This window comes from Musca domestica, unplaced genomic scaffold, assembly GCF_030504385.1.
Source record: "Musca domestica strain aabys unplaced genomic scaffold, Musca_domestica.polishedcontigs.V.1.1 7, whole genome shotgun sequence".
NCBI lineage: Eukaryota > Metazoa > Arthropoda > Insecta > Diptera > Muscidae > Musca > Musca domestica.
The window spans coordinates 11759121-11831209 of record NW_026712383.1 but is presented as its reverse complement, the minus strand read 5'-3'; the positions used below and the strand labels follow the sequence as shown (position 1 = coordinate 11831209).

General features: G+C 35.0%; 2 protein-coding genes across 2 annotated transcripts; both read right to left on the bottom strand.

The window, feature by feature from the left end:
* Positions 1-38397: 38397 nt before the first annotated feature.
* Positions 38398-39966, bottom strand: LOC131806115 (uncharacterized). The gene is made up of 2 exons (XM_059130033.1): positions 38568-39966; positions 38398-38488 (listed from the first exon to the last, which is right to left on the bottom strand). Exon 1 carries the CDS (start codon positions 39951-39953, stop codon positions 38652-38654), a length of 1302 nt encoding a protein of 433 aa, XP_058986016.1. The 5' UTR covers positions 39954-39966; the 3' UTR covers positions 38398-38488; positions 38568-38651.
* Positions 39967-61069: 21103 nt separating this feature from the next.
* Positions 61070-68760, bottom strand: LOC131806145 (odorant receptor 30a-like). The gene is made up of 6 exons (XM_059130083.1): positions 68411-68760; positions 66961-67099; positions 66629-66893; positions 66466-66565; positions 66185-66394; positions 61070-61204 (listed from the first exon to the last, which is right to left on the bottom strand). The coding sequence occupies exons 1-6, from the start codon at positions 68714-68716 to the stop codon at positions 61103-61105; spliced, it is 1122 nt and encodes a 373-aa protein (XP_058986066.1). The 5' UTR covers positions 68717-68760; the 3' UTR covers positions 61070-61102.
* Between the last annotated feature and the right edge of the window lie 3329 nt (positions 68761-72089).

Sequence of the window (72089 nt, the reverse complement as noted above, 5' to 3'; positions counted from 1 at the left end):
TAGTTAAGTTCACTCTGCTCAACAAAATAGAAAGATCTATATATTATATGGTAGGCCTAGGATCAATATTTCAAGGTATTACAAACTATGTGAACCAACTAAATTTAATAAAACCTCAAAACACAATATTGTAGGACATACAAAGTAGAAGCAACATTATGTTACTATTCTGTCGAGGAGAGTCGATCTTGCTATGTTCGTTTAGATTTTGATTAGAATAGAAGCTTTTGATTATGGAGTTGTTAGGCATTGAAATTAACCAAAAAAACAGAAATGTACCTGAGAGGATACAATTAGAGACCAATTAATTTGTTATTTTGTGTGGGTTCAGATTTTAGGACCGGATAGAAACTTATTTTTTGATTGACAACCTGATAATATTAAGCGGTTAAAATGGAAAATTTGTGTGAAAAATATCAAAATTCCATTCATCCAGGATTATTTTTAATACTGTAGGTCATACCGTGGCAAAATCACATTATTTTGTAGACGTGTATAATTAGATATCGGAGATATAGAAAAAAACAGTAAAGAAAGTCTTAATGTGGGGCGGGGCCGATTTTATGATACCCTACACCACTTTGCTAATTTAGTTGAGCTCCACATAACAAGTAAAAGTTTTTATGGGAGAATTCAATCATACACCCTATGATTATAATTATAATTTAAAATTTAAAGGACTAAATACGCCGAAGCATTTGTATCTTTTAAATTCGGACTTGTATTGCCCATTTGGTGCACAATTAATTTGAAATCGGATAAAGATATATATGGGAGCTATATCCAAATCGGAACCGATCTCGATAAAATTTGGCAAATATATTTCTGAGCTGTATTTCATATATTTCCCTAAATATCGTTGTTACGGAGTGCATATAACGGCTGTGGGTAACAAATACAACAAATCGGATGAACAGTATATATGGGAGCTATAGCTATATCTGAACCGATCTTCACCAAATTTGACATACTAGCTTCTAGACTCAATTCGGTCGTAAGTGCCACATTTCATCCCATTTGGGCGAATATTAGACGTTTGGTGCACAATCAAAGGGAAATCGGACGAAGTTATATATGGGAGCTATATCCAAATCGGAACCAATCTCGATAAAATTTGGCAAAGATATTTCTGAGCTGTATTTGATATATTTCCCTGAATATCGTTGTTACGGAGTGCATATAACGGCAGTGGGTAACAAATATAACAAATCGGATGAACAGTATATATGGGAGCTATAGCTATATCTGAACCGATCTTCACCAAATTTGACATACTAGCTTCTAGACTCAATTCGGTCGTAAGTGCAAAATTTCATCCCATTTGGGCAAATATTAGACGTTTGGTGCACAAAACTAAAACGTATATCGGACGAAGTTATATATGGGAGCTATATCCAAATCTGAACCTATCTCGATAAAATTTAGCAAGTGTATTTCTGAGCTGTATTTGATATATTTCCCCAAATATTGTTGTTACAGAGTGCATATTACGGACTAAAATAACAAATCGGATGAACAATATATATGGGAGCTATAGCTATATCTGAACCGATTTCGATCAAATTTGGCATACTTAGTTTCAGGCCTAATTTGGTTGTATGTGCAAAATTCCATACTATTCGGGCTGATATTAGACGTTTGGTGCACAATAAAAGGCAAATCGGACGAAGATATATATGGGAGCTATATCTAAATTTTGACCAATTATCAATTTTCGAACTTTGAATATTTTGACAATTTTCAAAAAAAAAAAAAAAAAAAAAATATCTGTAAAAATACTGTTAAAATCTTAAAGATACAGAATGTAGCCGTTATATTTGGATCTATACGACGACGTGTTCAAATGCGAAACTTGAATAAAACTAGTAAAAAAGTATCGGTCGGTTTTGCCAACCATCAGCCAATGTTCGATTATTTAAAAATATTTTGACTTCTTTTATGATTATTTACATTTTTAACCCCTTTTGCAGTAGGATCCGTAGGAATGGGCCAATATTGGCCATTTCGTATCGGACCTAAATAAGTATGATATACATATTGTGACTTGCTAGGTTTGGACTGTGTTGTGTTGATGGAAATATTGGGATGTACCAAGTCTTGAATGGAATCGGATGACAATTTCGCTTTTTATGACCTTCATGGATATTCAAAATTTTGAGCCTTTGTGCGGGAGGTAACAGAAGGAGTGGACCAATATATTCCATCTTCACAACGGATCTTTTGTTAGTGGAAATAATGGGATGTGTAAAATATAAACAAAAAAAAAATTTTAACATATCCTGTGTTGATAGAAATATTTAGTTGTGCCAAGTCTAAATGGAATCGGATGTTCATTTCGCGTTTTAAGAGCTTCATGGATATTCAATATGTTGACACTTTGTGGGGGTGGTACCAGAAGGAGTGGACCGATATATTCCATCTTAACACCAAACCTTGGGTTAATATAAATATTAGGATGTGTTAAATTTGAATGCAATTGGACTCTTACATCACATTTTATGAGAATTGTAATTATTCAAAATTTTGACCATTTGTGGGAGAGGTACTTGATGGATTGGACCAATATTTTCCATTTTCGCACCAGACCTAGCACTAATGCAAATATTAGGATTTGCAAAGTTGGAGCAAAATCGAATTATCGGTTCTCTATCTGCGCAAAAAATATATATTTTTTGAAAATTTCGAGCTTTTGTGGGGGTTGCACCAGAAGGAGTGGAACGATATATTCCGTCTTAACACCAGACCTTGGGATGATAAAAATATTGGGATGTGTTAAAATTGAAAACAATCGGACTCTTACTTGACATTTTATGAGAGTTGTAATTATTCAAAATTTTGACCATTTGTGGGGGAGGTACTTGATGGAGTGGGCCGATATTGTCCATTTTTACACCTGACCTAGCACTGACGCAAATATTAAGATTTGCAAAGTTGGAGCAAATTCGGATTATCCTTTCTCTTTCTGTGCAAAAGATATATTTTTTGAAAATTTCGGCCTTTTGTGGGGGAGGTACCAGAAGGAGTGGACCGATGTTGCCCATCTTCGAACTCACTCCATAGAGGGTCAAGAGTTTGAAAATTCATAACAGAAGTCTAAATATTTCAAAATAATCGAATATTGGCTGAGGGTATACATCTGTCGGCAAAACCGACCAATATTTTTTTTACTTGTTTTTTTCAGAATTATTTATAAATATTTAAATTTTGTACGAAAATATATGTTTACAACTTGACCATTTTGAGATTGCGATACAGTTATTAGAGCTCTCTTCTACTTCGATGTATACCTCGCCAAAATACTTCTGACAGCAAGAAAAGAATTTGTTCCTCTGTGTGCCTATAAAATATGCCTTGACTAGTAGCAGGTCATATAAGAAAAACATTAAACTGAAATTGAAAGCCTTAGCCTTAGTCTTAGTTCTGAAATTATAAGTGTTTGTAATTATCTTCAAGATAAAAATCATATGAATTTGTCTTTTTTAAAATGCTTTTCTTTCATCATCAGTCTTGACCTTTAACTTTTTCAACTTCGCTTTGAACTTTAACATTTTTATCACACTGTCGGTTGTACTACTGCGGATTCGTTTTTTTTTTTTTTTTTTGTGTTCTTCGATTTCCTTGTTTTACTGAAGATGACTTGTGTTTCTTGTTCGGCCATTTGCAAAGGCCACACAAAGATGTTAACCCCTGTCTGGATGCAGTTGTTGTCTTACTGGGCCATTTGTTATTGCTGCTAGCAGATTTATCTGTCTTTCACTTTTATTCTACACTTGTTCTGGGCATCCGTCTCCAATACTCCACAATGTTGAATATTCACTACATGTACGTGACATAGGTCCACATATAATTGTTTGCACTTTGTCTTGTGAAAGGAAAGTGTAAATACATTAATTTTGCTCGAATAGGAGAATAATAAATGGTTTTGTGCCTTATAATATCTGTGTAAATATTCTGTGTTTCATTAAATAATTATCTAATTTAAGTGAGAAATTAACTTGAGATTTTAAAATTAATTCTGAAAAACATAGTGACATTTTAGTACGAAAAACTGTAAATTTTACAAAATTGGTGTGAATATTTAAAATGACGTCCATTTGCATAAAAATGGACTCGAAGAAATTATCAATTTTTTGGTATATTTGTAGAGGCATTAATTGTTGCAACCTAGAAGAAAATGTAATGTTTCACATTTGTTGAGTATAGAGGCGTTTTTCCCTAAGTAGGGATATTAAACTCTAATTTTGTCAAAGTTTTTATTCAAGCCAAAAAGTATGCAGCGATGTATGTAAGAAATATTAAAACAAGTGAAAAAGTATCAGTCGGTTTAGCCGACAAATTTATGTTATACCCTCCACCTTTGAGAGAAGGTTATATTAACTTTGCCTTTCCGTTTGTAACATCCATAAATATTCGTAATTCGTAATAATGCTAAATATTTATAATTAGCATACAATTCTAAGTCGATTGAATGATGTCCGTCTGTCTGTCTATGTGTTGAAATCACGTTATTTGATGTAGCAGAACAATTTGTGTTGTGTCTAGGATGGTTGGTATTTAAAATGAGATATATCAGTCCACGTTTAGGTATAGTCCCCATATAATGGTACCTCTCGATATTCGGTATTTTGATGAATTTTTCCACATTTTCCCAAGGATTTGTCTAAAAATTGGTATGTGTAGGTCATAATGGTTTCTAGCTCGGGTGGCGAAACATTGTATGTATAGGCCCACGTTTTGGTATAGCCCCCATATAACGGTAACTGCCGATATTCGGTATTTTGACGTTTTTTGGCACATTTTTCCACGAATTTGGCTAAAAATTGGTGTGTGTAGTTCGTAGTGGGTTTTAGCTCGGGTGGCTGAACATTGAATATTTAGGTCTACGTTTTTCTATAGCGCACATATAACAATACCCACCGATATTCGATATTTTGATAATCCTAGTCACATTTACCCAAATAATTGTTTCAAACTATGTATTTTAAACGATTTTAAGATGACAATCCTTGAGGTATAAAATTGTCTACAGAGGTTTCCGTTTCGGTATGGCTCCATATAACGGCATCACTCACTTTATGGTTTTTTGATAAGCTTAACTGCATTATACAAATGGTCTTATTGGTATATGAAGTTTAAAGTAATACACGCTTGAATTTAGATACGTTTATATAAAAATGTTTCCTTTACTCTAAGTTGGAGGGTATTAAAAGTTCGGGCAGTCCGAACTTAAAGTTTTTTACTTGTTTAATATATTGTGACTGATGACTCTTTATTGGAGTAGTTCTGGAGAAAGACTTAACTTGTTTCCCAAGTTATAAGAGATATATGTATTAATAATATTGCCACCCTTTGTGGGGGAGGTACCAGGAGGGGTGGACCGATGGCTGTCATCTTCACACCAGATCTTGCACTCTATGAGGACACTTATTATTCAAAAATTTCCCTATATATCCCATCTCCACATCAGATCTTGTGTTTATATAAATTTTGCGATGAGCCGAGTTAAAAACATGTTTATAAGGGTTATTCAAAATTTTGACCGGTTGTGGGACAGGTACCAAAAGTAATGGCCCGTTATATCGGTTCTTTATACCAGACATTGTGTTAGTGAAAATATTAAGAAGTGCGAAATTTGGATGATCCTTTCTTGTTCTGTTAGGTAAATAATTTTCTGTCAAAATTTAGATTTTTGGTGGGGGAGTACCAGAAGTAGTGGACCGATATTGCCCATCAACGAACACGATCTAAGTTTGATAATAATATTACGATGTACCAAGTGAATGATGTACAATGAAATTTGATCTAGAGTAATAATAACTCCATTTGGGGTGATATTAGCCATTAGCGAGGGACTTAAACACCAAATCGGATGAAGCATACATATGGGAGCTATATCTGAACCGACTTTCTACGAAATCGATGTACTTGCTTCAAGACTAAGTTCGGTCGGAAGTACAAAATTCATGACTTTTGGGCTGATATTGGCCATTTGGTGCACAATTAACCCGAAATCGGTTGAAGATATATATATGGGACCTATATCCAAATCTGAACGGATCTTGAGAAAATTTGATAAACTTTTTTCAGAGCTGCATCTGATATCTGGTACAAAAGATCAATGTTGTGGGATGCATATTACGCTTGTGAAAGGCTTTACACCCCAAAATCTTATAAAACCTATATATGGGAGCTATATCTATATCTGATCCGATTTACACCGAATTAAAAGTGCTGATTTATAGGATGAATGCAGTCGTAATTGCCGAAATGCAGTCCATTTCGGCTGATATTAGCCATTTAATGCACTTTATATCGGATAAAGAGATATATGGCAGCAAGATCCTAATTTGAACCGATCTCGGTAAAAATTTACAGAGGTATTTTCGAGCAGTATCTGATGTCCGGTACCAAATATCATTCTTGTGGAGTGCATATTACGCAAGTGAGGGACGTAAAACCCAAATCGCATGAAACATATATATGGGAGCTATAGCTATATCTGAAACCATTTTCTCCAAATTTGATTATCTTGCTCCTAGACTGAATTTGGTAGGATGTACCAAAATACAGGTCCTTTGAACTTATATTAGCCATTTGGTGCACACTGAATTCGAAATCGGTTGAAGATATATGGGAGCTATATCTAAATCTGATCCGATTATCAACAATATCAATGGTTTGATTTAAAATTGTGGTAAAATCATTCAAAATATCGAAAATCAGGAAGACCGATATGTTCCATTTTTGTCGTATCAACGAAGTTTGTTCAATATAGCGGTACAATTGATTTTATATTTAGAATCTTTTAGTACTTTTTGTAATCACGGCTATGCACCCCAACATTCTATTCAATTCTAGCTTCAACCGTCTCGCCTGGTCGCTGAATAAGTCGGCCAGTTACTCAGTGCAATATTTTCAAATAACATTTTTCGAAATGAACGCATTAAAATGGCTATAACTCATGAGTATATACACATACAGAGATTGTTTATACATATAAACTTTGGTATTGACGTCGTCTTTCATATAAATTTTGCAGAGAAAAGATCGGTTTTCGCATCCTGGAGAACACCAATGCCTAACACATTGTAACTTATTTCCTTATAAAGATATACTAAATAATCTAAACCGATTTCAATATAATATGGCAAATGTATATTCGTTTCAAATTCCGTTACACATTCCAAATTTCATTGAAATTAGAGATGCATAGCATGTTTGGTGCATCAAATACATGAAATCGGACGAAAATTAATATGGTAGCTATATCCAAATCTGAACCGATTTCAATATAATTTTGCTAACACATTTTTGGACAAATTCCATCACAAATTTCAATTTCATTGAAATGTGGCATATAAAGCTTGTTTAATGCACACTACATGAAATCGACCGGAAATATATATGGGAGCTATATCCAAATCTAAACCGATTTCAATATAATTTGCCAAATTATTTTTTGTTCCAAATTCCGTTACACATACCAAATTTGGAGAGTGTATTTGTAATCGATCAATAGATATGTGCATATAAAATCAAAATTCTTAGGAGGTACCACCAATTTTGATGCTATATCTCTAGTTTCAAGTGGAATTTCAACAATTTATATAGCCTACGTTAGTTTCAAGCGATGTTGTAGTATACTTGGAAATTTTTAGGAAATATGTACAGCGGTTTTCGAGTTCATAAATTACAAACAAACAAACTTTTTCCTCCTTTATAAATATAGATTAAAAAAAAGTCAAAACTCTGGGTTTAATTCTGAACTATGGAGCCGTGAAATGTACTCCATAGAATTATCTATATATATAAATGTAAGTTGTGTTAGTTACTACGCTTATAACTTAAGAACCGCTGGATTAATTTTAACGATTCACACAAATTCGGAGTTGTCTACTCTCCGAAAAGGATAATATCCAAAAAAATCGCGTAAAAATGTGATATATTAACATTTTCATTTTGACTTTTCAAATGTACAATAGTAATGTTTTATTTTGCATGATTTTTTTCCATTTTGACTTACTTTTTTCTAATGTATATTTGTAGTGTTTTTTATTTTTTATTTTTGAATTCGAATATTAAAACCAATTTACTTAATTGACTTGATTTCTTGAGAACTGAAATTGATGGCGGGTTACATGGAAGTGTAATACCGAATTATATGGTGGCGAAACGGAATAGATGATATCGAAATAATTTAACGCGGTCACACCAAAAGAAAGATAATTATTAATTAAAAGATAATTACTTTTTCAAATTCGCTAAAAAATCACGAAAAAGAGATCTCATTGCAAAAATTCTCAAATCGGGAAAAAATCGAAAAGATTTTCAGTGGAATCGAATTTTAAAATAATAGTAAGGGTCTTTAAACATTTGCTGTAATAAATCAGCGAACAAGTTGAAGATTTTTTCAATTTGCTATTCTTCTTTTGTCATTTTTTTAATTTGTATTTGCGAACACATTTAAACAACCAAAAATGACAGAAAAAGCCTAATGGAGCTCATTTCAAAGCGTGGACCTACTTCTTTCATGTGACAATAATCCGTCCAATGAGAGCTCAAAATGCAAAATTCTTTGGAAGTACAATCAGTAAAATACCAAATTTAAAGGGTGCAAAATAATAGAGCGAATGGGACTTTTAGTAAGAAAAGGATTTCTATCCTTCCAGGAATTCTTCCCAAACATTCAAGATACCTTAAATCACTTTCGCAGGTCATGATATCGATCATAACTCACGGATAAGGGTACAACCCGATTTTATATTTATATAACCATCATATGATTTAAGCTATTTTTGGGGTCTTGGCCACTTTTTTCATATTTTGGCCCTTATTTGGCATCTTTGTCTCTAAGGGGTTAGGGAACCATCATACAGATAATTGCCACATAGGAATTTATTTAAGTAAAGTCCCCACATTGGAGTATCCCCAAGTCCACTTTCACATATAATGTGTGGTCAGAAAATAAAATTTTGTATTCTATTGAATTTGTAACTCTCAAGAGAATATTGGTTGGAAACGTAGATTTGGGAAATACATCTGTATGATAATATGGTGGATAAAACTATTTTTACTCATTTAAATCACGCGGAATGTTTTTCAGTTTGACATGCTATGTTGTTCTGTTAAATTTTTGATTTGGTCTCTATTTGTCATATTGGATTATAAGGGCTAGAAGAATGTTTTCAATGTAGGTCGATGTCTCGGAGTAGTGCCCATATAAAGAAGGTACCTCCTAATTTAACCACATTTCAAAGAATTTGGCTAATAATGCGTATTATGGGGGTGAAAATCTTACACTCAAATTTCAACATATCTACAAATTTTAGAATTTTTATCCATGTTATAATACCCTCTCAAGTCCACCTTTTGGCGGACAAACAGACTGACATGGTTAGGGGGACTTATGAGGACTCTAATGCACAATCTAAGTTGCTAATGGGTTTAAAAAAGTAATTAACTTTGGCTATTCTTAAATCATTCATCCCTCAATTATGTAGTATACAAAATACAGCAAATTCCAAATTACTGCTCATTTGACTGGAAGATTTTGCTACGATTTTTACCATATTAAAAATTTATTTGATCCCTTATATGGCGATAAGATTGATATATACTTTTTAATAGATTTGTATAGCACATCCACACAGTTGAAGCCCACGGTTTAAATATTGAAGCCCACTGGTTAAAAATGGGTACAGGTATTTTAAAACACTTTAAATCGACCTGTACGTGAACACTTATATCAGTCATATCTGTGAATAATTATGCTTGGGAATATATGCATAATAGACAAAAACTACGGGCCGGCAACGCGGACCGGGCCAGCTAGTATTCAATACAAGATATCACATTTATTCTAGAAATACCTGTGCCAAAATGTTGTCGAAAACGGATGAGACTTAGACATAACTTCCAAACTAAACATTGGGAGTGAATTTTCCCCACATTGAATATACCCACTAACTACCAGAAAATAATATTTTTTTCCATTAAAAGTAAGTACACAGAATACGATTTTTCCTTTCAAACCACTTTTCATTTTAAATTATTACTTAAAGAATAACAGCAACTTTATGTTTGTATGTATTTGTGAACTTATGTTGCCAAGTCATGCAGTATATTAGCATAATTGAAGAGAAAGCAAGTGAAATAAGGGGTGAGTAAAGAAAAACGGAAAAATAACTATGCAGGATCAAAAAAAAAAAAAGTTGAAGAAAAACAGGAGTCATTGTTGTAAACGAAGCATAAACCAGTTTTAATTTGTTTAACTTCCATGACGTTGCTTTATGTCATAAAAAGGGAGTTTTTCTGTTCATAGAAATAAAAAATAGCAGCGAGCGAATTTAAGTTGCCGTAAAAGCAATAACATTTATGGCATGACGAATGCTAGTCGATTGTTGGAAACAACTAGGACTATGGAAAAAAAGGAGGGAGAAAGGTTTACTTTAAGTTGGTAGTGGTTCAGTCCATTGAAATAATTTCGAAATTATGTGTGGATGACGTTTGTAAACAAACTGTAAATTATGTCATGGTTTAGTGAGATTTTAAGTAGCACTTACTTTGTGAGGGGTAAAATACTATTATTTAAAATGTTGGAAGGATTTTAAAATAGGAGTTTTAAACTTAAAAAAATGTTAGAGTTTTATAACAGAATATAATTTTCTATGAGAGTGACTGACTGGTTATAAAAGCCCAGAGAAAATGGCTGAATCTAGAATTTTGAAATTTTGAGAGAATTTCGATAATCATTATTATCGGGTGATTAGTGAAAGTTATAACTTTAAATTTTTGAACGCCGTCTAAAATCTGGCATATGTTTTTGAAAATTTCAGTAAACAAGTTAAAAGGTATCAGTCGGTTATGCCGACAGATGTATAGCCTCAGCCAATGTTCGTTTTTTGAATTCTGTTATGATTATTCATGCTATAGACACTTTATGGGGGAGGTTACGCAGGAGTGACCCTCATATTGTCAATTTCCTATGTGATATAAGTCTGATATAAATATAACAACTTACTTTATCCGAGATATGTGAAAATTTTTGGGAAATGTTAAAATGTGCGAGAGGTACAACATATAGTGAAGCGAAGTATTCCGGTTCATCTACCGGTTCATCTAAAATAAAGTCCTTAAAAAATTCTGTTAAAATTTTAAAAATACCAATATAGGCGTTATATTGGGTCTATACAACGTTTACCTACATAGGTATTGCTTGTCATAAGCCATTACCATATTCAGATTCGAAACTTGAAATAAACGTTGAATAATGTAGCTAAAATCATCAAAATATCGTATATAGGGAGGTACCGTTATATCGGAGCTGTGCGAAGACCTGGACCAGCATAGACAATTTTCTGTCACAGGCTATAGCATCCATTACGAACGTCAAATTAGACATCTCAAAAAATGTCGGTGGGTATTGTACCTACCGAATATAGGGAGGTACTGATATATGAGGCCTATACGAAGACCTGTAACTGCAACGAACTCTAAATACGTGATTTGAAACAATTCCGTTAAATAATGACGTTAAAATCATCAAAATGCCGAATTTTGGGAGGTACCGTTATATGGGGGCTATACGAAACCGTGGACCTGCACAGACAATTTTCTGTCATAGGCTGTAGCATCCATTACGAATCTCAAATACCAAATTTGAAACAATTAAGGTGAATAATGTCGCTAAAATCATCAAAATAACGAATATCGGGGGGTACCGTTGTATGGGGGCTATACGAAGACGTGGACCTGCACAGATAATTTTCTGTTATAGGCTGTAATATTCATTTCGAACTTCAAATACTAAAATCTAAAAAATACCGAATATCGGGAGGTACTTATCTATGAGGGCTATATGAAAACGTGGACCTACATGGCCATTCACGAACTTAACCTGCCTACTAGAAAAATAAACACGTGTGCAAAATGTTAGCCTTCTATCTCAATTCGTTGGAAAGATAGCGTGATTACAACAGACAGACGGACATGGCTAAATCGACTTAGAATTTTACGCTGATCAAAAATATATATACTTTGTTGGGTCTGACATGAGTATTTCGAGGAGTTACAAAGTATGGTGGAGGGTATAAAAATATTGGGATGTGCAATATTTATTTCCAATTTTATGCGAATAATTGTTGATCAAAATTTTAGGTATTTTATACCTCCCACATAAAATGCTACAATTTTGACCATCCCCAGAGGGAGTGGGCCGATAAATAACATTCACTATATTCACATCAGATCTCTGGTTGAGAAAAATATCTAGATATACCAAGTTCGAATCGCCGACTTGTTTCGCAAGTTAAGGTATTCATATTGTAAATTGTGCCCCGTTTAGGAGGGGTACCAAAAAGAGTGGACAGAGATCTATCATCTTTATACCAGATCTTGCTTTAGTGAAAGCTTTGAGATATGCAAAATTTAAAGATAATCGGATACATATACGTTTTATGATCGTTTTGTTATTCAAAATTTTGGCAACTTTATGGGGGAGGTACCAGGAGGAGGGGACCGATATATCAACTTCGCTGTAAATCTTGTGTTAGCAGAAATAACGATATGTGTGAAGTTTTAGGAGAATCGGTTGCTAATTTCGCATTTTATGAGAGTTTTGGTCATTCTAAATTTTGGCCACTTTGTGGGGGTGATACCAGGAGGAGTGGGCCCATATATCCCATCTTTAGATCAGATAGAAATATTTTACTGTACCAAGTTTGAAAGATTTCGGTTGTACATTTCGCGTTTTATGAGCTTTATGGCTTTTAAACATGTTGACCCGTTGAGAGGGAGGTACCAGAAGGAGTGTTTCGATGTTGCCCATCTCCAAACTCGATCTAAGTTAGTCAAATATTTATATTCTTCACCACATAGTGGTAAGGGTATTGTGTATTTATGCATTTGTTTGTAACAAGAATAAGGAGGCGAAGTAGGCCCATAGTTACTTTTAAGGATCTTCACAGAATCACTTTCTGAGACGATTTATGCATGTCAGTCCGTGCGTCCGTCCGTTCATGTATTCTTGTGAACAAAATGCAGGTTGCATTTATTATACGATTGGGATGAAATTTTCCAAACAATATTTGTATGGGCCAAGGACGAGTCCTATTCAAATTGTTGAGAATCGATTCAAATTTAAATATAGCTCCCATGCAGGCTGAGATGAAAAAAACTGCAACCAACTTCAGACTGCTGTCATTTCTAAGCCACTTGTCCGACAGCTATTAAAATTATTCCAGTGACAGCTCATTATACTTTTTAAATGCGTACAAAAGCAATTTAGTGAGAATTTTCCAGAAAAAAGTATTCGTGATGGTATAGTTTGATTTCTTTATATTTGGCTGGAAAACAACAGGTGGCTGTCGTTAGAGCACACCAATATTTAAAAGTGAATAAATCTTTTGTGTCTCGTACCATCGCTCATTACCGTAACACTAGTAGCGTAGCTGACTTTAAGGAAGTAGACGGAAGTAAACAGCAGCATCAGCAGAAATGGTTCGAAAAGTAAAGAAGCGTCGGAGTGGCCGAAAAATGGCTCGTGAGCTGAACATATGGCAATATTCCACTTTGCAAATATTGAAAAATGAGCTCGGGACAAAGCCACTGAAGTTCCAAAAAGTGCAAGAACTTACACCGCAAAAGGAAGAAAATAGACTCAAAAGAGCTAAAGAGTTGCTTCGCTTGGCCGTAAGAGGTGAACTGCCGAATTTGGTTTTCTCCGATGGGAAAACATTCGTTGTCCAGCAGTTTGTAAACAAACAATTCGGTTAGCCACCAGAACCCAAGCGCCGCTCGTATTAATCGAAAATATTCTGGAGGGTGTATTAAAGCCTTGGGCACTCAAATATTTTGGCCGCAGACCTTGGACATTTCAACAGGACTCAGCACCATCGCATTCAGCACGCGCCACCCAAAAATGGTTACAAAATGAGGTCCCTCGCTTCATTTCCAGCGCACAATCTCCAGATACCAATCTGTTGGACGATTTTGTCGCAGAGCACCATTCGGGCAGCGTGTGGCGGTTTCATTGGCGTGCCAAAGGTGACCAATTCGAACAAATCTAAACTTATTCTGGAATTTGATGCTATTTCCAACATTTTTTTCTTTCATTCAATAAAATTAAAAAAGGTAAACATTATGGCGTTTAACTTTCTTGCAGTTTTTATATCTCACCCTGTATATTCTTGATCAGCCATATAACGGTACTACTAATATTTGGTATTGGGATGATTTAGTTTTTCGTATATCAGTCTCCAAATACTTGAAATTTTGAGCATGAGTTTTTTTCTTTTGGCTTATGTGGGAGCGCTCCCGAGTCTCTATTTTATGAAAATAGAGTGGGAGTCGAAACGCTCAAAACAGAACAAACGTTTGCACTAAGAGTGTAAACGAGTGGAAAAAACAATAATAAAATCAAAAAAGAAAAAAAAAAAACACGCAAAAATAAGGTGTTGGTGGATTTTCTGTCCAAAAACAACACTCTTATGCTTTGTTTGTAGAGATTAGGGACAACCTTTTTCAATACATACGTACAAACACGTCAACGGTATGAAAATAATTGAAGTAGTACTAGACAAGATTAAAATATTAAAATCTGCTCGATTTCGATCGAATTTTGTTCCAACTCTAAAACGAGTAAAACATGCTCCTATTCGTGCCATGTCGAAAACACAGTATGCTCGTTATTATACCCTCCACTTTGGAAAGGAGGGTATATTAATATTGTCATTCCGTTTGTAACATCCTTAAATATTCGTCGTAGACCCCATAAAGTATATATATTCATAATCTGCATAAAATTCTAAGTCGATTTAACGATGTCCGTCTGTCTGTCCGTCTGTCTGTTGGAATCACGATACAGCCCACATTATTTGATGTAGAGCGCCAAAATTTAGCAGAGCAATTTGTATTGTGTCTAGGATGGTTGGTATTGAAAATGGGATATATCGGTCCCCATATTACGGTACCTCCCGATATTCGGTATTTTAAATGTTTTGCCACATTTTTTCACGGATTTTTCTAAAAATTGGTATTTGTTGGTCATAATGGGTTCTAGCTTCTTTGGCGAAACATTGCATGTATAGGTCCACGATTTGGTACAACCCCCATATAACGGTACCTCCCGATATTTGGCATTTTAATGCTTTTTGCCAAATTTCTTGGCGGATTTGTCTAGAAATTGGTATTTTTTGGTCTTTTGGCTCTTTTGGCGAAACATTGTATGTATAGGTCCAAGTTTTTGTATAGCCTCATAAAGCGGTATTTCCCGATATTCGGAATTTTGATGATTTTTGGCACATTTTCCCATGAATATGTCTAAAAATTGGTATATGTGGGTCATAATGGGCTCTAATGTTTCCTTTACCCTAAGGTGGAGGGTATTAAAAATTTGGCCCGGCCGAACTTAATGTTTTTTTACTTTTTTTTTTACTCCCAGGTGCTACCGCTGCAATTGGAGCAAAGAGTTAAATTCGATTTATCAACAATTTTTCAACGGATCCTAATGATAGATATAACATACACTTCTGACATACTTATATTTAAGTTCGTTCGAACTTAACGGCTTTTTTCTTAGCCGACGAGAAATTTATATGTTATAGTTCAATTTAGTCAAACTTTGCTCTTTACCTCAAAGTTTGGTCATATAGGGTATCATGATCTGTCCTGCCCGATTATATACATTGCTGTATTCTACAGGGTTTGCCATTTAACTTTTTATTCAAATAATGTTTTTTTTTTTTTTTCCTGAAAGGTATGCTTGGGTAATTAATTTTATCCTTCCGAATATGCTTGAACAATGCTGGGAAATATTGCGACAGTACTTTGCAATTATTGTGGTAATTTTAATTTAACAATTTTCATTTCATTTCAGGCTATTCCGAATATAGCCGTATATTACAGTCTATACGACGAAGTGGACCTGCATAGGCAACTTTTGACACAAGCTATTATAATATTCAAATGCGAAACTTGAAAAAAAAATCTGTTTATAATGTAGCTAAAATCATCAAAATACCGAATATAGGGAGGTACCATGGTAGTTATAAAACGTGGATCTGTACAGACAATTTTCTGTCATAGGCTGTAGTATTCATTACGAACTTCAAATGCCAAATTTGAAATATTTACGGTGAATAATGTCGCTAAAATCATCAAAATACCGAATATTGAAAGGTACTCTTGTATGGAGGCTATACGAAGACGCACAGACAATCTCCTCCTGTCAGGTTCACGCACAGACAATCTCCTGTCACAGGCTGGAGATTACGAACTTTAAATACCAAATTTGAAACAATTCCGGTGAATAAATTCGCTAAAATCATCAAAATGCCGAATATCGGGAGGTACCGTTATATGGGGCACTAAAAGGTGGACCTGCACAGACAATTTTCTGTCTTAGACTGTAGTATCCATTACGAACTTCAAATACCAAATTTGTAACAATTCCTGTGAAAAATGTCGCTAAAATCATCAAAATATCGAATATCGGGATATACCGTTATATGGGACTATACCAAAACGTCGACCTACATGACCCATTTTCAGTACTAAAAGACCTGCATACATAATACACATTTGAGTAATTTTTTTTCAAATTACTTCATTTCGTTCGGAAGCTAGAGTGATTTCCACAGACGGACAAACGGATAGACGGACGGACATCGCTAAATCGACATAGAATTTTATGCTGATCAAAAATATATATATTTTGTGGGATCTAAAATGGATATTTCGAGGTGTTACAAACGGAATGACAAACTTAATATACCCTCCATACTAACGCATATTTCAATATTTTCCAAATAGGATCATATAAAGTAAAGGAAGCTGTCAATACATTTCTAAAAGGGCCAAGAGTTTAAATAATCAAAACGCAAGTCAACATATTTAAATAAACAGACAGGTTATTATTATTATTCTTTTTTTTTATATAAATATTACAAAATTGGACCATTTGCCAAAATTGGTGCCCCATTAATTATTCTGACATTATATTAAATATATTTTCATGTCATCGTAAACAATAATTTCCTCAATTATATGCCTTATTTCAGACCCAATATGATAATTACCATTTAAAAAATAACAATAAAAAGAAAGCAATCACATTCATGTCTTTATTTTCTCAATATTTAATAATATCACATTCAATCGCCATAATTATCTTGATAATTATGATGTCTTGTTATTGCCACCTTTGCTGGTTGTTGACAACGAAAAAAAACTCAATCAATTTTGCAATTTTTCTTCTTTCAGCTATAATTGAATTCAATACAGAGCATTCCATTTTCTTTTCTTCTTCGTTCTTCTTTTAATGTTAAAACGTGAGACATAAAGGCCTATTTTTTAAAGTAGCACACGCCGGCAAACAATGGAACAAACAAATGAAACGTATCATCATCAAACAGTCATACTGGCTGGCGGGTTGGCAGTCCGGGAGCCAGGCAACTTCAATCTAGGAGAAGAAGAATGAAAATCTCTTACAAAGGCAGAAAAAAGGGAAAAGAAGAAAAAATAAAAAAACCAAAATCACATTAAATTCACTCAGACATTGGCAGATGCAATGTCTGAAATTTGTTGACTGACTGTCTGTCTGTCTGACTGACTTTAAAATTACCAAAAGCAGAATCATCAGCATTTTCATGAGCAGTATTATTATTATCCAATAGGCAGACAGAAAGAGACGACAGGCAGACAGACAGACAGTCATCCATAATAGTCGGCTATGTTGGAATGTTGCTTGCAGTAATTCAGATGTGTCAATCAGTTTGAAGCTGGTGATTATTGGCGCCTCACCGTAGTTGCATTTCAGTGAATAAAAATCAAGGAAGGCCAGATATATTTTCCGTTAAAACCTACAGGGTGAAATAAAAAAAATCTGCAACAAAGTCGAAATACACATTTTAGACCCCACAAAGTATTATGGCCTATATTCTTGATCAGCATAAAATTCTATGTCGATTTAGCGATGACCGTCCGTCTGTCACTCTACCCGTCTGTCCGCCTGTCCTTCTGTGGAAATCACTCTAGCTTCCGAACGAATTGAAGTAGATTGATAAAATTTTGCTCAAATGTATGTTGTCCCTGCAGGATTTTTGGTATTGAAAATGGGCCATGTAGGTCCACGTCTTCGTATAGCCCCCATATAAGGGTACCTCCCGATATTCGGTATTTTTATGATTTAGCGACATTATTCACCGGAATTGTTTCAAATTTGGTATTTGAAGTTGGCAATGGATACTTCAGCCTAAGACAGAAAATTGTCTGAGCAGGTCCACATCTTCGTATAGCCCCCATATCACCGTACCTCCCGATATTCGGTATTTTGATGATTTTAGCGACATTATTCACCGGAATTGTTTCAAATTTGGTACTTGAAGTTCGTAATGGATACTTCTACCTAAGACAGAAAATTGTTTGTGCAGGTCCACGTCTTCGTATAGCTCCCACATAAGGGTACCTCCATATGTTCGGTATTTTAATGATTTTACAGACATTATTTACCGGCACTATTTCAAATTCGGTATTTGAAGTTCGAAATGGATACTACAGCCTAAGACAGAAATTTGTCTGTGCAGGTCCAGGTCTTCATATAGCCCCCATATGAAGGTACCTCCCGATAATCGGTATTTTGATGATTTTAGTTACATTATTCGCCGATTTTTTCTAGGTTTCACTTTTGAATATTGCAATAGCTTATGACAAAATTTGTCTATGCAGGTCCACGTCGTCGTATAGATCCTAATATATGGTTACATTCGGTATTTTTAAGATTTTAACAGAATTTTTAATGTTTTTTTTTTTTTTTTGAAAACTGCCAAATTTGAACCAAAGGTGGAGGGTATTCAAAGTTCGGCCCGGTCGAACTTACAGCTTTTTTACTTACAGCGAATTATGACTTTCAAACGGCTAATGAAACCGTCACACAATGCCCGAATGTTGCTCTGCGGTATTTTGGCCCATTCCCGGCGAAGCGCTTGCTTGAGGTGATCGATGCTTTGGTATTTTTTCGTGCCAACTTTTATCCGAAAATACTCCAGACATAATAATTCAACGGATTGGGAGACGGCGTTTTTGGTGGCCATTGCGAGGAACCTCATTTTGTAACCATTCTCGTGTGGCGCCTGCTGAGTCCTGTTGGAATGTCCAAGGTCTGCGGCCAAAATGTTTGCGTGCTCAAGGCTTTAATATATGATGCCACGGTCTATTAATACGACCGGAGAGCGACAATCGGCTTTTATGGCGCCCACAGCATCACCATGGCCGGCGCTTGAGTTCTGGTGGCCAACCGAAGGTGCACACCTCTTTGGCAAGTAAACACGATCATTTTGTTTGTTTACAAACTGCTGGACAACGAATGTTTTCTCATCGGAGAAACCCAAATTCGGCATTCACCACTTTCGGCCAAGCCAAGCTACTCTTTAGCTCTTTTTAGCCTATTTTCTTTCTGGTGTGGTGTAAGTTCTTGCACTTTTTGGAATTTCAATGGCTTTGCCCCGAGCTCATTTTTTCAATATTTGCCAAATAAAATATTGCGATATGTTCAGCTCAGGAGCCATTTTTCGGCCAAGTCGCTTCTTTGCTTTTCGAACCATTTCTACTGATGTTGCTGTTTTCTTCCGTCCACTTCCTAGACGTTGGGCTACACTACCAGTATCACGGCAACGAGCGATGGTACTAGACACAAAAGATTTATTCACATTTAAATTCTGGAGTGCTCTAACGATAGCCACTTGTGGTTTTCCGGCCAAATATAAAGAATTCACACTATCACGTTTGAATTCCATCACGAATAACTTTTTTTCAGGAAAATTCTCTTCAAAATGCTTTTGTACGCTTGTAAACAATATAATGAGCTGTCACTGAAATAATTGTAACAGCTATCGGAAGAGTGGATTATAAATGACAGCAGTCTGAATGTGGTAGCAGTTTTTTCATCTCACCCTGTATGTGAGAATGTGTAACAAATTTTCTGCTCTACACTTCATAGCTGGTTTCACTCTACAGTACTTTTGAATTTTAATCATTGTAAAAAGACATCAACGACACCAGCAATAAAACAGTGCTTAAATTCGCATAAAGACTCTTCCGAACTCCACATTCGTTGTGGCATCGATGCCATCATCAGCAGATTTTCCGCAGAAACCGTAAATGGATTTTTTATGGCAAACGTGGTCGCTATTTTGCTAGGTGTCGCTTTCATTCGAAAATAAAAATCGCAAGAAATAATAATGCTCGAGTCAGCCAGTCAGTCAAACCGTTTCTTTTTTGCATACCCCTGCGGCACGTTTTGTTTCCCATTAACTGGGCAACAATATCAGAGCTTCCACGCGCACATTTCAGAAATTGAAAAGCCAAAGAAATAAAGCAACCAAAGAAAAAAGAAGGAGACAAAATGGAAATCCAGCAAAATAACTCTTTGCTGGTGGAAGTCAAGTCAAACTATTGGCAGAGGAGAAGAAGTGGTGTACGTCATCAACACCAGCATCGTCATCGACCAACCAGTTTACAGATTACCAACCATCATGACTTTTTACAGGATTAAATAAAAAAAATAAATTCTCGCATTAAATTTTATTTAAATCTCATTTTTATCACTTCACTTCGACTACAGGAAAGTGGTAAGACGGGAATTGGTTATTGGTCAGCAAGGGATAGATGGATATATCAATTATGGATTTTGTCCAATTGCTGACAGCAGTGGAATTAAATCCACAAATATATGAGCCATTCAAAGTGACCAACTTTGGCAATTATTGTTTAAGACAAATTAACTGGAAATTGAAATAAAATGAGTCATCGATGAGGAGAGCCAGAATGGATAGTTTTACAAAACTTTTTATAGACAAGAAATTATCTTCAGCTGTAAAATAAAATTGGCAACATAGAGACCTATTAACACAGATTTAGTGGTCTATTAATTTGGGATGAGAATTGGAAAGGGGAGTCCTTATTAAGGGGTGGTCTGGTTGAGATAATCAATTGTTTTGAATTGTATGCGTTTTATGGGTGGTAAACACTTCAATTCCGTTTTCCAATCTAAGATAAATAAACACAAAATACATGAAATTAAAATCAGGAGGAAGAAGAATAAAATCAGTTGGGACCGGAATGATGAAACATTGAAAAATTGGCTTGTAACTTTGAGGGCAATGCTTGTAAGTGTGAAGGAACCTATGGCACTTGATTATTTAACAGAGAAGCGTCTGCATATTGTACCAATATTTGGAGGGAAAATAATTGTAGGAAAAATAATACTGTGCAACACAAATAAATAAATAAGTAAATTATTAATTGAATAACTAAATAATAACAAGTAAAAAAGCTGTTGTAGTATCCATTTCGAACTTCAAATACCAAATTTGAAACAAATCCGGTTAATAATGTCGCTAAAATCATAAAAATAACGAATATCGGGAGGTACCGTTATATGGGGGCTATATGAAAACGTGGACCTACATGACCCATTTACGAACTTAACCTACCTATTGGAAAAATAAACATGTGTGCAAAATTTTAGCCTTCTATCCCAATTCGTTGGAAAGATAGCGTGAGTACAACAGACAGACAGACATACAGCTGTCCGTCCGTATGTCACAGACGGACATGGCTAAATCGACTTAGAATTTTACGCTGGTCAAGAATATATATACTTTTTTGGGTCTGACATGAGTATTTCGAGGAGTTACAAACGGAATGACAAAGTTAATTGTTGTGGAGTGCATATTACGCATGTGGGGGACTTTAACATCAAATCGGATGAAACATATATATAGGAGCTATAGCTATATCTGAACCGCTTTATACCAAAATTTAAAGCACTTGCTTTTAAGCCGAAATCCGTTGTAAGGTTCAAAATTCCGTACATTTGGGCTTATATTAGCCATTATTTGCACAAAAATATGGAGTAAGGGCTAGTGTCTGAGAAGAAGCTCACAATTTTCGACATTATTAGTATTAAATGTATTAACCGGGACAACATTTCGTACCATATGGAATGACGTGAACAGATGGATCTAAAATCTTTATATTTTGTTGTTGCAAAATGGTCTGGGTTTATCCCTTTATTGTTGTTTTTATAAAAACAACGTTTGTTTATTAGTGGAGAACGATGGTAATGTTTACCATGGGGTAAGGCAGTTAATACCTAGGTTTCGGAAAGAGCCACCAATCCTCATCAGTTCCCTTGTTTTTGTCTGGGATATTCTCCCCAGAAGTTATTTTAAAAATAACTGCCTTATCCCCTGGTAAACATTACCATCGTTCTCCACTAATAAACAAACGTTGTTTTTATAAAAACAACAATAAAGGGATAAAGCCAGACCATTTTGCAACAACAAAATACTACGGTATCCCGAACAAACAAGCCACACTGTTCTAAAATCTTTATATTTGATATACGAATTGTGCGTACTAAGTGTATGGATTGAATGTTGATAATAGGCACAAATGTTAGTATGTACGTTGAGATTTGAAGGTGGATTTGGAAATATGTAATTACTAAATAGTAATAAATTTGGTATAGAGTGTGGGAAAAAAGTAGAAGGAATTTCAAATTTTGGTATTAGGATAACTATAAATGCGTGTTTAAATAAGGAGCCGAAATTCCTGCTATATTGAAAGTGGTAAATGTTATTAAAATTGATTAAATTCGGAAAAGTGCTAGAATATAGGGATATAGGGTATAATGATAACTGTGAGTATTTAGCGTTAAGTCAAGGAGTTTAACGAAAATTGAAAAAAAAAAAAATGGTACTTAATCGAATATAATGGTAGCTGAACTTTTGAATTTTTCTATGAGGGCAACTAGGGGTTAAACAAGGGACATTTAATCTAAATGCGTGATATATATAATAAAATAAAATTTTTGTACGTTTGATTGCTTGTAGGTTTTTTTTTTTTTTTTTGTAATATATTGACACAAAAACTGCTGAACAGATTTCCTGCAAATTTTCAAAAATATACTACAGCATCGCCTGCAAGTAACAAAGACTATTTACATTTTTGAAATTAAACATGGAACTGGAGAAATAGAATTGGAATCGGAGGATCTTCCAAAAAAATTAGTTCTTGAATGCACATATCTATGGATCGGTTATAGGTAAAGTATTCAACTTTGGAATGTGTAATGGAATTTGGTATACAAATAATTTTGTCAAATTATATTGAAGTCGGTTCAGATTTGTATATAACTCCTATATTTCTACCTCTCATAGGAACATAAATGCCCTTTAACTTTAAAATAATGTAGTTTCCTGTGCGCTTGGCAATGGATATGACAATTAATAAAATGTAAGGTAATTATTTTCAATTTGCCTTGAAAGAAATAGTTCAATTTTAATCTTGAAATTAAGAAATAGTGTCGTCCTTTTATTTATTTAGAACAGTGTTGGCTTTGTTTGTTCGGGATATCATAGTATTTTGTTGTTGCAAAATGGTTAGGCTTAATCCCTTTATTGTTGTTTTTATAAAAACAACGTTTGTTTATTAGTGGATAACGAGGGTAATGTTTACCAGTACCATGGTACAATGATATCAAGGTAGGGCTATGATACCATATGATTTTAATTTTTTTATTTTCTTGGCTTAATATGTCATCTTTATTTGTTTATGTATGTGTTTTATTTTCAATAACAAAAAAAATGTTCAGAAAATATTCAAATTCGGGTGTTTTCAAAATGTTAATTTCCAACGTATGCATCAACAAAATCTAGAGTTTTTGTAGCGAAATAATCCTTTAGAGATATATAGTACATGATTTTGGAAAGCAGGTCTTGACCTTTCATCCAGTTATCGCGGTTTTCAATTATTTATTCAAAATATATGCAACAAGTTGTTTGATTTTTTATTGTTTTGATACTAATTCTGACATTACAAGCCAAACAGGTAGACCTCTATACTTGCAATTTTGTCAAAGTTGGCCTACCTTCTCTTCTTTGTACCATGGGGATACCTACGTTTTGGAAAGAGCCACCAATCCTCATCAGTTCCCTTGCATTATTGACATGACTCCTAATTTATACAACAATTAACACAAACTACTCCTCCTGGGAATAAGCCTTGGCATGGCGGTGAAGTTAATTACTTTCATAATCGATAGGAAACTAATTATTCAATATGGACTTTGTATATATCATGGTGGAGGTTATCAAAAGTTCCGTCCGGTCGAACTTATTTCCCCTAGAATTATTGAAAAAATCATTTATAGTGTATTTAAGTCCTTTATTTCTATAACATCAAAAGTGGTTATGAATTAGTGCATTTCGAAGAATAACTTATTGTAAAATAGTGACCAACATAACACATTCAAAAACTAAATACCTCCCTGCATTGATTTATATTCTTTTTTTATATTCATAACAAAATTTGCGCAGATTTTTGCAACAAAATGAATATTAAATATACCCTCCACTCCATGGATGAGGGGAAAACAATAACAATTTTACGCCTACACCCCCACAACCACCATGGCAAAAACAAAGTGATTTTTGCAACAATGATAATCACAATTTTACGGGTTCATTGTATTCCATATCGATGAAGATGTTTCCTTTTTTTCGTTTTCATTCCGCAATATAAAACCGACTACAATAAAACCATATGGGTTGCAGGGCCCATATCAAATAACAAAACAAATAAAATAGTCAACTCAAACAACCACAACCTCTCAGTCATTATTTGGACGGCAGACGTTATTGAAACAATGGAACGAAAACACAATCAAAGCCATGAAGTCTATAAAAATTGATTGACAAAACGATAACATTTAAATGCGATGGCGGCTTTTATTTGTAGCCTGTAGATACAAAGAAAAATATTCTATCACATTTGGTAAGCAGACTTATTCGAATGCCTACTATTTTCAAGTATTTAGAGAGATGTGAATTTACGATGATGGTTAGAATTTTATTTCATAAAGTATCCTTTGTAATTTTACCAACCTCACTTCAATAGAGGGTATATGGAGTTTGTCTTTCTTTTGATGACTCCTCGAAATAAGCATTTTAGGCTCCAAAAAGTATATATAATTTTTATTAACGTAAAATTCTGTGTTGATTTGGCCATCCATTCATCTTCCTATGGAAATAGCTAGCGCATGGAATAAAATATGTTCATAAATTTTTACTCACATTTTTTTTAGGTCCGAACAAGTGTATTGAAAACTAGCAAGTGACAGATACTTCATCAGCGAAAATTCGCCTTAAAAAATTAGATTTATTCCAGCAGTCCTTTTTATACCCTATACCACAAAGTGGTCAGGGTATTATATCTTTGGGCATTTGTTTGTAACAGCCAGAAGGAAACGAGCCATAGACTAATAGTTGATAGAATCACTTTCTGCGTCGATTTATGCATGTCAGTCCGTCTGCCCATGTATTTTTGTAGTGTGATTTTGTGCATTTATTAACCGATTGAGATAAAAATTTCCAAACAATATTTGTTAGGCCCAAGGACGAGCCCTATTGAAATTGTTGAGAATCGGTTCAAACTTGGATATATATATGTTCATCCGATTTCGGGTTAATTGTGCACCAAATGGCTAATATCAGTCCAAATTACCCACATTTTGGAAATTCCGACAGAATACATCCTAGAAACAAGTACTTCAAATTTTGTGAAAATCGGTTCAGATTTATCTATAATAAGTCCCCCACATGCAGCATTATGAGTTTTCCGATAGAGCTCAGAAATAAGTGCGTAAAATTTTGTATATTAAGTTTGTCATTCCGTTTGTAACACCTCGAAATATACATTTTAGACCCCACAAAGTATATATATTCTTGATCAGCATACAATTCTATGTCGATTTAGCTATTTCTGTCCGTCTGTCCGTCTGTTCGCCTGTGGAAATCACTCTAGCTTTCGAATGAAATGAAGTAGGTTGATAAAATTTTACTCAAATATATATTATATCTGCAGGACTTTTGGTATTGAAAATGGGCCATGTAGATACACATTTTGGTATAGCCCGCATATAATGGTACCTCCCTATTTTCGGTACTTTGGTGATTTAAGAGACATTATTCACAGGAATTGTTTCAAATTTGGTATTTGAAGTTCGTAACGTATGCTACAGCCTTTGACAGAAAATTGCCTGTGAAGGTCCACGTCTTCATAAAGCACCCATATAACGGTACATCCCGATATTCGGTGTTCTGATGATTTTAGCGACATTATTCACCAGAATTATTTCAAATTGGGTATTTCACGTGCGTAATGTATACTACAGTCTAAGACAGAAAATTGTTTGTGTCTTCATATAGCACACATAAAACGGTACCTCATGGATTCATATAAAACGGTACTCAATGGATTTTATTTTTTTGATTTTGCCAAAATTGCCAAATTCGTTCCAAATGGTGAAGGGTATTCAAAGTTCGGCTCGGCCGGACTTACACCTTTATTACTTGTTCATATTCTATAGAATTTTTTCATGTATTGAAACTCGATTCGGTCTATTGCTGGATATAGTACCGAAATTGTGAATATTCTAAATCATGATACGCATTCAAGTAAGATTCATAGTTAGTGTGATCTACGTTACATAAATTCCCAATATAAACCTTTTTTTGTTACGGGAGCTCTATCCCTTTACCCAAGACCAAATTAGGAACATTTAGTACGCATATGCAAATCAATCGACATCTCTCCATGCTAGACTCCAACAGTGATCCAAAGTTAGTTCCATTTAGTGACTTTCGAATACCACCACCAGATCTCAACCTCAGATGCCAATAGTGTCCTTAATATCATATTAAAGGACTTCAGCTCTGTAATTTCCTCCATTACCAAATTTAGTACCATTTAATACAGTTATAGTACGCATATGCAAAACCAGCTTCTCCTTGCAACAACAGAGACCAAAATGACATCCATCTCGATTTTGGGGATTCCAGCTCTATCCTTTCACCCAATTTCAAATTTAGTACAACTTAGAACTTATTGTACAATTTTAGTACACATTCTAAAAACCACATCCTAAATACCAACAGAGACTTCAATGACAAATTACGGACCAATTTAGTACCACTTAGTACATTTCGTACAAATAAAATACTCGTTTCCAAAAACACCTCAATATCTCAATCCCTAACACCAGCAGTGACATCTATATCAAATTTCAGGATTTTTGTTCTATTCCTTCTCCCAATATAAAATGTAGTATTATTTTTATACTTTCCGTATAAATGATTATACGGAAACACATTTCCAAAACTAACGTCATATCTCAATTCCACATACCAACAAACCTTCAATGTCGAATTTGGAGATTCTTGTTCCATCCCTTCAGCCAATACCAAAGTTAGCACTGTTTAGTACTTTTCGTACAAATATAGGGTACATTTCCAAACCTCCGCCAAATATCAACATCAATATAATCAGTAATCGAAACATCAACTTTCAGAATTTTATCTCTATCCTTAATTATATTTCTTAACTCGAACCTAATAACAAACTTCAGATTTCAAGCACTTTCTGTTCACTAATACCAAATTGCACCAAATACAGTACCATTTATTACTTTTATCCACCCCCATATCCTAATTGCAGATACCAACATCCCTTTACCCAATATTAAACTTAGTACAACTTAGTACTTTTCGTACAATTATAGTACACATTTCCAATATCTATATCAAAATTCAGGATGTTTGCTCTATTTCTCCTCCCAATACAAAATGTAGTACTATTTAAGACTTTTTTTTCAAAATTGCCACCATATCCTAATTACAGATACCAATAGATACCTTATTGTCAAATTTGGAGTTTTTTGCTCCACCCCTTCAATCCTACCAGCAACAGGGACCCCAACACAAAATTTCAGCTTCATCCGTTCACCCCAAACCAAACCGTTCCAAATATAGTACCATTTAGTACAGTTCGCACACATAGTACACATCTCCAAAACCATCTTCATGTATCTTTACTTTACTTTCCAGCCTTAGTTTTCATACCAAATCTCCAAATTTTTAGCTTTATCCGTACCATTTTGGAAGTTTAGTACCATTTTAGAACTTTTGCAACTTTAAAGTTCGAACCTCCAAAAACCTTTCGGTACGCCAATTCTGCACTCCATCAGTGAGCCTCATTCCAAATTTCAGAATTCCAATACAAAGTATTAAATTTTTAGTACTTTTCGTACCCTTTAGTGTCCAAAAAATCCAACCTGCGTCCCAAGACTGGTCCTTGTAAAAAATGTAAAGATTCAAGCTTTAGCCGTTTCGTGTGGGCGTTGATCAGTCAGTCATTCAGTCACATATTTAACTACTCATTTATATGTATAGATGGACCATATATGTGAAGAATTATATAATGGCTCCTACCAATTTAAGATACTTTTTGGGGGCTTGTCCATACCTGTCACTCGAATTTGCTGTAAACTGGAAATTGTCGTAAATTAAACACAGCAAATAAAATCGGTTTCCCTACATTATTATATTCTTAAATACTACCGCAGTTTCTTCCATTGTCAAGCACATCGATCTGAGTAGAATGACATCAATGGCGATGACAACATTAACAGCCGAAAAACAACCTCAGAAATCAATGACTAAAGCCTCAACATTGACCTCAGACTACGTAACCTCCATGTCCTGGTGGTTAGACAGCAGCATTGCCAAGATGACTACAATACATGTTGTGTCCTTTCCTTGGCAACATGTATTTGGCAATGGAAACTGCTGATGAACTACATTCATTCATCGCAGCATGCTGATTGTTTGTATGTCTGTCTGTAAGTCTGATTTTGATGCAATCATAATGTGTCGTCTAAATATAATTTTCGCCACATTTGCTGAGGTGGCTTTTGGTTTTTCTTGACAACGGCCGTCTCTGACCACTGCAAGGAGGCCATTGAGTTTGAGGTCAATGTTGAGACCTTGGTTATGTGCTTTTTGAGTTATTTTCTTGCGGCTAATGATGTCATTGCTACATTTTGTTGAAATGAAAATAATGATGACGGTAACTAACATGGCGACAATTGTGCTGGCCAAAGGATAATTTATTTGGTCATCACACATTTCCGATATATTATTGTGTTGTTGCAGCAATGTGAACGTGTTTGTTCTGCTAATGTGGTGTTGGTTTTAATTCAAAGTTAAAAAAATTAGAAGTGAATATCCGATATATTGATAGATATAAAGTGGCAAAGAAAAGTATAGGTACCCCCATACAAAAACAAAAAAATAAGTATCAGTCGGTTTTGCTGACAGATGTATACCCTCAGCCAATGTTTGATTATTTAAGTATATTTTGACTTCTTCTTTGAAGTAGGTTCCGAAGAAATGTACCAATATTGTCCATTTCGTATCGGATCTAAATAAATATGGCATAAATATTCCGACATGGCAGGTTTAGACTATATTGACTACTTCCTTCACTATTTATAGATATGTGATAATTTTTAGAAAATATTAAAAAGTGCGTGATGTACCAGATATAGTCGACAGAAGTATTCCATTTTCAAGTTCACCATTCCGTTTGCAGCTTATCCAAATTATACTTTTAGACCTAACAAAGTATATATATTCTTGATCAGCTTAAAATTCGAAGACGATTCGTCCGTCCATCTGTTGTAATTAATTTAGGAAGCTAATATTTTTCACATATCAGTCTTTTGTCTGCATACAGGTCAAATTCGAAGATGGGCTATATCGAAGATGGGCTATATCGGTCCACTATAGCTTCCATAAAACAGTACCCCCCGATATTCAGTATTTTGATGATTTTAGCCACACTTTTCAATGAAATCGTCTGAAAATCCATACAAGTAATTCCTTTTAAGTATTTTACCCCCCGTAAGAGAATTGTCTATATAAGTCGACGATATTGTATATCCCTCATATAACGGTACCTCCCGCTATTCGGTATTATGATGAGTGTAGCCAATTTTTCAATGGAATTGTCTAAAAATCCACACGTGGAGTTCCTTCTGAGTACTCTACCACCTGACAGAGAATAGTCTATATAGGTCCACGATATCGTATATCTACCATATGCGTTGGCGGTACTAAACCAGCAAGTGCTCACTACTTCGTCAGCAAAAGTCCACCTTAAAATTTAGATTCGTTCCAACAGTTCGTGTTAGGCTTTTTAGTACTGAAAGTACACAACTTGTTCAGTTTGACATAATTTTCTAATCAAAACTTCATACATCGTACCAAATTATCCGACTTTCAAGCTTTTATTATTTAATTCAATTTTTCTTTTTCGGAAAAAAATAATGAGAAAATATTTACCTCTTACATCAAAAAATCTTCAAAATCTTTCATCTTGAAGGTTACCGAACGGGGTATAAATAAAATCATTGCATAATGGCTCTGTCCAAAACTATTTTAAGGTCTCCGTATGTAAAACCTAAAAAACAACAATGACCGCAAATCAAATTTCAGAATATCAGTTCTATCCCTTCTACCAATACATAATTTTAAACGCATATCCAAAACAATCTACATTTCCTCACCTTAGACACAAGGAGTGATTCCAAATTAGTACTATTTAGTACCTTTCGAACAATTATAGTACGCATTTGATACCAACGAAGACTTCAACATCGACTTTCCGGATTCCAGCTCTATGAGCCCTTTCAGCTCTTCACCCAATACCAAACTTAGTACTCTTCGTACATTGCGCATATCCAAAACCAGCTCCTTCTCTCAACCTTAGAAACCAATCCATATCAAACTTGTTGATTTCAGCTCTATCCCTTTACCCAATGCTGAATTTAGTACCATTTAGTGCTTTTCGTACAATTATAGTACACATTTCCAGAACCACCTACATATCTTAATTACAGACACAAACAGTGATATCTATAACAAATTTAAGGATTTCAGCTCTCTTCCTTCATACCAGCTCTATTCCTTCCAACAATACCATATTTAATATCTCTATCAAAATTGTATCTCCATCCCTTCACCCAATATTGTACCATTCAGTTTTAATTCCAAAATACAATTTCAAGCACTTTCTGTTCGCCAAATATCTAATTGTACCAAATATAGTACTTTTCGTGCACTTGTAGTACACACTTCCAAAACCACCCTCAAATTTCATTCCATTCATTTGCAAATTTATTATTCGGCTTCAACATATTTAATATCTTTAAGATGCCACTCCGTTGCCAATGTTGTGAGGCCACCATTGATCAATTAATTTCGCCCTTTAAACTTAAAATCATTTCGAAACAAAAAAATCCTTTGCACTAAATCCTTTGCAAATCAAATGCCACCAAACAACAGTTATCAACTGAAACGCAAGAACCACATTTTCAGTTCCCCAAATGCCTACCACATATTTTTTTCATTGTTTATTTTTATCGGTCGGAATGCCAGTTTGGGTACGATGACAGGTTTGTTGAAAATGGTTTCCTGTAACAAAAATGGAAAGCAGGAAAACCAAAAAAAAAAAGGCAACTAAATGGAAGAAATTTTTACAAATTCTGATTGCCACCAATGCGTGGTGCACTGGGCATTAGGTAGAATACATATTTCCGGCGGATAAGGTTTTGCAGGTTACATTGTTAGCACACGCGTCTACAGGCAAACACATACGTTTACATTTAAACACACACATATGTATTTTGATATAAACATGGCCTAAGCACAACATTTGTTGGTGGAGTCGGAAGTTAAGAGACAGAAATGTCAATGCCTCTGGATTCGTTGCCACTGTCAAAACTTGTTACAAGTTAGTATGAAATGGGGAGGACACACCGTTTGAAAATCCTCGAAATCATTGCATTGAATTCACATAAAATTGTAGATTGTTGAAATATGCGAGTGTATCAATGTTTTCCAGCAGGATTTGGAAAACTTACATTTTTAAAGTGGGAACTGGAGTAAAGTAGTCGAAATTTTCGCACAGATTCCTACATTGTTTGCCTACTTCATTCATGCGGTTTTAGTTATACCCAGCCAAAAATTGCATTATACACCGGATTACCAGCCCGTTATTAAAAAGAAGATATCCCTTGGTCAAAAATGAGTCATATATATATAGTTATTATTATTATTTTATACCCTCCACCATAGTATGGAGGGTATATTAAGTTTTGTCATTTCGTTTGTAACACCTCGAAATATACATTTTAGACCCCACAAAGTGTATATATTCTTGATCAGCATAACATTCTATATCGATTTATCAATGTCCGTCCGTCTGTTCGTCTATCCGTCTACCGTCTGTCCGTCTGTCCGTCTGTGGAAATCACTCTAGCTTCCGAACGAAATGAAGTAGGTTGATAAAATTTTACTTCAATGTGTATTATGTATGTAGGACTTTTGGTATTGGAAATTGACCATGTAGGTCCACGTCTTCGTATAGCCCCCGGTACCTCCAGATATTCGGAATTATGATCATTTTAGCGACATTAGTTACCGGAATGATTCAAATTTGGCATTTGAAGTTCGTCATAGATACTACAGCATAAAACAGAAAATGGGTCATGTAGGTCCACTTCTTCGTATAGCCCCCATATAACGGTACCCCCCGATATTCGGTATTGTGATGATTTTAGCGACATTATTTACCGCAATTGTTTCAAATTTGCTATTTTGAGTTCGTAGTAGATACTACAGCATAAAACAGAAAATGGGCCATGTAGGTCCACTTCTTCGTATAGCCGCCATATAACTGTACCCCCCTAATATACGGTCTTTTGATGATTTTAGCGACATTATTAACCGGAATTGTTTTTTCAAATTTTGTATTTGAAGTTGGTAATGGATACTACAGCCTATGACAGAAAATTGTCTGTGCAGGTCCACGTCTTCGTATAGCCCCCATATAACGGTACCTCCCGATATTCGGTATTTTGATGATTTTAGCTACATTATAAACAGATTTTTGTCAAGTTTCGCATTTGAATATTGTAATAGCTTGTGACAAAAGTTGCCCATGTAGGTCCACGTCGTTGTATAGACCCTAATATATGGCTACATTCGGTATTTTTAAGTTTTTAACAGAATTTAATTTTAACGGATTTTTTTTTTTGAAAATTGTTAAATTTGTACCAAATGGTGGAGGGTATTCAAATCTCGGCCCGGCCGAACTTATTTATCGATTAATTTTTAGTCAAGAAAAAACGGGTTATTTTATTTTAAGTCATAGGATATATGACTATACCTTATCATGTGAAGAGTCCATCCTAAAATTTTTATCAGTCAGGACAATATTGGTAAACTTTTTCTGTTACCTTCACCTCAAAAAATATAAATTTTGAATAGTTTTACTCTCATAACATACGAAATAAATCAGCGTTGTCGATCAAAGTTAGTGTAGCCCAATATTTCAATAAACCATAGATCCAATGTAAATATGGGATATGTCGGTAGACTTCTGCTCGTACCTCCCCCAATGTTTCAAGGTTTTCTTGAGTTTTTGCGATCAGCCCGTGAGTGGCAATAGGATTCTTTTTAGTTGTCTGCTTGCTTTCCCACTTTGATAATGGTCAGGGACTCTGCTGCTCCATAGACTGTTCTAATGCTACAATACAATTTAGTCAATAACGATAGGGAAATTTCCTGTGCTGTTAAGGCCTTTTTGGATTGATTCTACATTGCCCAAAGGGTTAATAGCAATCGCCTCTATTTATATTTAAGCAGCTACTTCATATTTTCAAGGTTTTGTAATAATTCTCTGATACTATACGTCTAGGTCTATCTGTCATCGAAGTTTAAGTCCAAATCACCTGTTCCGAAACAAGCCCCGAAAAATGATGTAAATGATGTAACGCAAAAATTCGCAGGTCCACGTCTTCGTATAGACCCCAAAAATAACTGTAACCCCTATATTCCGTATTTTTATGATTTTAATAGAATTTTCAACGGATTCAATTTTATATTATTATTATTTTTTTATACCCTACACCACATGGTGGTAAGGGTAGTATGTCTTCGTGCATTTTTTTGTAACATGGAGAAGGAATAGTTACTTTTGAGAATCTTCATAGAATCACTTTCTGATTCGATTTATGCACGTCAGTCCGTCCGTCCGTCCATGTATTCTTGTGAACAAAATGCAGGTCGCATTTATTATCCGATTGAGCTAAAATTTTCCAAACAAAATTTGTCTGACCCAAGGACGAACCCTATTGAAATTGGTGATGATTGGATCAGATTTGGATATAGCTCCCATATATATCCTCAACCGATTTCGGGTTAATTGTGCAACAAATGGCCAAAATGCATATCCGACCAAATTCAGCCTAGGAGCAAGTACATCGAACTCGGAGAAAATCGGTTCAGATATAGCTATAGCTCCCATATATATGTTTCATCCGATTTTGTATTTAAGTTCCTCAACTTCGTAATATGCAATCGACAACAATGATATTTGGTATCAGATATCTTATAGGGCTCGGAATTACCTCTGCCCTTTTACCTCTATCGAAATCGGTTAAGATTTGGATATGGCTCCTATTTATATACTTAATACGATTTCAGATTTATTATGCCAATAATATCTAATATCGGCCAAAATGGAGTGAATTTCGGGACAATATATATTTTTTTAATATAATCCTTCTCCAAGTAACATCATGCACTCTATAGCAAACTATATCTGCTCTAAAGCCAAATTTTGATAGGTTGTATGTCTACTTGAAATAAATTCTTTTGTTACGGGAGGTCTACTAAAAATGCATAATAAATATGCCCGGCTTTTGACTTTTCCTTACTGGTTTTAAGTTACCAAATGCGCTTCAAATGTTGGACAGTATACAAAGTTCGGCCTGACCGAACTTATTGCTTTTTAACTCGTTCATTTTAAGTAAGGGAATCATTTGAATAATAATTAATTTATTTTCTCACTATTAATATATTTTATTTTCTTTACTAGCTACGTTCAGTATTAATAACTACAAACAAGAAAACCTTCACACATAACTTAAATTTTCTTGTTACTACAGCCAATGACAAAAAATAACTTATGCAGGTCCTCGTCTCGGTATATCCCCCATACAACGATTTTCTTAGTCGGTTTCTTCGACAAAATTGATTTTAATATTTTTTAAGTTCCTTGCAAATGATGAAGTGTATTAAAAGTTCGGCCCGGCCGAACTTAGATGCTTTTTTATACCCTCCACCATACTATGGGGCGAATATATTAACTTTGTCATTCCGTTTGTAACTCCTCGAAATACTCCTGTCAGACCCAACAAAGTTAAGTTCGTAAATGAGCCAAGTAGGTCCACGTTTTCGTATAGCCCCCATATAAGGGTACCTCCCTATATTCGGTATTTTGATGATTTTAGCCACATTATTCACCGGAATTATTTAAAATTTGGTATTTAAAGTTCGAAATGGATACTACACCCTAAGACAGAAAATTGTCTGAGCAGGTTCACTTCTTCGCCCCCATATAATGGTACCTCCCGATATTCGATATTTTGATGATTTTAGCGACATTATTCACCGGAATTATTTCAAATTTGGTATCTGAAGTTCGAAATGAATACTACACCTTAAGACAGAAAATTGTCGGTCCACTTCTTCGTATAGCCCCCATATTACGGTACCTCCCAATATTCGGTATTTTGATGATTGTAGCGTCATTATTCACCAGAATTGTTTCAAATTACGTATTTATTTTTCGTTATGGGAATTGCAGTCTGTGACAGAAAATTGTCTATGCAGGTCCAGGTCTTCGGTCTATTCGGTATTTTGACGAGTTTAGGTACAATACCCACCGAAATTTTTTGAGAAGTCGTATTTTAAGTTCGTAATGGATGCTACAGCCTATGACAGAATATTGTCTATGCTGGTCCAGGTCTTCGCACATCTCCGATATATACGATATTTTGTTGATTATAGCTACATTATTCACCGTTTATTTCAAGTTTCGAATTTGAATATGGTAATGACTTATGACAAGCAATACCTATGTAGGTCCACGTCGTATTGACTCCAATATAACGGCAATGTTCGGTTTTTTTTTTAAATTTTATCATAATTTTTTAAGGATTTTATTTTTTGAAAATTTCTAAATTTCTGATTTAGCCGGTATCTTTTGACGAGATTTTTATACCCTACAACACTATGTGTTGGGGGTATTATAAGTTAGATTGGGCCAAAAATTATGTAACACCTCGAAATATTGATTTCCCACATAGGAAAGTATATATGGATCTTCCTATCTCGCCGAGTTGAGTCGATCTAGCTATGTATGTCCGTCCGTCCGTCTGTCCGTCTGTCCATGTTAATTTGTAATCACTCTACAGGTCGCAATTATGGCCCGATCTTCACGAAATTTAGAATAGAGGTGGGGCTAGGGTCAGAATAGAACCCTATTTCTTTTGGAAATGATCGCATAATATTTAGGCGTCGAAATGGACCAAAAACTGAAAAAATGTCGGATTTTGCAGTAGCTATACAGGTCGCAATTATAGACCAATCGACGCGGAACTTCGCATGTAGCTAGAGATTAGGGCGGGGAAGAAGCCTACCATTTTGGGTGGTCATCAGATAATATTTAGCGGGTAAAATAGACCATATCTTTTGTGTTGAAAAAATTCAAATTTTTTCAGTAAACTGCGAATATTTTAAATCCCGGCGAAATCATAAAGCCATGACAAGGTTACTTCTGATCTTTACATTGATGTTAACACCCAACAAATCGGATATATAGCAAAATATGTGCGATATATATGTCTATCAAAGAAGATATGCTTGAAAGATCTCTTATATGTCGAGAACGGCTGAACTGATTTCGACAGTTCTCATTAATTCAGAATGGCTTCTTGGCAGGAAAGAAAAAACGTCTAAAAAAATCGCATAAAAATATCTCTCTAAAGCTGAAAATATTGATTTTGTAACATTTTCTCATATTTTTTCAATTTTGTCATATTTTTGGCATATTTTCATTTTGAATTAAACATTTGGTAACATTTCTACAGCTAACAAAACTATGTAGTTAGGATTTCAGGATATCATATACAGATCGCATTTATGGCCCGATCCTTACGAAATTTCGCATGGGGATAAGATGAGGGTCAGAATTGTAGCCTACTCTTTTTGGAGATGATCGGGGTTGAAATGGACCAAAAAACTGCAAAATTGTCAGCAGGTCGTAATTATCGCCCGATCCTCACGCACATTTGAATGGGGTTGCCGGACATTGCAAAAGCCAAACAGTTTTGGATGACAAAATACGAAAATGTCCATTCCAGTGACTTTTTGGAGAATTCACAAATAAAGGAAAGACGCACTTCTAACCATTTCGTTAACGCTGATTTCGTTGAAGAATATAGTCAAATGTCTGTATCTCATATAGATGCGTTTCAGACAAAAACCAATAATAAATGTTAATCTTTTGCCACTTCTGAGAGATTATAGGTCTTTGGGAAATATTGGTTCCAGATCTAGGAATACCATTTACGTGCAACATCTATAAACAAGTAAGCAAAGGCTATAGTCGTGCGGGTCCATGTGATACCCTACAACACTACAATATATAAGAAGCTTTATCGCTTTTGAAATTATGTCAAAGAGCACTGCCCAGATATTACCCTTAGCATTTTGACCAGTGACATTTGCCCAATATAGACATTTGCCCTAGAATTTTTCCCTGTCCTTAACTTTCTGCGCAGGCGTGTTTATTGGCTTCAATTGTGTGATCAGGAAATTTTTTCTGTTTTTGGTTCATTTGAACCTCTAAATATTTTGCGATAATCTCCGATAGCAAGTGGCCCCTCTGTGTTTCCAAATTTAGACTCATACATATGATTTGCTTGGCTACAATATTTGGCTATATTCGTTAACGAAATCGGCATATTTGTGTATTTCGGATATCATCTGTAAGTAATGTTGGTATTTTTTCACACAAAATCAGTGGTCCATTCTACCCGCTGTCCTAAACTCTAACTTCATGCGAGATATCGTGTCCTTTAGTTTCTATTTGTACCTTTATAACGGCTGCAAAATCAGGAAAATTTTTAGTTGTTGGTCCATTTCAACCCCTAAATATATTGCGGACATCTTTGAAAACAATAGGCCTAGCCCTTCTGAACTTAACCCTACCCATGTGAAAATTTTCGTGAGGATCGGACGATAATTTTAATCTGTATATAATAATCCCAACCTGTGTCGTAAACTGAAAAAATACTACAAAATGTGTATTTCAATATTATAAGTCAAATTGAAAAAATCGCATGCGATAAAAAATATGAAAAAATAAAAAAATGTCACAAAATACTACAAAATCTATATTAACATCACAACTGGCATTTTTTTATGCGATTTTTTTTAGATTTTATGCTTTTATTCCAAGAGGGCATTCTGAATTGGCAAAATTTGTCAAAATCGGTCCAGCCATTCTTGAGATATAAGCATTCTTGAGAAATGGTTGTTTATCAGCCTTTTTATTTGATTTATAAATAATAAGATTTTTTTTTTCGAGCTTTAGGCCATTTTCGGATTTATTTTATTGATTACAATAATATGTTCCCAATATTTCGCAATTATCAAATTGCATCTTCAGGGGCAATCTATTTTAGAAAACATAATTATTAGTATCACAGCATTTTGTTATGGGCACAATTATTTTCCAAAAAAGAGATTTCTTACATTTACATAAAATTGTCAGATTTACTTAACAGCTAATGTAGTTTTTACTACCATTGTCTGGTGTTATTATTGCACTGATTATTTCTACGTATTGCACGATCTCTTCTTTGTCAAGTGTCGATAACAATAAGCTGCATTATCGGTGTCGCTTTTGTAATTGATCTTTTTGTTTGTTGGTATGTTATTTATATGCAGCATCTCCAATGTTAACCTTCTGTTGTAGTTGTTCTCCGCCTGTAATACTCGTATTTTGTCAAAGTTTGGTATGTGGTTGTAAAGTTTACAGTGTTCCGCAAGTGCTGTTTTTTGAATATTGTTTTGGCTCCTTAATTTGATGTCTGATTTATGTCCCGATATTCTAGTTTTTAATTTGTTTTTTGTGGTACCAACATATATTTTTCCACATTTTTCGTCTTTTGTTCCATCACATTCAATGCTATATATTACATTGTGCCTCTCACTTAACGGAATTCTACTTTTGGTATTAGTAAATAAACTTTTTAGTGTATTGTTTGTCCGTGTTGCTATTTGCAGTTTATCCTTGTCATATAAATCGGAATTTTGGAATCTCTCAAATAATCCAGGAATATAAATCATTGATTTGTAATATTTTTCTTGAGATTTGTCCTTAGATTTCGGTATATTATAGTCATTTATTAATTTTTCAATTAATAATTTTGGAAAACAGTTTTTGGACAGTATTTTTCGAATTTTGTTTTTATTAGTTTCGTGGAATTTATGGTCGCTAATATTCAATATTCTGTTTATAAGATTTCTACCTGTGTTAATAATCATTTGTTTTGGATGTTTCGAGTGGAAATTTAATATGCGACTCGATGCCGTCGGTTTTTGATACCAGTTCATTTCTATTTTATTGTCCTTTCTCATTACAAGTGTGTCCAGATATGGGATGGGACCATTATGCTCCTTTTCAATGGTAAATTTAATATTTTTGTTGAAATTATTGAAAGTCGTCAATGTTTCTTGTATTGCATTTTCCCCAACAATCATAAATAAATCGTCTACATACTTTGTTAATATCACAGGTTTCGTCTTAAGTTTTTCCATGCAGGTGTCAAGTAGTTTCTCCATCACTATATCAGCTACAATCGGAGAAGCTGGTGAACCCATAGGTAGTCCTTTCTTTTGTTTGTATATTCTGCCCTCATATTGAAAATATCGATTATCTTTAATACAAAACTTTAGAATACTTAAAAATAAGCTCTTTGACATATTGGTGTATTCCTCAATTTCGTTCCATCTTTTCTCTATTATTTCTAGTCCCAGGTCCACAGGTATACTTGGAAAAAGTGACACAACATCAAATGAGACCATCTGCTCTTCGTCTTTAATCGTCAAGTTTTTAATCTTATCTCTAAATTGCATCGAGTCCCTTACATTGTATTTGGAGTTTTTGATCAGATTTTTTAGAATATTTACCACATATTTGCATAATTGTATTGAAGGTGAGTTAACCGATGAGCATATAGCTAACATCCCCCCCCTATGTATATACACATTGTATATATTTCGCAATATATATCCGATATATTTACCAGTGGTATCTACGTAACGCTCAGAATTGAACCGTTCGTCTATTTGTGATTTCGTCGGGATTAAAAATATTCGCGGTTTAATGGAAATTTTGACTTTTATTTAACACAAATGTTATGGTCTATTTTACCCACTAAATATTACCCGATGATCATCAAAATTGGAAGACTTCTAGCCACCCCTTAGCTATAGCTTCATGCTAACTTCTACTTCGATTGGTCCATAATTGCGACCTGTAGAGCAGCTACAAAATCAAGAAATTTTTCAGTTTTTGGTCCATTTCAACCCCTTAATATTATGCGATCATCTCCAAAAGAAATAGGGTTCAATTCTGGCCCTGTCCCCACCTTCATTCTAAATTTCGTGAAGATCGGGCCATAATTGCAACCTGTAGAGTGATTACAAATTAACAGGGACAGACGGACAGATGGACGGACGGACATACATAGCTAGATCGACTCAGCTCGGCGAGATAGGAAGATCCATGTATACTTTCCTATGTGGGAAATCAATATTTCGAAGTGTTACATAATTTTTGGCCCAATCAAACTTATAATACCCCAACACATAATGTTGTAGGGTATAATAAAGTGGAAATGAGCAAATTAGTTTAAGTTGCTATTATTCGAAAATTAGAGAACGAAACCTGATTGTTTTCTTTTATTATTTGTCACAATATCTTGTGGAATTCTTTCGAGTATCTCGCTATATAAACTGTATCGTTTATTATAGTGTTGTATGGTATTCAACGGTCGGCCCCGCTCGACTGTAGCGTTTGCTTACTTGTTTAAATGTGAACTGGAGTAAAATTTTCGAAATTTTAGCATAAATTTCAATATTGTTTTCTTACTTTGTAAATGCGGTTTTAGATATACCCAGCCAAAAATTGCTTTATACACCGGATTACCTGCCCGTTATTAAAAAGAAGATATCCCCTGGTCAAAAATGAGTCGATAAATGTAGTTATTATTAATTTTTATACCCTCCACCATAGTATGGAGGGTACATTAAGTTTTATCATTCCTCGAAATATATATTTTAGACCCCACAAAGTATATATATTCATGCTCAGCATGTCGATTTATCAATGTCCGTCCGTCTATCCGTCTACCGTTTGTCCGTCTGTGGAAATCACTCTAGCTTCCGAACGAAATGAAGTAGGTTGATAAAATTTCACTTAAATGTGTAATATGTATGCAGGACTTTTGGTGTTGGAAATGGGCCATGTAAGTCCACGTCTTCGTATAGCCCCCATATAACGGTACCTCCAGATATTCGGAATTTTGATCATTTTAGCGACATTAGTTACCGGAATTGTTTCAAATTTGATATTTGAAGTTCGTAACAGATACTGCAGCATAAAACAGAAAATGGGCCATGCAGGTCCACTTCTTCATATAGCCCCCATATAACGGAACCCCCCGATATTCGGTAATCTGATGATTTTAGCGACATTATTTACCGCAATTGTTTCAAATTTGCTATTTTAAGTTTGTAGTAGATACTACAGCATAAAACAGAAAATGGGCCATGTAGGTCCACTTCTTCGTATAGCCGCCATATAACTGTACCCCCCTGATATACGGTCTTTTGATGATTTTAGCGACATTATTTACCGGAATTGTTTTTTTTTTTCAAATTTAGTATTTGAAGTTCGTAATAAATACTACAGCCTATGATGGAAAATTGTCTGTGCATGTCCACGTTTTATAAACCCCATGGTACCGCCCCATATTCGGTATTTTGATGATTTTATCTACATTATAAACAGATTTTTTTTCATGTTTCGCATTTGAATATTGTAATAGCTTGTGACAAAAGTTGCCAATGCAGGTCCACGTCGTCGTATAGACCCTAATATATGGCTACATTCAGTATTTTTAAGATTTTAACAGAATTTTTAAGAAAAGTTATTATTTTTTTTTTTTTTGAAAATTTGAATTTGTACCAAATGGTGGAGGGTATTCAAAGTTCGGCCCGGCCGAACTTACAACTTTTTTACTTGTTTTTTTATTATTATTTTTTATACCCTACACACATAGTGGTAAGGGTATTATGTCTTTGTTCATTTGTTTGTAACATGGAGAAGGAAGCGATATATAACCATAGTTACTTTTGAGAATCTTCATAGAATCACTTTCTGATTCGATTTATGCATGTCAGTCCGTCCGTTCTTGTGAACAAAATGCAGGTCGCATTTATTATCCGATTGAGATGAAACATTTGTTTGGCCCAAGGACGAACCCTATTGAAATTGAAGATAATCGGTAACAAATTAATTATAGCTGCCATATATATCTTCGTCCGATTTGCCTTTTTTGTGCACCAAACGTGTAATATCAGCCCGAATAGTATGAAATTTTGCACATACAATCAAATTAGGCCTGAAAATAAGTATGCCAAATTTAATCGAAATCGGTTCAGATATATCTCCAATATATATTGTTCATCCGATTTGTTATTTTAGTCCGCAGCCGTAATATGCATTCTTAACAACAATATTTGGGGAAATATATCAAATACAGCTCAGAAAAACCCTTGCTAAATTTTATCGAGATCGGTTCAGATTTGAACATAGCTCCCACACATAACTTCGTCCGATTTAGCTTTGATTGTGCACCAAACGTCTAATATTTGTCCAAATGGGATAGAATTTGGCACTTACGACCGAATTGAGTATAGAAGTTGGTATGTCAATTTTGGTGAAGATCGGTTCAGATATAGCTATAGCTCCCATATATATTGTTCACCCGATTTGTTGTATTTGTTACCCACAACCCTAATATGCACTCCGTAACAACGATATTCAGGGAAATATATCAAATACAGCTCAGAAATATCTTTGCTAAATTTTATCGAGATCGGTTCAGATTTGGATATAACTCCCATATATATATTTATCTGGTTTCAAATTAATTTTTCACCAAATGGGCAATACAAGTCCGAATTTAAAAGATACAAATGCTTCGGCATATTTAGTCCTTTGAACTTTAAATTATAATTATAATCATAGCGTGTATGTTTGAATTCTCCCATAAAAAAAAACGTTTAATTGTTGTGCGGAGCTCTACTAAATTAGCAAAGTGGTGTAGGGTATCATAAAGTCGGCCCGCCCGACTTTAGGACATTCTTTACTGGTTTTATTTTGTATTTATAAAAATAAAATATACTCATATAAGTAGAAATCTATTTAAGAATAATATGTGTCGAAAACATTATTCCGCAAGCCTCACAACATGGCTCCTGCCAAAAGGGATGTCGATTTCAACGAGACAAAATGAAATAAAATGTAAAACTGAAAATTTGTTATGTAAATTGTTATGAGGTCTCAAATCCTTTGCTTTCGAATAAGATGTTATTCGGGAGTAGTTCTTTGAGTAACAGCAAAGAAATTTCCACAACTCAATAACAACAATCTCACACACACAATCATACAGAACAGTAAACAATTTAAAGGTAGATATGCAGAATTCCCAAATGATTTGATACTGGTCATATGTGAATGTAGACAATTGTGACTTGGGTCGGTAAGTCGGCAACGACTTCGCCACACAAGGAGAGCAGAGCAGAAAAGAAAACTGCTCTCAAAAGGACAGCTTTGTTTCCATTTAATAAAATGTTACTTCTGTCCTTGTAAGTCCCTTAAGTACTTATGACAGAATTCAAGAAAACGAAAAAAAAATATTTGCTTACCCTTCAATGGAGCATTTCCCTCTTCCCTCCCCAAACCACTCTTTGCATAAACCCATCTTTAAGGAATTTCTTTTTCTTTCAATTTCTATGAAAAGAGTAAGAATATTATTTCTTATTTTCCTTCCGCTTTTTCTTTTGCTCAATCTGCAGCAGAATTTCATGGCATTGCTAGACGATACGTTTTATTCCTGTTATTCCTTATTTTTCTCCTTCTGCTCCTCCACTCACACACACACGCGCTTCTGCTGAAATGAACAAAAATAATTGCAATCATAAAAATCTCTGTGTTTAGATTTGTATATTCTTTCCCTTTTCCTCGTTTGTGGTTTTTCATTGCCTCCCCCTCAGCAACATTCCGCCCCTTTTTCGATGAATGTTTAAAATGTTCGAATTTCTTCTCTTTCCGTATTATTATGCTTGACGGCACAGAAACCAAACTAGACCGATTGGCAGACGGAACGTCGGAAAATAATGTATAGTTGTAGCAACTATTTGCTTTGCTCCTTAGCCAATACTGAGGCTCAATAGCAATAAGTAAAAGAATGTTCGCCATAGGAAATAGTTCCAAGACAATGGAATTGATGCAAAAACAAATACAACAACAAACAGCAGATTGTGGTTTCAGTTTTCAATTGCTTTCCTGGTTGGTATTGTTTTTTTATATTTATTTTTTATCTTCGATTTTATCACAGAATATTTTCAATCAATCGGAAGATATTTTTTTCAAGATTCTTTTCAAGCAATGACGTATTAAAATTGCAAAAGTAGAGTGAAATACATATTATTTTGGTTGGTAAAATCTGAGAACTGAAAATTTTTTGTCTACTACTTAAGTGATTGACCAACTCAAATTCTCTGCACAATAATCCAGAAGCATATTTTGCTGCTCAAAATTCAGCAACTTTTGAAGAGATGTAGATATTATTTAGGCTTTCCCTCGAAAAATCGGTCTGGAAATTTTTAGGCAGAAAGTGTTAAAATACACATTATTTCACTATAAATCTCAGAATAAACCATATATCTAAGTGCAATAGTTTTTATGAAAGTAACATTCGAAATATTTATATATCAAGTGAAAAGCAGCAAGGAAAGGTCAAAAGTCGGGCGGGGCCGACTATATGATACCTTGCACCACTATGCGTATTAAGTAGAGCTCCCGTAACAAAGAAGTTTATATTGGGAATTTATGTGAAGTAGATCATACCAACTATGAACCAATTGGCATTGATGTATAGTGATTTCGATAAAGATTATACTAAACAAGTTAAAAAACGTTAACTCCGGCCGGGCCGAACTTTCAATACCTTCCACCTTAGGGCATAGGAAACATTTTTATATAAAAATAAGACCGTTTGCATAATACAGTTAAATTTATCAAAAAACCATAAAGTGAGTGAGGCCATTATATTTGGGTCATACCAAAATGAGAACCTCTATAAACAATTTTATACTTCAAGGATTTTCATCTATCAAATCTTCTAAAATACCAAATTTGAAACAATTAATGTTTCGCGACCAGAGCAAGAACCCATCATGAATAACTAGTTCCAGTTTTTACGCAAATCCGCGAAAAAAGTTGGCCAAAATCATCAAAATACCGAATATGAGGAGATACCTCTGTATGGGGTCTATATCCAAACGTGAACCTATGCATAAAATGTTTCGCCACAGGAGCTAGAACCCATTATTACCTACATGTATCAATTTTTAGACAAATCTGTGGAAAAAATGTGGCGAAAATCATCACACGTTATATGGCGGCTATTCCAAAACGTGGACCGACATATCTCATTTTCAATACCAACCATCCTAGACACAATACAAATTGCTCTGCTAAATTTTGAAGGTCTACGTCAAATAATGTGGGCTGTATCCTGATTTCAACAGAAAGACAGACAGACAGACGTACATCGTTAATCGACTTACAGGGTTGCCCATAATCGACGGACCCATGACTCTTTGGGCCCATTCCAATCGACGATGCTTGTCCGCAGGCAACATTTTGTCAATTGAATTTTGTATGGGAACAAATGCAAATCAATGCGAATAATCCTTTGTAAAGTGGACTGAGCCATGCCCAACTGCTGAGAACGGCGTTTTTGGGATGTTCTTGGGGACCTCTCAACACTGGCTCGTACGGCAGCGATATTCTCGGCCGATCGCCTTGGTCGACTTTTATATGGCCTCTTCGGATTAGAAAGAGCCTTAACAGTCGAAAATTTTTCGTATAAACGCTTAATGTTGTTCTTAAAAGGCGCACTTCTCACATTTTTAAATGTTTTAAAAGCAAGTTGAGCTTTCATAATTGACTTCTTCTGTTGAATGTAAATTTCAGAGCGCTCGCGTGGCGTGTATTGGTTCATGGTAAAAATCTGCTTGGACTGACGCTTCAAACGCGGTATGTCATTAAGCGATGTGACATCTCTGTCAAAAGTTATGGCGTTGCCGGATGGGTCCGTCGAATATGGACAACCCTGTTGAATTTTATGCTGATTATGGGGTCTACGATGAATATTTATGTGGTGTCCGTTAGAATTGCAATTTTCGAATTTCGAAAAAAAGAAAGTTGTGCTGAATTGTGCTAGGTTTGTGCTCAATTGTGCCGAAATTCTTTTTTCGAAATTCGAAAAAATTTTTGAGATATTCGAAAAAAGATTTTTTTTTCGAAAAAATCTGAGAGAATTGCAAATTTTCGAATTTCGAAAAAATTAAAGTTGTGCTGAGTCGTACTCGGTTTGTGCCCATTTGTGCCGCTAAAATTTTTTCGATATCTCTTACCAATTTCGAAAAAAATGATAATTTCGAAAGTATGTCAGAATTGCAATTTTCGAATTTCGAAAAAATTAAAGTTGTGCTGGGTCGCGCTTGATTTGTGCTAACTTGTGCCGTTTATTTTTTCTCAATATTTTCAACCGTTTTCAAGATATGGCAATTTCGAAAAAACCAGTATTTTTCAGTAAAATTGCTGTAATTTTTGTAAAAAATCAAATATCGAGATGCGGTAAATTGTGCTGAGTTGTGCTCACTTAGCACAATTTTTCGTTCATACATAACGAATTTCCACCTTTACTCGTTACTTGCTAAAAATTAAAAAAATGAATAACTTTTGTAATATGTGGAATTTTTGAAATCTGCAAGTTGTGCTGAATTGTGCTCACCTAGCACAATTTTTCGTCCATACATTGGAAATTTGTATCTCTACTCGTTACTCGTTAAAATCGAATGTATGGACGAAAAATTGTGCTAGGTTAGCACAAATCAGCACAACTTTTAGTTTTTCGATATCTTGTTTCTAAATATCCGATTTTGATTTTTACGATTTTAACGAGTAACGAGTAGAGATACAAATTTCCAATGTATGGACGAAAAATTGTGCTAGGTGAGCACAATTCAGCACAACTTGCAGATTTCAAAAATTCCACATATTACAAAAGTTATTTTACAAAAAATACAGCAATTTTTCGTTATATATGTATTTTTTCCAATTTTAACTAGTAACGAGTGGAAATACAAATTTTCAATGTATGGACGAAAAATTGTGCTAGGTTAGCACAAATCAGCACAACTTTTAGTTTTTCGATATCTTGTTTCTAAATATGCGATTTTGATTTTTACGATTTTAACGAGTAACGAGTAGAGATACAAATTTCCAATGTATGGACGAAAAATTGTGCTAGGTGAGCACAATTCAGCACAACTTGCAGATTTCAAAAATTCCACATATTACAAAAGTTATTTTACAAAAAATACAGCAATTTTTCGTTATATATGTATTTTTCCAATTTTAACTAGTAACGAGTGGAAATACAAATTTTCAATGTATGGACGAAAAATTGTGCTAGGTTAGGTAAGGTGGAAATTCGTTATTCGTCCAATGTATGGACGAAAAATTGTGCTAGGTGAGCACAATTCAGCACAACTTGCAGATTTCAAAAATTCCACATATTGCAAAAGTTATTCATTTTTTTAATTTTTAGCGAGTAACGAGTAAAGGTGGAGATTCGTTATGTATGGACGAAAAATTGTGCTAAGTGAGCACAACTCAGCACAATTTACCTCATCTCGATATTTGAATTTTTACAAAAATTACAGCAATTTTTCGTTATATATGTATTTTTTCCAATTTTAACTAGTAACGAGTGGAAATACAAATTTTCAATGTATGGACGAAAAATTGTGCTAGGTTAGCACAAATCAGCACAACTTTTAGTTTTTCGATATCTTGTTTCTAAATATGCGATTTGATTTTTACGATTTTAACGAGTAACGAGTAGAGATACAAATTTCCAATGTATGGACGAAAAATTGTGCTAGGTGAGCACAATTCAGCACAACTTGCAGATTTCAAAAATTCCACATATTACAAAAGTTATTCATTTTTTTAATTTTTAGCGAGTAACGAGTAAAGGTGGAAATTCGTTATGTATGAACGAAAAATTGTGCTAAGTGAGCACAACTCAGCACAATTTACCGCATCTCGATATTTGATTTTTTACAAAAATTACAGCAATTTTACTGAAAAATACTGGTTTTTTCGAAATTGCCATATCTTGAAAACGGTTGAAAATATTGAGAAAAAATAAACGGCACAAGTTAGCACAAATCAAGCGCGACCCAGCACAACTTTAATTTTTTCGAAATTCGAAAATTGCAATTCTGACATACTTTCGAAATTATCATTTTTTTCGAAATTGGTAAGAGATATCGAAAAAATTTTAGCGGCACAAATGGGCACAAACCGAGTACGACTCAGCACAACTTTAATTTTTTCGAAATTCGAAAATTGCAATTCTCTCAGATTTTTTCGGAAAAAAATCTTTTTTCGAATATCTCAGAAATTTTTTCGAATTTCGAAAAAAGAATTTCGGCACAATTGAGCACAAACCTAGCACAATTCAGCACAACTTTCCTTTTTTCGAAATTCGAAAATTGCAATTCCAACGGACACCACATTGAATATTTAGGGATGTTACAAACGGAATGGCAAAGTTATTATTATTGGAGCAATAGATATGCAGGACCGAGTTTCACCAGTAGTGGTAAAATTCAGTCGAATATGAAAAAATCAATTCAATTTGGGCTGATACTACATATATGGTGAGCAAAAACCATAAAATTGAATGAAGATGTATATCGAAGCTATATAATAATCTGAAACCATCTCGATAAAATTTGGCAGAAGTATTTTCGAGCAGTATCTGATGTCCGGTATCAAATATCATTGTTATGGAGTGCATATTACACATGTGAAGGATACATGAAACATATATATGGGAGCTAGAGCTATATCTGAATCGATTTTCATCTAAATTTGAAGCACTTGCTCTTAGGTGAATTCCATCGGAAGTGCCAAAATTCAGTCCATTTGACTTTTTTGGAACTTCCATCAGCCATTTGGTGCACAAAAAATCTGAAATCAAATAAAGATATATAAGGGAGCTACACCAAAATCTGCATATGTGAGCTATAGCTATATCTGAACCGAAATCGATTTCCCAAATTTGATGTACTTGCTTCTAGACTGGATTTGGTCGGATGTGCCCAAATTCAAGTAATTTGGACTAATATTGGCCATTTGATGCATAATTAACCCGAAATCGGTTGAAGATAGATATGGGAGCTATATATAAATTTGAACCAATTCTCACCAATTTCAACAGGGTTTGTCCTTGGGCCAAACAAAGGATGTTTTGAAAAGTTCATTTCAATCGGATAATAAATGGGATAAATATTTAGGTATAGCAAGTTGTTCCGCAAGTTATGACAAATAAAGTAATTGAAAATTGTGAACCTTTGTGTGTGAGGTACCAGAAAGGGTTCTCAGATATATATCATCTACGCAACAGATCTTGTATTAGCAAAAATGTTCGTTTGTGAAAAATTTGAAGAGAGTTGAAAGCTTTTTTCATTTTCTTTGAGCATTTGGTTTTTCGAAATCTTGAACCCAATGTGAAGGAGGTACCGGAAGGAATGATTCGATCTCTACCACCTTTATAACAGATCTTGTGTTGATGAAAGTATTGAGATTCAGATATTGTGTTGATAGAAATGTTTATATATGACAAATCTGAATGGAATCGGTTATTAATTTCGCGGTTTATGAGTATCATGGATGTTCATGGGTGATTTTGACCCTTTGTGGGGGAGGTACCAGAAGGAGTGAACCGATTTATTCCGTCTTCACACCAGATCTTGGGTTAGTAAAAATATTGTGATCAGTGTAATTTGAAGACCGTCGAACACTTACAACACATTTTATAAGAGTTAAAATTATTTAAAATTTTGACCCTTTGTGGGGGAGGTACTTGATGGAGTGGACCGATATTGGCAATTTTCGCCCTTAACTAGCACTGATGAAAATATTACTATCCTTTCTCTTTTTCTACCCTCCAACATAGTATGCAGGGTATATTAAGTTTGTCATTCCGTTTGTAACACCTCGAAATATACATTTTAGACCCCACAAAGCATATATATTCTTGATCAGCATAAAAGTCTATGTCCGTCCGAGTATCCGTCTATGGAATCACTCTAGCTTCGGAACGAAATGAAGTATATTGATAAAATTTTACTCAAATGTATAATATGTCTGCAGGACTTTTGGTATTGAAAATGGGCCATGCAGTTCCACGTTGTGGTACCTTCCTATTTTCAGTATTTTGGTGATTTAAGCGACATTATTACCCGGAATTGTCTCAAATTTGTCATTTGAAGTTCGCAATGGATATTAAATGGATACTACAGCCTAAGGCAGAGAATTGTTTGTGCAGGTTCACGTCTTCGTATAGGCCCCACATTGCGGTACCTCCCGATATTCGGTATTTTGATGATTTTAGCGACATTATTCACGGGAATTGTTTCAAATTTGGTAATTGAAGTTCGTAATTTATTTATTTATTTATTTTTAATTTTTTATACCCTCCACCATAGTATGGAGGGTATATTAAGTTTGTCATTCCGTTTGTAGCACCTCGAACACCACGTCTTCGTATAGCCCCCATATAGCGGTAACTACCGATATTCGGTATTTTAATAATTCTAGTGACATTATTCGCCGGAATTATTTTAAATTTGGCATTTGAAATTCGTAATGCATGCTTCAGCCTATGGCAGGAGATTGTCTCTACACGTTCACGTCTTCGTATAGCCCCCATATAATGGTACTTCCCGATATTCGGTATTTTGATGATTTTAGCTATATATTTACCGATTTTTTCTTTAATTGTTGGATTTGAATATAATAATGGCTTTTGACAAAATTTACCTATGCAGGCCCACGTCGTCGTATATACCTTAATATAATGGCTACATTCTGTATTCTTAAGATTTTAACAGAATTTTTAACGGATTTTATTTATTTATTTATTTATTTTTTTTTTTTTTTTTTTTTTTTTTGAAAATGGCGAAATACGTTCCAAATGGTGGAGGGTGTAAAAAGTTCGGCACGGCCTAACTTACAGCTTTTTTACTTGTTTTTTGAAGATCTGATTATAGCATATACTTATATATTGATACTGTAACTATAGTATAAACATAGTGTCATTTAAGCGAGGTAAAAGCCGTTAAAGTGTAAGTAACAGTCGTTTCCGATTGATATTTGTTTTTATACCCTCAGTCATATGGCTGCGGAGGGTATATATCAATTTATACAGCCAAAACGTGCCGAAATAACGATTTTTGACCCTGGTCTCTTTGGACCAAATCCGTTTCAGAACATTTGGAATCGAATTTGTGAGGCCGCCGGTAAATTACAAACAAACAGTGTTAAACGATATTAAAGCAATTTTATCGACACCGCCTCTATTTAGGTTACCTTACGATGAATATTTTCATGATCTGCTGGGTTTAAGTCATAATTGTGGAGAAATTGTATTTTGTCGTAAAGTGTTATTTATGATATCGTCAATATTTTCGAAACGATTGCAAATTTTGTTCCTAACACTTGCTTATATCAGGTCCTTAGGTTAGGTTAAAGGACGCGCGGTTACCATATAGCAACCGCTCCACTCGGAGACCTATAGGTCCATTATGTTCATCCTAGAAGAGTGTTAAGAAAAGAGGAAAAAGTGGTTGGTAGAAGATGTGAAGATAAGAGATAGAGTTATGGAGTGTGATCTACGGCTGAGGAGTTTGCCGTGTCGTCTTTAGCCACTTGAATCTTCTGGGTAATTGAAGAATTACTAAAGGGTTAGCGTTAGGAAAAGAAGACAGATCATGTGAGTGCTGGACAGTGGCAGAGCAAGTGTTCGACTGTCTCGATTTCTTCTTCATCTTGACAGATCCTAAAGTAGTCGATGTCGTTGCTGTCCCATTTCGAGGTCATAGCCCTCACCTTACAATGACCTGTGATGATACCCACCACAAGTTTCAGATCAGATTTTGACAATGACATCAGCGACCTTATTCTCTTCTCTGAGAGTGTGGACCAGATTCTTTTGGAGATGGTGCATCCCATTTCGTCCAGCCAATTTTCTTTGATTCTCTCAGAGTAATGTCTGTAAATGATCTGTAGGAAATGGCACAGTGATGGTTTAACCGAGTTATCTACATCAATTGCAGTTGATTCGGATCCTAGCCTGGCCAATTCGTCTGCAGTCTCGTTACCTGGGATGTTATAATGGCCAGGAACCCAACAGAGCTTGATGGACAACCCAGTGTTTTCCAAGGCTTTCCTGCAGTTCAAAGCAACCCTAGACTTGATAGTAAAGGAATTTAAGGCCTTCAGTGCCGCTTGACTATCGACATATATAGTCACCGGACCGCTGACCTCAGTGCTCCTCGTGACCAGCAGGTCTGTGGTTTGACTGCGCCATTCGTTTAGTTATCTGAGTCGAAGAGCACTCCTGAATGCCTGTTCCTCAACATGTATGCTCAGCAGACTTAAGCTCCGTAGAGTATCCAGTGCTGCTTGAGGCGTGCTCCTGAAGGCACCCGTTATTAGAAGGGATGCGGCTCTTTGAATTTTGTTAATGTGTAGTGAGTAGGTTGACATCTTCAAAGAATGCCACCATACTAGAGATCCATAGGTTAGAATGGGGCGAACGATTGACTCATACATCCATTTAATGATGTGTGGTTTGAGGCCCCAGCTTTTACCTATGGAGTTCTTACGGGAATAGAGTGCGATCAAGCCTCTCTTAGCTCGTTCCTCAGTGTTCCTCTTCCAACTTAATTGGCGGTCAAGGATAGTGCCAAGGTATTTGGCTTCTGGTGAGAGGTTTAATGTGACTCCATCTAGTCTCGGTGGTGTAAATGAAGGGTATTTACGTTTTTTAGTGAAAAGAATGAGCTCTGTCTTTGATGGGTTCACGCCTAGTCCATTGCGACGCGCCCACCGTGATAGGTCCTTAGTAATTATTATTTTGCCTATTCACAAAAATTGGCACTCATAACACCACATTTCATTTCGTCCTCATAAAACAGCACCTCTGTATTTAAAATATGTACATAAATATATACACCCCTGCCTTCATTGTTTGTTAATCATGCTATCGCGATGTGTGGAATGCTTTTAATTCATTGCTCTTAGGTTTTGCTTGTGTTTATATTTTGCTGATTGTTAAACTTGTCAAACGTATTGCCGTAAGCACTTAACTGTTTTGTACACCACACTCCCCACCCTCCCTCTGTCTCTCCACTCCTCTCTCTGTCTGCATACCGATAATTGCATACCATACAATGAGTGCTTAAATCTTTAATATCCGTTTAAAAATACGACGGAGAGGGGGGAGTGAGTTGCTTCTTCTTTTTTGCTTCATCAACAACATGTTTTCTTTGCACTCTCATCTACCTCCATCTCCGTTGTTGGTAATACCGTTTTAATCTCTTTTCAATTATGTTTGAGCTGTTCAATATGGAAATTGATTCCTGTTTATATTGCTAGACACATATTCTATTGCGTTTGTGTGTGTGTATGTGTTTTTTGTTTTGCCGTAATGCTGCCGTCGATCCTCATTTTTGTCCTGTTGCAAAACATGTTCCCTAATCATTGCCTGAAGATTTTATTGTCGCTGGCAGAGATTGTTTTTTGTTCTCGCAGATGACAATCAACTGTTTGCTGCGAATAACTTTCCATTTAAGCATTTATTATTGTTTATTGTCGGAACGCGGAGGAAGGAAGGCAATGCCGGTGTCTTTGTTTGTTGTTCGCATATGGTGGGGTATAATTCGTTGCAATCAAAATTTTGTAGGGTGTGGATTTTTAAAATATTCAAATAAATGTTGTTTTACTACTCCATATTAAATCGGTAAATATAAAGAAGTAGCGAAAAAACTGACTGACTGACCGAGAATCAACGCCCAGACAAAATAGCTGAAGCTAGAATTTTGAAACTTTGCACGAGGCTCAGTCTTGGAACGTTGGCGTGTGATGAGGATGGGTTTTTGAAAATTCCTACTTAAAAGGTACGAAAAGTAGTAAAATGTACTAAAATTAAATACTTTGGAATGAGCTATAATTTTGTAATGAGAATCACTGATGGAGTGCAGGATAGATGTCCCAAAGGATTTTTGGAAATACGAACTTTAAGGTTACGGAAAGAGCTAAAAACTTGAAATGTAAGTAAGTTTGATATATAAAGGTGGTTTTGGAAATGTGTACTAAGTGTACGAACTGTACTGAATTGTACTAAATTTGGAACAGATTAGCGTGATCTGATGAAGCTTGAATTTTGAAATTTTGTATTGGGTTCCTGTTGCTGGTAGGCTTGTGATAAAGTTGGCATTGGGTAAACAAAAAAGTGCTTGTAATCTGAAATTTGGTATTTTTGGATATTTTGAAGATTTTAGCTACATTTTTATTGGAATTATCTGAAATTCTACACAAGAAGTTCTCTATGAACCTGAAAGAGAATAGTCTACATAAATCCACAATATCGTATAGCCCCCAATTAACGGTACCCCCGATTATGGGTATTCTGATGATATTAGCCAAATTTTTCAATGGAATTGGCTTAAAATCCACAGAAGGACCTCTTTTTTAGTACCTAAGCCACTGAAAGAGTATTTTCCATATAGGTCCACGATATCGTATTGTCCCCATACAATGGTATCCCGCGATATTGGGTATTTTGATGATATTAGCCACCTTTTTCAATGGAATTGGGTTAAAATGTACACAAGGAGTTCTCTGTGAGTACTTTACCCCCTGAAAGAGAATTTTCTATTAGGTTCACGATATCGTATAGCGCCCATACAATGGTGATGATTTTAACCACATTTTTTAATGGAATTGTCTGAAAATCCACACAAGGAGTTCCTTGTGAGTACTTTATCCCCCGGAAGAGAATTATCTACATCGCTCCACGATATCGTATAGCCCCCACATAACAGTATCCCCGATATTCGGTATTTTGATGATATTTGCTACATTTTTCAATGGAATAGTCTGAAAATCCACACAAGAAGTTCCCTCTGAGTAGTTAACACTCTGGAAGAGAATTGTTTTAGTACACCATCCACATAACGCTACCCCGGAATATTCGGTATTTCCAGGATTTTCGCGACAGTATTCACTGGAATTGCGTCAAATTTCGCATTTGAAGTTCGTAATGAGTACTACAACTCCCGACGGAAAATTATCTATGCAGGTTTACGTCTTAGTATAGCCCCCATATAACGATATCTCCCTTTATTCGGTATTTTGATGTATCGTTACTACAGTCTATCACAAAAAATTACTTATCCAGCACCATGTCTTCGTATAGCCCCCATATAAAGGTTTTCATTTGAGTGGTATTATTCAACGGATTTTTTTTTTAATTTTTAAATGTATTGGAAGTACGGATAAAGTTCTGAAATTTGATATTTGGATTACAGGTGATGTTTGTTTTTCAGATTTGGCTGTAATTTAGAAATACCCCCTATTTTGAACGAAAAGTATTAAATGGTACAAAGTTTGGTATTAGGGAAAGGATTGGGCTGGAATTCTCAACTTTATCCTATTGACAGTTCGGCCCGGCTGAACTTAACTGCATTGTATAACCTGGACCCCGCTTTGGTAGAAGGTATAATGTCCTTGTGCATTTGTTTGTAATATGGAAAAGGAAGCGAAATAGACTCATACTTCATCTTGATGATCTCCATAAAATTATACGGCTCCGGTGTGTCCACTGACGTTAGTGTTAAGCAGTGGACAAAATAAACTCTCCTCTTGGATCTCCGTTTTCAAAACCGCAACGGGCTGCCACCTCATGACACCTATCGACCATTTACATGAGGAGGCGAAATCTTACAAGTACATTAGCATAATAAAATGCTGTTTGGGTGTTATAAACAGAGCCATTCCATCTGGTGGATGGGCATCCTCCGCCTAGGCACGTGAGGAAAGACCTTAATGATCTAGAGAGAAGCAGAGGGGTAGAAGATTCATCCTCTAGATCAACAGGGTTATCGAGCAAGACTGAACGGTATTCACCCTAACGTGCTCACAGATGTCATGTAGGCCATCCCCTTCCCATCGCAGCTGAAGTGAGAAAGCTGTCGCGACAAACTAAGTAGTTTTACTACAATTAAAATCCGGATTTGTTTTGGGTCCGGACTAACAGCAGTGTGCCGAACACCTGACCAGCATTTGGCACAGGCCCACGATATACCCCTTTCATTGCTCTGCCAATTAGGGTTAGATGAATCTAACTCCGATATCGTTGTGGAGTCAACCCATACAGGTTACGTCCTTCTTGAATTTGGCGTTAGAAGTTTAATCAGCTACAACAACATAAATTCCCAATATATAAACGTTTATTTTATTACGTTACGGAAATGTCAACCATGTACACATAGTGATGTGGGATATCATATTGTCGGCCTGCCCGATTTTTGTCCTTTCTTTACTAGTTTTCATTTGTAATATTGCTGCCAACAAGGTTAGAAAGACAACTTAATTGGAATATTTAAAACATCTTTAGAAAGGGGGAATAGGTTTTCTCCTAACGTAAACATTCACAACATATAATGCTAAAGAATATAAAACGTATAACATTTGAAATTTCAAAAAAGCCAAAAAAAAAACCAACGACACTTCATTAAATCTGTGCTACTGACCTAATATTTTTTTACATGTTATAATCCACAATAGATAGAATCCCAGCTCTCCTCTTTTTAATCATTTATATTTATTTGGCCATATTTCACAGAAAGTCTGGTCCAAATAATGCAATTAATATTAATTGCTACTTTCAGACGTTTCTTATTCTAGCAATGCTTAATACGCCCTTTGTTTCTATAATTGCCATTAACTTATTTTGATACTTTAATTAAACACCCATGTGTTTTATTTCTTTGCTAATATTTCTTTTTTCTTACGAATTTATTTGGTGTTACTAAATCGCCTTGAAATCGGAATTAACTTATCTGCCAACACACAAAGATTCACGCAGACTTTCAAGGGCAATGTATGGCGGCCAGTAGATTAATAGAAAACGTTGGTAGAATATTTAAATGGATACAGAGAAGTTATGACGCTCATTTACTTAAAGTGGGGGATAACTCATGTTATCGATTTTTTACGAATCTTACTTTATAATACTATCAAAATTACATTTTGGTATCTGTAGAATCCAAAGAGTTACAGTTCTTTTACATGAAGTGTGCCATAACATAGCAATTTATTGAATTTATAAAGCACTAAAATAATATAAACAATTCATGAACTTGTGCAGAATTTTAGCATTAGAAAAAAAAATTAGAAAATATTTCGGGTATTTTTGGGAACATTGAAGCATATTTTTTTGATGTACAATGGAAATTCTGATTTCCTTTCCTTGGTGACTTATAGTGAAATTTGATGCAGAATATTTCCGTCTTTGACTTCATCGTTCTTAGGTTATGATTTATAGGACACTATTGCATGAAGCCAAATAAAATACGGCTTTAACCATAAAATGTGTTCCTAATATATACTAGCAACTGCCCGCTACTTCGTCAGCGGAAATTCCATCTAAATATTTTAGATTCCAACAGTTCGTGTTAGGCCTTTTTAGTACTCAAAATTCATCAATTGTTCAGTTTAACAACATTTTATACCCTCCACCATACATAGTATCTTAAGTTCGTCATTCCGTTTGTAACTCATCGAAATAATAACTTTAGACCCAACAAACTATATATATTCTTGATCAGCGTAAAATTCTACGATCCGTCCGTTGGAATCACGCTAGAGTCCAAATGAATTAAGATGGGAAGCTAAAATTTAGCACAGATCAGTCTTTTGTATGCAGGCAGTTCAAGTTAGAAGATGGGATATATTGGTCTACGACATCATATAGCCCCCATATAACGGTTCTCCCGATATTCGGTATTTTGATTATTTTAGCGACACTATTCACCGGAATCCTTTCAAGTTTCGTATCTTGAGTTCGTAATGGGTACTAAAGGCTGTGACAGAAAATTCTTCTGTACATATCGGTGTCTTCCTATATGCGGTATTTCGTATTTGAATATTGTAACGCCTATGACAAAAGTTGCCTATGCAGGCTCACGTCTCCGAGTAGACCCCAATTTAATGGCTGTATTCGGTGTTTTTAACATGGTGGAGGGTATTCAAAGTTCGGCCGGTCTTAGTTTAATCTAAACTTCATACATCGTAGTAAATTTTCGCATTTTCAATTTTTTATATATTATTCAAGCTTTTCCTATTTACTTGTACATGTTAATTGCAAAATAGAAGTTTAGAAGTTCATCATGGAGAATATTTTTCTGTCCAAAACCATTTCAATATCATATATTAGAATTTCAGGTCTATTTCTTTACCCAATACCAAATTTAGTAACATTTAGTATGCATATCTAAAACACTCTACATCTCTCTATCCTAGACATCAACACTAGCATACTTTCAGGCGAACGACAAGGCATAATTTTCGCCACCGGTTAATTATAATAGTTAATTATTATTATTTATATTAGTTTTCTTTCTCCTACCCAGCACTTTCTCTCTCTCTCTATCTTTATATTTAAAATATTTAATTCTGATTGTTTTAAATTTATATCTTAATATTAGTGTTGCTGTGAATTATATCACATACATATGTATTTTTCATCTCATTCCCTGACTTCAAACATTATTTTCAATTTATTTCCTTCGGGAATAAATAAATGATTGTAATTTAAATGTAATTGTGTTCGTTGGAATTAATCGCATAATATACTTTTTTTGCCAATTGTGGCCATGTTTTGCGATTTCATTTTCGAGGGTTATTTATTATTAAAATTTCAATTTCATTCCTTCTTTTCTTTGGATGTAAGATACCATCGGAGAGTGCTACGAAGGCAGTTCTGCACGATATGTATGTGACTGATTGAAAGGAGAATTGTTTAAAACATACTGTCGAAGAAATCAGAGCTCAGGGAGAACCTACGAAGTACGTAACAATACATGTTATTATACCCTCCACCTTCTATATTAACTTTGTCATTCCGTTTGTAACATCCCTAAATATTCGTCATTGACCCCATATTGTATATATATTCATAATCAGCATGAAATTCTAAGACGATTTAGCTATGTCCGTCTGTCTGTCTGTCCGTCTGTTGAAATCACGATACAGCCCACATTACTTGACATAGAGCGCCAAAATTCAGCAGAATAATTTGTATGGTGTCTAGGATGGTTGGTATTGAAAATGAGATAAATCGGTCCTCGTTTTGGTATAGTCTCCATATAACTGTACAATCCGATATTCGGTATTTTGATGATTTTTGTCATATTTTTTTATGGAGTTGTCTAAAAATTGGAATTTGTCGGTCATAATAAGTTCTAGCTCCGTTGACGAAATATTTTATGTATAGGCCCACGTTTTTGTATAGCCCTATATAGCGGTACCTCTCGATATTCGGTATTTTGATGATTTTTGCCACATTTTCCAACGAATATGTCTAAAAATTTGTATTTGTGGGTCATAATTGGTTCTAGTTTTTCATAACCCTAAGGTGAAGGGTATTAAAAGTGTTTTTTAACATATGTGGTGCTGCCAGGACACCTGTACGTATTGTAAATATTGGGAAACATACAAGAATGTGTTTTTTCAGATGCCCGGACATAATTCCTATTGTAACTATGGAGTGGGTCATAATTCCCTATGGAACGCATACCCGGTGTTTGGGCATGCCCTATAGGAGAAAATGTGGAGGCCCGACTGAAGGCCGCCAACTTAAAAAAGCTTTAGAAATGAGACAGATATCAGTGGAGAAAATCATGATTAATATCTTCAGAATTACAAGAGATATCAGCACATATGGCACCATATTGGAAAGGCAAGAGTGTTGCGTTTTTGAAAAATAACCCCTCTTATTTTTATGGGAATAAAGACCACTACTTTCTGAGGATTACGACCGATTTTTTTTACGTAATCCCCATTTTTATGGTGGTTAAGGCTGAGAAAATAACGGTCATAATTCCCATAATTGTAATGGAATTTTTTTTCGTGGGGATTATGACAAGGCACCGATTTCCACGTGTATGGTTCTTCAAAATGTTAACCCTCTGTTAGCAGTCAAGTAAATCCCCTTGGAGAGTTAAAGCGCATATCATCCAGATATATCGTCAAACCAGACAGAAAAAGGATAACCCGATTTTGCACCAACTTTGCAATTTCTAATATTTGCATCAGTTCTAGGTCAGGTGAGAAAATGAACAATATCGGTCCACTCCATTAAGTACCTCCCCACAAAGGTTCAAAATTTTGAATATTCATGAAGCTCATAAAACACGACATTTTTATCCGATTCCATTCAGACTCGACAAATCTCAATATTTCTATCAACACAAGATTTGCTATAATCCCACCATTTCTTTGGTACCTTCCCCACAGAGGGTCAACATTTTGAATAACCAAGACGATCATAAAATCCGAAATAAGGCCCCCTGCCTTTGGTGGATTTATCTTGGGGGCTGGGAGATTTTACTTGTTATTACCTCGTTTTTCCATAAAAATACAGTTGAGTTGATTATAAATTATATTAGAAATGAGTTTAAATGTAATACATAAGGTTTTCTGACTAAAACTCTGTCTAAAAATATAAATTATAAGAAAATTTTGAAGTTGACAGTAAGGTGTAGCATTGCAGCTGATCGTTGATAGACATCTTTAATTCGAAATTTAGCTTCATGAAGGCGATGCAGAAAATTTTTCTTAACAATAGAGTTGCTTTTGCAATCCACACCGACACCGTAGAAAACATTTTAAATATTTTGCAACCACCGTCGCCGAACGTAATATCTTCGAGGACTTTACCGAATATTAAGATCCCTGTAGAATACATCATTATAATGCATTTAATTTAACAAACCATTTAATCATAAACATTCCGCAATAGGGTAAAATAAGTATAAGTTGTGTTGAGCAATGATTGCAGCAGTTCCAAGTTCATCGGATAAACACGGCCAACCAGTATCTGAAATGAGAAAAACAAAAAGACATTAAAATTAAGAAAGGAAATGAAGTAAACAAGGTCAGCTTATGTCTATAATTGTTTTGTACCATGTTTCTGCCCCGTAAGAAACCAAAAATTCTAAACTACATCCTATTGGGTAAGAAATTATGCTAGAACTTCCAAATAACGAAATTTTAATGTATTAGGTGTGACATGTTTGAAAAGAATGCAGAACGGACATTCAAGTACTCGTAGGAAGTTTTCTTGACCTTCGGGATGTTAGCGACCATTTTCAACCGATACTCAATTTCCAAAAATTCAATCGTAGCTTTTACTATTATTTAATACGAGTACTCTCCACAATATTTGGAGTTTTTCATTCGTTTGTGACACCTTGAAATATAAATTTTAGACTCCTCAAAGTACATATATTCTTGATTATCATAAAATTCCGTGCCCATGTCAGTCCGTCTGATTGGCTGTGGAAATAAAACTAGCTTCCGAACGAAATAATTTTAGGTCTTCAGGACTTTTAGTTTTGAAAATGGGACAAGTAGGTCCAATTTTTGGTATAGCCCTCAATAACTGTACCGCTTTAGCCACAATTTTAACTGTTAATTGATCTCGACCATCTTTATAACAAGTCTTGTGTTGATGGAAATATTGTAAAGGACCAAGTCTGAATGGAATCGGATATTAGTTTCGCGTTTTATGAGCTTCATGGATATTCAAAATGTTGACACTTCGTGGGGGAGGTATCAGAAGGAGTAGACGAAATATCCCAACTTCAAAGCAGAATATGTGTTAATAGAAATAATTAGATGTGTTATATATGAAGAGAACCGCATGGGTATTTTGGATTTTATAATCGTTTTAGTTATTCAAAACGTTGATCCTATGTGGGGGCGGTACAAGCATGAATGGTCCGATCTCTGCAATCTTTCTAACAGATGTCGTTTTGATAGATATACTAAGATATGAGAAGTTTGAATGGCATCGGAGTTTCATGGATATTCAATATTTTAACTCGTTGTAGGGGAAGTACCAGAAAACCTTCGGTTATTAAAAATATTGAAATGTGTGTGATTTGAGGACAATCGGACACTTACATCGCGTTTTATAAGAGTTATTATTATTGAACATTTTGACCCTTTGTGTGAGGTTCATTTTTCATTAAAATGTTGGAGTGAAGCGACATTGTTTATTTTCGCACATGACATAGTACTGATGAATTAGGATTTGCAAAGTTCGAGCAAAATCAGATTATACTTTCTATTTTTATGTAGAAAAAAATATATATATTTCGATATTTTGTGGAGGAGGTAACAAAAGGAGTGGAACGATATTGCTCATCTACAAGTTTTATAATAATATTACGATGTACCAAGTTTGGACCAAATCGGATACTCCTTTCGAGAGTTATCGTGGGCACCTACCAGCCATACAGTCAGACGGACGAACGGACATTGCTAAATCGACTCCAAATGTCCTGAAATGGTTCAAAGAGACCCAGGATCTAAAACCTTTATTTCAATGAGGCACATTTTGGCAGTACAAAACCAGTAAGGATAACCTACATCACAATGCATATTTAATAGAGCTCTCGTAAAAGAAAGGTTTATATCGGGCATTTCTAAGCTAAATGAGATATCTGGTACAAGATATGATTATGGTAGTGTGCATATTCCGAAAGTTGGAGATTTAAACATGAAATCGGATGAAACATATTTATGGAACTACAGCTATATCTGAACCGATTTTCACCAAGTTTTAAATGTTAGTTTCCAGAATGAATTCGCTCAGAAGTGCAACTTTTCCCTCGCTTTGAAATTAGCCATTTGGTGCAAAGAAACCTAAAATCGTACGAAGATATATGGGGGGCTATATCCAAATCTGAACCGATCTTGATAAAATTTGAATCATGTATTGCTGGGCTGAACCTAATATCTGGTACTAAATATCATTTTTGTGGGGTGTATATTACGAATATGAGGGACTTAAACACCAAATCGAATGAAACGTATATATGGGAGCTATAGCTATATCTGCATCGATTTCCACCAAATTTAAAGTACTTATTTCTATACTGAATTCAGTCGGAAGTGCCAAAATTAACACCATTTGGACTGATATTAGCCATTTGTTGCACAAAAAATCTTAAATCTGATGAAGATTTTTGGTGGGAGCTATATCTAAATTTGGACCGATTTTCACCAATTTCAATAGGGTTCGTCTTTGAGCCAAACAAATGTTATATAGAAAATTTCATCTCAATCGAATAATAAATGCGACCTGCATTTTGCTTACAAAAATACATGGCAGACGGACGGTCGGACGGACATGCATAAATCGACTCAAAATGTGATTCTATGCTGATCACCAAAAGGAACTATGGGTCTATCTCGTTTCCTTATCCATGTTACACACAGATGCACAAAGACATAACACCCTTACCACTATGTGGTGTAGGGTATAATTATGTATCCCCTTTGTTGCCATGTGAGCCATATGGCTGAGGGTATAAAAATAAGAATTTATGAACCATGTTACTATGAATGGCCCATGATGCGGTGTGAACGGGTTAGTTCGTGTACATAAATCTGAGAGCGAACGAAGGTGTTCAGATTCCAATGGAGACATGCCATTTGGTTATATTGTTTGAAGTTTCACCTCACAGAATTATTTTAGAATATGTCCACATTTTGACTTTTATAAGCCCTTGAATACATTTTTCAGAAATAGCCGTAGTCTCAACATTTTAGATATTTTGAATGGCCTAATCGATAACCAAATTTTAACAATTTTTAGAGAATATGATTTCACAATAATTTAATTTTACTATTAACGCAACTCCATCCTAGTCAGTGCTTGTAGCCGGAAGAAAAAAACTTGTCTGGGCAGTTACGGTCAAAGAACAAAAAACATTTTAATAAAAAACCACAATTACAGAAACGAACAATAAATAAAAATTTGAAAATTGGAAAATTTTGGATTCTAAATTCTATGCTTTAGACCTTTCCAAAAAATTCCATGTTGCCCTAGCGGTTGAAATCTGTTAACATTGGTAACTATGTTGTTATGATATCGTAACAACAGAGGTATTTTCACAAGGCTGCCATATTTTGACTTTGTCTTGTCCTATCTTTACACTTCTTTACATTCGGTCTTTGGTTACAGTACAATAATTCATGGGTCTTATGACCACTTGTCTATTGTTGTTCCCCTCTTTGGAATGCACTCGAGCAGGACACTTGTTACGATATCATAACAACATAGTTACCAATGTTAAGTGATTTAAACCGTTATATACACTTTTTTGGGAAGGTCTATGTTATACAATTTTAAAACAAAAATTTTGGATTTTTCAAATTTTTATTTGTTATTCGTTTCTCTAATTGTAGTTGTATACCCTCCACCATAGTATGGAGGGTATATTAAGTATGTCATTCCATTTGTAACACCTCGAAATATAAATTTTAGACCCCACAAAGTATATATATTCTTGATCAGCATAAAATTCGATGTCGATTTACGGATGTCCGTCTGTCTGTCTGTCTGTGGAAATTACTCTAGCTTCCGAACGAAATGAAGTAGGTTGATTAAATTTTACTAAAATGTGTATTATGTCTGCAGGACTTTTGTTATTGATATAGCCCCAATATAACGGTACCCACCCCCTCCCATATTCCGCATTTTGACGATTTTAGCGATATTTTTCACCGGAATTGTTTCCAATTTGGTATTTAAGTTTCGTAGTAGATACTACAGCCTATGACAGAAAATTGTGTGTGCAGGTCCACGTCTTCGTATAGGTCCCATATAACGGTACCTCCCGATATTCGGTACTTCGATAATTTTAGCGACATTATTCGCCGAAATTGTTTCAAATTTGGTATTTGAAGTTCGTAATGGATACTACAGCCTATATCAGAAATTTTTCTGTGCAGGTCCACGTTTTGGTATAGCCAACATATAATGGTATCTCCCTGTATTCTGTGTTTAGATGATTTTAGCTAATTTATTCCCCGATTTTTTTTTTGTAAAGTTCCGCATTTGAATATAGGTGCCTATGCAGGTCCACGTCGTCGTATAGACCCTAACATACAGGCATTTTTTAGATTTTAACAGAATTTTTAACGGTTTTTTTTTTGAAAATTGGTGGAGGGTATTAAAAGTTCGGCCCGACCGAACTTACAGCTTTTTAAGTTGTTTTTGTTTTTTTAATTTTCCGTTCTTCTATACCTGAAGCTCAAAGATTTTTCTTAGACGCTCTTTTGAGGAGTTTCCCGGAATTTTAATGTTGATTTTTTTAAGAATTTTCTTTTCTTAGGGTTATTTAAGAATTTTCCTAGGCCTCAAAACAAGGATTTTTTTTAAATTTTATAAAGCCAAATTCTGCATTTTTAAGAATTTAGGTTCGAACTGAAGAAAATCTAGAGCTTTAAACATAGCTTTTCAAACCTTTTACCTAAAACTCCAAACTAGGATTTTTACAGACTTTGCTGGACACACAAACATAGATTTTTAAATAATTTTCCTAGGTCTCAATATGTGGATTTTAAAGCGTTTTCTTAATCCTCCAAACTATTTTTTTTAAATCCAAGGTCTCCAAATGCGGTTCAGAGACCTAAAAACGTGGATATATTAATTAATATAGCTATGCTTTTCAACATACATTTTTAAGAAATTCCCCTATCCCCCTAAGAAGTACTATTAAGCCTTTTCTTGGACCTTCAAACTCGGGCATTATAAGGTGGCCTCTTTACGATTGATTTTTATGGAATTTTATGTGACGGCTACTGATCGGAGAGATTCCACCGAGTAATATGGTAAATAAAAGTGTCTGTCGCGAATTGGTCCAATTTGTCCGTTAATTGTTTTGCTTAACTTCAAAAATATGTCCAACTTACTGGCATATAAACTAAGATCAGGTTATACTATGGTCAAGTCAAACATCGAAACTTTTATCTTCCCTAAAAAACCAAATTTTAAATTCCTTACCGCACATGGTTTCTGGGCTCTCAGTATCAATAATCGTAAAGTTCTCTGTGTATCAACATCCACATCAAACCATTCGCTCTCATAAGCAGCTGTTCCAACATTTAAACTTTCATCGAATACCTTATTGGCGTAATAATACAGAATGGTGCTCTGGGCAAAAATCATGAGGATATAAACACAAATCAAACACATTTGACTGACTGTCTCAACCTAAAATAAAAAAAAAAATAAGAAAATAAAATAATATTTGATGGTTGGAAATTAGGCTTTCCTTAACTTACCGTGACCAATGTAAACATCATGGCACAAAGCATGGCACCAAAGGCCAGAAACTCCAACAAATTTGTATAGGTAATCAAATCATTGATGGTATTAACATATCTGAAAAAAGCACCCACTCTCTTAAGATTCCATTATTCTCTTCCAATACGTCACACATCTCACCTTATCAACTCTGTTTGATATTTAATACACCAAATAATTGTGGCTCTGGCCTCTTCGGATGTAACCTGACACAGGTGACGCAATTTCCTCTGCATTCGCCTACACATTAAAATGGCGAACAGCATTATGGCCACAATCATATTGGTAAATGGTATGAACATACAACAACCAATGGGCGCCATTACGGTTTGTACTATGAAACATATTTCATAGTAGGGGGAAATATTCTTGTCTACGCCAGGTACGTAGATGCCAAAGGGTAAAACTAAAAATCACAATTTTAGAGATTTTTTATTTATTTATTTTTTTTTTTAATTTTAATTATTGCTTACCTTTGGTGGTGGCAAATATTGGATAGATTAAAAAACTTATGACCGAACAAGTGCCCATAACCAAATTGACTCTGGAAATGTTATTGGCGGCCAATGTAATAGTTTGTAATTCTTGTCGGACCCATTGGTCTTCGGATTGCTGAAATATATAATCAACAAGTAAAATAGTATTGGTTATGCCGACAGATGTATACCCCCAGCGTTATTCAAACGTTGACCAGAACACGTTCGTAGCTATATATCATCCTCACAACAGATCTGGTGTTAGCAAAAATGTTTGTATGTGTGAAATTTGAAGAGAATTGAATGTTTATTTGGCTTACTTTGAGCGTTTGGTTTCTCAAAATCATGAAACCTATGTGGGGAGGTACCAGAAGAAATGATCCGATCTCTACCATCTTTATAACAGGTCTTGTGTTGATGGAAATATTGAGATATGTAAAGTCTGAATAGAAGCGGATGCTAATTTTACGTTTTATCAGCTCCATGGATATTCAAAATTTTGACCCTTTGTGGAGGAGGTACCAGCAGGAGTGGACCGATAGATCCCATCTTCACAACCGATATTTTGTTAGCAGAAATAATGGAATGTGTCAAATATAAAGAGAACTTGGTGCTTATTTCGGATGTTATAAACGTTTTGGTTATTCAAAACTTTGACCCTTTGTAGGGGAGGTACCAGAAGTAATGGTCCGATCTCTACCGTTTTTATAATAGATCCTGTGTTGATGGAAATATTCAGATGTGCCAAGTCTGAATGGAATCAGATGTTAATTTTGCGTTTTATTAGGATAATGGATATTCAAAATTTCGACCTTTTTTGGGGGATGTACCAGATGGAGTGGACCGATATATTCCATCTTAGCACCAGATCTTGAGTTTATAAAAATATTGTGATGTGTGAAATTTTAAGACAACCGAATTCTTACATCACATTTTATAAGAGTTGTAATTATTCAAAATGTTGACCCTTTGTGGGGAAGGCACTTGATGGAGTGAGCCGATATTGTCCATTTTCGCACCTGATCTAGCACTGATGAAATAATTAGGATTCGCAAAGTTGGAGCAAAATTGGATTTCTTTTAAAATTTTGACATTTTGTGTCGGCCATCTCCGATCTCGATCTAAGTTTGACAATAATATTACGATGTACCAACTTTGGATCAAATCGGATACTCCCTTCGAGAGTTATCGTACGCACCAGCCAGCCAGCCAGCCAGCCAGACAGACGGACAAACATCGCTACATCGATTCCAAATGTCCTGAAACGGATTTGGTCCAAAGAGACCTAGGGTCTAAAACCGTTATTTCGATGAGGCACATTTTGGCCGTATCAAATGATATATACCCTCTGTAGCCATATGGCTGAGGGTATAAATATTATGTGGATGCCTTGAGTGTCGCTAAAGTCCATTTCATTGTAGGAAATGATCAAGTGTCCCCCACTTACCATCATATCGATATACAGGACACGTATCCGTTCCAAAAAATCTTCATAACGCGTTTGATGAATGCACACTGCAATACCACGCAGGGTAGTGTTGAAAAATAGCACTGCCAAATAGGCATTCCTTATAATCGCGTCCATTGGTTCGGTACTAAAGAAAAGATCCACAAACTGCGATGTGGTCAAGATGATGTATGGAATCAAACTCAAGTAACGTCTCCAATCGTGACGCAGCAGAAATGACCAAAATTTCATTATTCGCAATGAATTATTGTACAGCGGTACATCTTCAATGGTCTCGATTAACATATTGAAGTACGGAGCGTAATGTAAGGTAAAAAATGAGGTTTTTATGTCCGATATCCTTCAAAGTCTTTGTTGAACTGATTGTCCTTGCTTCAATTTGTTTATGTTTATATTTTCATGAGCAGAGGTTTTGTGCAACTATTTGCGGTTTTGTGGTTTTCAGTTATATTTAAATTTTATAAATTTCTAAATAGATGTAGACACTGTCGTAGTCAGAATTGATTTTAGAATAATCCTTTTTTATGAAATAGATTTATACTCCTTGTATAAATATCAATAAATCAATATATGACGGACTTACGTGACTATATGTGTAAACATTAGAACTTATTAAAAATGTTGCTAAAAAACTTGGACGGAGTGTAAACCAATAATACCAGCGAAAAAGCTGTAAGTTCGGCCGGGCCGAACCTTGAATATCCTCCACCATTTGGAACAACTTTGGAACTTTTCAAAAAATAACATCCACTAATAAATGTTGTTAAAATCTTAAAAATATCGATATAATAGCTACATTCGGTATTTTTAAAATTTTAATAGAATTTCGTATAGACCCCAATATAACAACTATATATTGGGGTCTATACGAAATTCTATTAAAATTTTAAAAATACCGAATGTAGCTATTATATTAGGGTCTATGCTAAGGCATGAACCTGCTTAGGTAAAATTTGTCAAATGCGAAACTTAAAAAAAACGGTTAAAATGCCGATAAAATCAAAATACGGAATATCGGGAGGTACCGGTTTATGGGGGCTATACGAAGACGTGGACTTGTACAGACAATTTTCTGTCGTAGGCTGTAGTATCCATTACGAACTTCAAATATCAAATTTTTAACAGTTCTGGTGAAAAATGTCCCTAAAATCATTAACATACCGAATATCGGGAGGTACCGTTATGTGGGGGCTATAAAAACGTGGAGCTATATGGCCCATTTTCAACACCAAAAGTCCTGCAGACATAACATACATTTGAGCAAAATTTTATCAATCTACTTCAATTCATTCGGAAGCTAGAGTTATTTTCACAGACGGACAGACGGGCGAAGATCACTAAATCGACATAGAATTTTATGCTGATCAAGAATATATATACTTTGTGGGGTCTACAAGGTGTATTTTGAGGTGTTACAAATGGAATGATAAACTTAATATAATATAGGTACTGATATATGGGGCATATACAAAGGATTGGACCTGCATAGAAAATGTTCTGTTATAGACTTAGTTCCCTTTACGAAGTCTAAATACGAATCTTGAAATGTCGCAAAAATCATTAAAATGCGGAATATTGAGATGTACCGTTGTATGGAGGCTATACAAAGACGTGGGCTTACATACATAATTTTTGTCATAGGCTATAGTACCCATTACGAAGTCCAGGAACGAAATTTGGAACAACTCCGGGAAAATGAAAAATGTCACTAAAATCGTCGAAATATCGAATATCGGGGATCTATACAGACATTTCTCTTTCTGGAAGTAAAGTGCTTGAAAAGAACTGCAAGTATGGATTTTAGACAATTCCAATAAAAAATGTGGCTGAAACCATCAAAATGCCGAATATCGGTGGGTACCGTTATATGGGGGCTGTACGATATTGTGGACCTTTATAAACAATTATCTTCCAGGAGGAAAGTACTCGGAAAGAACTCCTTGTGTGAATTTTCAGACAATTTAATTGGAAAATGTGGCAAAAATCATCAAAAACCGAATATCGGGGTACAGTTGTATGGGGGCTATACGATGCCGTGGATCGATATAGCCCATCGTTTAACTTGACCTGCCTACATCCAAAGGCTGATCTGTGCAACATTTTAGCTTCCTATCTTTATTCGTATTGACTCTAGGGTGATTAGAACAAACGATACAACGATTATTTCGATGAGTAACATACCGTTTGTTACTCATCGAAATAATCATAATCGAACTTAATATATCCTCCATATAATGTATGGTGGAGGGTATAAAAAATATTAAGTTCCGCCGGACCGAACTTTTAAAACCATCGCACTGTGGGTAAAAAAAAAACATTTTAATATAAAAGTATCTGAATTCAAACGTGTTCTACTTTAAACTACAGATACCAGTCGGTCTTACTGGTATGCTGTTAAACTTTTCAAAAAACCATTAAGTGGGTGAGGCCGTTGTATGGGGGCTATACCAAAACGGGAACCTGCATAGACAATTTTATACTTCAAGTGTTGTCATCTTCCTAATCTTCTTAAATAGCAAATTTGAAACAATTTCGTGGGTAAATGTGACTAGGATTACCGAAATACCGAGCATCGATGGGTATCGTTATATGTGCGCTACAGGAAAACGTAAACCTAAATATCAATTTTTTGACAAATCCGTGGAAAACCTTGGCCAAAATCATCAAAACAAAACTCACCGTAATATGGAGGCTATACCAAAACGTGGAACGTGAACATGTCCCGCCAACGGAGCTAGAAACCATTTCGTTCTACAAATACCAATTTTTATACAAAACCTTGTGAAAAAAATGTGCCAAAAATCATTAAAATACCGAATATTGGGAGGTATCATTATATGGAAGCTATACAAAAACGTGGGCACATGTGAGCTAGAGTCTATTTCGAACTACAAATACCAATTTTTAGACAAATCCGTGGGAAAATGTGGCATAAATCATCAAAATACCGTATATCGGGAGGAACTGTTATATGGGGTTTATACAGGGTGAGATGAAAAAACTACAACCAACTGTCAGACCGTCAGACTGCTGCCATTTCTAAGCCACTCGCCCGACAGCTGTTAAAATTTCCGTTGACAGCACATGATATTGTTTACAATTTACACTAGCATTTTGGTGAGAATTTTCCAGAAAAAAGGTTAAAAAATGAGGTTTTTATGTCCGATATCCTTCAAAGTCTTTGTTGAACTGATTGTCCTTGCTTCAATTTGTTTATGTTTATATTTTCATGAGCAGAGGTTTTGTGCAACTATTTGCGGTTTTGTGGTTTTCAGTTATATTTAAATTTTATAAATTTCTAAATAGATGTAGACACTGTCGTAGTCAGAATTGATTTTAGAATAATCCTTTTTTATGAAATAGATTTATACTCCTTGTATAAATATCAATAAATCAATATATGACGGACTTACGTGACTATATGTGTAAACATTAGAACTTATTAAAAATGTTGCTAAAAAACTTGGACGGAGTGTAAACCAATAATACCAGCGAAAAAGCTGTAAGTTCGGCCGGGCCGAACCTTGAATATCCTCCACCATTTGGAACAACTTTGGAACTTTTCAAAAAATAACATCCACTAATAAATGTTGTTAAAATCTTAAAAATATCGATATAATAGCTACATTCGGTATTTTTAAAATTTTAATAGAATTTC

Bases quoted from the DNA above. Each gene is read 5' to 3' on its own strand.
- LOC131806115 (XM_059130033.1), bottom strand. From the start codon at position 39,953: ATGCAATTTAGAGATAAGATTAAAAACTTGACGATTAAAGACGAAGAG.
- LOC131806145 (XM_059130083.1), bottom strand. From the start codon at position 68,716: ATGTTAATCGAGACCATTGAAGATGTACCGCTGTACAATAATTCATTG. The intron at 67,100-68,410 runs GTAAGTGGGGGA...TATATATTTCAG, and splicing joins TCCTGTATATCGATATGATG to CAATCCGAAGACCAATGGGT. The intron at 66,894-66,960 runs GTAAGCAATAAT...TGTGATTTTTAG, and splicing joins AATATTTGCCACCACCAAAG to TTTTACCCTTTGGCATCTAC.